Source organism: Macaca mulatta, chromosome 2 (genome assembly GCF_049350105.2).
Source record: "Macaca mulatta isolate MMU2019108-1 chromosome 2, T2T-MMU8v2.0, whole genome shotgun sequence".
In the NCBI taxonomy this organism is placed as follows: Eukaryota; Metazoa; Chordata; class Mammalia; order Primates; family Cercopithecidae; genus Macaca; species Macaca mulatta.
The window spans coordinates 135,551,438-135,623,526 of NC_133407.1; the positions used below are offsets into that span (position 1 = coordinate 135,551,438).

General features: G+C 45.4%; 1 long non-coding RNA gene and 1 pseudogene across 1 annotated transcript; one reads left to right on the forward strand and one right to left on the reverse strand.

The window, feature by feature from the left end:
• Positions 1 to 8,690: 8,690 nt before the first annotated feature.
• LOC144339445 (uncharacterized) lies at positions 8,691 to 28,453 on the reverse strand. The gene is made up of 4 exons (XR_013414467.1): positions 28,331 to 28,453; positions 21,103 to 21,272; positions 10,050 to 10,341; positions 8,691 to 9,357 (listed from the first exon to the last, which is right to left on the reverse strand). It is a non-coding gene; the product is annotated as an uncharacterized LOC144339445 (long non-coding RNA).
• Positions 28,454 to 32,741: 4,288 nt separating this feature from the next.
• On the forward strand, positions 32,742 to 33,705 carry LOC100423231 (coiled-coil domain-containing protein 137 pseudogene; annotated as a pseudogene).
• Positions 33,706 to 72,089: the final 38,384 nt, after the last annotated feature.

A 72,089-nucleotide genomic window follows, 5' to 3' on the forward strand; every position in this document is an offset into this window, starting at 1 on the left:
TTCAGGGTGGAGGAAAAAACAAACAGGGTTTGTGGGGCATGTAACTGAAGACAAATAAATACTCAACCAGAGTATCAGGAATGGAGCCCAGGAATCATAATTGCCTTAACCATAAGCTATCTGGAAGATCAGGGGTGGAGGGCTTGTCTGCCATGTAAAATGCTGTATTCCCAGCACCTAGCACAACACCGTCACCCAGTGGGTGCTACGTAAAGATTTATCAAATAAACAAAAGAATTGGCCCACAGGTTAGAAACCCCTGCCCTGCAGATGTGTTTATCATAAATGAGGTTTTAAAAAAGTTTTTAAGTTCTGTGGTATGCAGAATTTCAAACACGGACCTCCCTCCACAAATTCTCATCCCCTGGCTATTTAGTGAGACATGAGTCCACACACTGCTGGGAAGGGACTTTGCCGATGGGATTAAAGTAGCAAGTCAATCAACCTTAAATTACAAACATTATTTGGGTGGGCCTGACCCAATCAGGTGAAACCTTTAAAAGCAGGTTTTTCCCTGTCTGGTAGCAGAAGGAAAGCCAGAGAGATTCAAAGCACAAGAAAGCTTGCACGTGCCTTTGCTGCCTTTGAAGATTGGATCATGTGGGAAGATCTTTCCTGGCCAGCAGTAGATAGAGCATGGTGGTTATGAACATGGAATTGGAGCCACACTGCCTAGATTCAAATCCCAGCTCTGTCATTATGCCAGCCGAAAGACCTCGGGCAAGTTATTTCATCTCCCTGCGCCTTGGCTTCCTCATCTGTGAAATGGGGAAAATTATAGTACATCATCACCAGGTCATGGTGAGAAGCAAGTAAGGTAAAACAAGTAAAGTGCTTAGAACAGTGTCTAGCATGTAGTACATGCTTTCTAAAACCTGTTATTATTTTAAGACGTCGATTTCTTAGAATGTCCCCCAAAACCTAGGATCTGGGAAGGCTGTGTCCATGAACCCACAGGGCAACAGTCAGCTGAAACTGCCCCTTTGACACTACCATTCCCAGTTTCCTCATATTCACCCCTCCTGGCTCATTGCGTTTCCTGCCTAGCCCTTGTAGGCATTTGGGCTTGCAATCCTTGATGCTAGATTGTTGCCTAGGCAGGCAAGCCAAGACATCTTTCATTGGCTGAGTGGGTATAGTCTTCTCCTAAGCCCTCCTCTGTTTTTCTTTGGAAGGATTTAGAGGGCTGGCTAGAGTTTGGCTTGAAAGGAATTGAGCAAAGACACTTGTGGGCCTTTGAACTGAAGATCCCGATGGACGAAGGAAAAGTGACCCAGGAGGCCTCTTGAGTATCTAATCCATTTGGGGCTGTCATTGCCTCTTTGCTTTGTAAAATAAAGGATAACAAGAACCCTGTGAAAGATGCCATCAACCCTGTGGTGGCTCCAAAGCCCAAGCCCACTAGACATTCTGAATTGTGAATGCCGGCTGCTCAAGGGCCCTCTCGCCTCTCTCTTCTGTGGTCCTCAATGATTCCCTGGTTCTGGATCCTTGCCAAGAAGGAAGAGAAAAATGCCTCTTCAAGCCTGAAGCCATCTCCCTATCTCAGGTCCAATTAGCTCAGAGCACTGGGGATACTGTGTGTAGGAGCAGCCAGGGCAGAGAGTGCTTTCCAGTCTGCAGGCAGGGGGACCAGGAGGATGCCAGCATTTGTTTTCAGTCTAAAGGAGAGCCCAGGGTGGGGACCACAGGCAGCTCCCATCCTGCCTCTCAAGGGTAATCTGGGGGGATGAGAAAATGCTCCATGGCTACAATATCTCAGTTTCCCTCCCTTCTTAGACTATGACCTCCCCAGGCTGTGAAAATGAACTGCTGAAAACAAACCAACCACCATCTGGTTTTGAGCCTCATTTGGAGCAAAAGCAGAGGAGTAGACCAGTTGGCTGCACATCTCCCCAACACCTTCCCACCCTTTTCCCTTTTTCTCTCGGACTTGTTCCTAGAACTCAAGCTTGTGTGTAGTACAAGAATGTTTTGAAATATTCGATGATGTGCTTATTCTTTCTTGCTCTCCCCTTTTAGGACTATTGCTCTCTCTCTTCCACAAAGTCTTGCTATTCAAAGTGAGATTGTGAAGCCAGGCATAGCGGCTCACGCCTCTGATCCACGCACTTTGGGAGGCTGTGGCGGATGGATCACTTGAGTCTGGAGTTGAGGCCAGCCTGGCCAAAATGGTGAAACCCCATCTCTACTAAAAATACAAAAAATTAGCCGGGCATGGTGGCACACATCTGTAACCCCAGTTACTTGGGAGGCTGAGGCAGGAGAATTCTTGAACCAGGGAAGTGGAGATTGCACTGAGGTGAAATCATGTCACTGCACTCCAGCTTGGGTGACAGAGTAAGACTCTGTCTTAAAACAAAAACAAGAACAAAAAAACTCCAAAGTGGGCATGAGAGCTTCCTGGGCCGTCAGCATTGGCATCGCCTGGGAGTTTGTTAGAAATCTGGAATCTTAGACCTTGCTCCACACCTCTTAAGTCAGAAACTGCAGTTGAGTGTAGTCATGTGCTGAATAATGATGTTTTGGTCACAGGCCAGATATATGATGGTGAGCTCATAAGATTACAATGGAGCTGAAAACTTTCATCATCTAGTGATGTAGGCATCTTAACATTGTAGCATTACTCATATATTTTTGGTGATGCTGGTGTAAACAAACTGATACGGTTTGGCTATGTCCCCACCCAAATCTCATCTTGAATTCCCATGTGTTGTGGGAGGGACTCAGTGGGAGATAATTAAATTGTGGGGGCAGGTCTTTCCCATGCTGTTCTTGTGATAGTGAATAAGTCTCATGAGATCTGATGGTTTTGAAAAACAGGAGTCTCCGTGCACAAGCTCTCCTTTTGCCTGCTGCCATCCATGTAAGGCATGACTTGCTGCCTTCCACCATGATTATGAGGCCTCCCCAGACATGTGCAACTGTAAGTCCAGTAAACCTCTTTCTTTTGTAAATTGCCCAATCTTAGGTATATCTTTATCAGCAGCATGAAAATGGACTAATACACAAGCCTACACTGCCAATCATATAAAAGGATAGTGTACATGACTATGCTTGGTATAGAAAACTTGATAACAGTTGACTATATTACTGATTCTTGAATTTACTATACTATACTTTTTTATCATTATTTAGATTATACTCTTTCTACTTATTAAAAAAAATTAACTGTAAAACAGCCTCAGGCAGACCCTTCAGGAGGTATTCCAGAAGTCATCATTGGAGATGACAGCTCCATGTGTATTATTGCCCCTGAAGACCTTCCAGTGGGACAAGATGTGGAAATAGAAGACAGTGATAGTGATGATCCTGACCCTGTGTAGGCCTAGGCTAATGTGTGTTTGTGCCTTAGTTTTTGTTGTTGTTGTTGTTGTTGTTGTTGTTTTTATTTTGTGAGAAGGAGTCTCGCTCTGTTGCCAGGCTGTAGTGCAGTGGTGTGATCTTGGCTCACTGTAGCCTCCACTTCCTGAGTTCAGGCAATTCTTCTGTCTTAGCCTCCTGAGTAGCAGGACTACAGGTGCATGCCACCATGCCCAGCTAATTTTTGTATTTTTAGTAGAGATGGGGTTTCCCCATTTTAGTAGAGATGGGCCAGGATGATCTTGATCTCTTGACCTCATGATCTGCCTGCCTCAGCTTCCCAAAGTGCTGGGATTACACGCGTGAGCCACTGCGCCTAGCCCCATGTTTTGTTTTGTTTTTTTTTTTTTTTTTGAGATGGAGTCTTGCTCTGTTGCCCAGGCTGGAGTGCAGTGTACAATCTCAGCTCACAGTTGCCCCCGCTTCCCAGGTTCAAGTGATTCTTGTGCCTCAGTCTCCCAAGTAGCTGGGTTTACAGGTGCACACTACCACACCTGGCTAATTTTTGTATTTTTAGTAGAGACAGGGTATCACCATTTTGGCCAGGCTGGTCTTGAACTCCTGACCTCAGGTGATCCGCCCGCCTCGGCCTCCCAAAGTGCTGAGATTATAGGCGTGAGCCTCTGTGCCTTAGCTTTTAAAAAATCATTTAAAAATTTTTAACAAAATAGAAAAAAAGCTTTATAGAATAAGAATATGTAAAGAAAGATTTTTTTTAATTTTTAAAAAATTTTTAGTAGACATGGGATTTCACCATGTTGGTCAGGCTGGTCTTGAACTCCTGACCTCAAATGATCTGCCTGCCTCTGCCTCCCAAAGTGCTGGGATTACAGGTGTGAGCCACCATGCCTTGCCAAGAAAGAAAATATTTTTGTATAGCTGTACAATGCATTTTTGTTGTAAGCTAAGTGTTATTAAGAGTCAAAAAGTTTATAAAATAGTAATAAAAAAAGATGCAGTAAGCTAAAGGAAAGAAAAATATTCTTTTGTAGATTTAGTGTTGCCTAAGTGTCCAATGTGTATAAGGTCTACAGTAGTGTACAATAATGTCCTGGGTCACATTCACTCATTGACTCACTCAGAGCAACTTCCGGTCCTGCAAACTCCATTCATGGTAAGGGCCCTATACAGGTGTACCATTTTAAAATCTTTTAAATTGTGTTTTTACTGTTCCTTTTCTATGTTTAGATATGTTTAGATGCACAAATCCTTACCATTGTGTTACCATATCCTGCAAGATTCAGTACAGTCACATGCCGTAGAGGTTTGTAGCCCAGGAGCAATAGGCTGTATCATACAGCCTAGGTATGCCATCTAGGTTTATGTAAGAGTTTGGACTCTGCTCTGTGATATTTGCACAACAACAAAATCACCTGATGACACATTTCTCAGAGCTCAATCCCTCACTGAGCCATGTTTAATTGTATTATCCCTAGGGGATTGATGTGAGCATTAAAATTTGAGAAGCAATCCCTAGACTGGGGCTCTTCCTTCCTAGCCCAGATAGACAGTCACCCACTGCTTTGGGGGAAAGAAGAAAACAAAGCAGGAAGAGGGATGCAAATTCCTGACTAGTGAGTTTTTAAAAATGCACTTGCTTAAATGTAAGGCAAAAATCATTGTGCATTTACCTGCAGAACACATTGTTTTCTCTGCTCTCATATAAATTAGGACTCCACGCCTGAGGGAGAGAGGAAGAAGAGGGACCATGGAGACAGGAGCTAAGTGAGATCAAGAGGCTCCAGGTCTTGGGAGTGATGCCATCCATCCCAGTGCCAGGGAGCCACATGGCTGCCCAGTTGTCCTCCTCATGGCCATCTGCTAGGGAACACTCTTGGTCATGTTGCCAGCCAATCAGACAGAAGGACTGAGGCTCTTCTGTAGCCAGAGAATTTGCTTTAGCCACTGTCTGACTACACAGACCCATGTGGGCCACAGCCCCCCGGAATAGAGTATGGGGCCCTAAATACCTTCAGAGGTAACGTGACCAAGAGGAAAAGCTCCGTTAGGAACAAGACCTCACCATGTCAAAGACATCCACCAACCCACTCTACACTTTTGATTTGGTTTCCCCCTTGCATGTCCCATTATGTGAAGAGAAGACTCGGGAACTTCCAACTTCATCCTTCATGGGAAAAAATGGAAATAACGAAAGTGACTTACTAGCATAATGGCTTGTCAGAGCTGGGAATGACCTTAGAGTCATTCAAACCATAAAAAAAGATCTCTCCCTTCCATCTGTCCATCCTTTCTTCTATCTCTTCCTTCCATCTTTCCATCCATCCATCCATCCATCCATCCATCCATCCATCCATCCATCCATCCTTCCAGACTTCCATTAATTGGACAAGCATTTATTGAGTATCTCCTACTAGTCAGGAATCAGGCTAGGCACTGGGATCTATTGCTTGGCAAAAGCAGATACAGACCCTTCCCTGGAACCCTGGGCCCATTATTGCTTTGTCTATTCAGCCACTCACCATCTACTGGAAGAAGGGAAACAGTGGATCTCTGAGCTCAGAAATGTGTGATGGATTAGTTTTCCAAGAGATAAATTGAGAGAAGCATGCCTGCCTTTAAAAACTCACTTTGCTAGCAATAGCTAACAGTTTTTAAGGTCTTGCTTTATGCTAAATGAAGAGAATGTGTTGAAGCATCACACTAAGCTCTATTATATAACATTTTAATCCTCACAACAACTTTTAAGAGTTGGTTGTATCATTAGTCCCATTTTACGGATGCATACACTGGGTCTTGGAAGGTTAAAAGACTTGCCCAACATGATTGAAACTAGTAAGTGGTAGAGCTGGGATCTGAATCTGAGGCTCTACTTGGGATGGGAAACATGGTGTTGAAATACTGCAAGACAGCCACGTCCCTCCAGAGAGCCTGCTTCATAGACACACAAACAGTGGAGTGGCACAGAACCTGGCTCAGAGGCCCACATTTGGGGTTTAATGCTCCAGGGTTGCCACCTTGAAACTCCTAATAATTATACCTTTGATTTTGGGTTTTGTAAGCCGATTTTGATGGGACTGTGGAGCTGTCCTGCTGCTGCCTTTCCACCTGGTCATCTCCCCAGGATGAGTTCTCTGTCACTCGTTCCTGTGCCCCATAACATCCTGATACTGCTTGGCCTCACTCTCTTTCTGTCTCTTTCTCTGCCACTCCCCAGTGACTTCAGCCACCCCCACCACCGGCTGTCCCCAGGCATTGTCCAATGATTGATGCTGCCCTCCATCCCCAACAGAGGCCTAGGCACTGGCGTGGGAAGAGTGAACTTGGGTACATGCACTTAGTGGCATCTAGGAGCAAGATATGGCTGCACCTCGGCATGCCTGGTGAACAGCTTGGGAGGAGCGAGCCTCTGCCCACCTGATCCATACCAGTGTGCCCAGCATGGAGGCTGCAATCCTTGAGCGTTGCCTATCCACTGCGGGTTGGGGTAGCCAGCCAGTGGGAAGGGGAGATTGGCTTCTCTGCCCTTGGCTGGGGTGCAGGCGTCAGTCTGGTGGCTGCTGGGAGGAGGAGCCTGGCAGGTGGGACTGAGGGCTGGCAAGTGCTGAGTCACAGGATTCCCAGTACCTGTGACAGTCACACTGTCTGCGTGAGTATTCTTTTGCCTGAGGAGATGGCACATTAAATAACAAATAAAAACACAGAAGTGGGAGAGAGGAAAGGAACAAGAGACAGACAGACAGTAGAAGAGTAGAAGAGAAACAGACAGACAGTAGAAGAGTAGAAGAGTGGAGAAAGTTTTCTATTTCAGTTCCTTTGATGGCACCTTTATCCCAATTTATGAACAAGGGGTCCTGTGTTTTTATTTTGCACTGGACCTTACAAATGATGTCACTGGGCCCCAAAATGCACTGCAGACTGCTGTGCCAGCAGTGAGGGTCCTTCACCCACTAAACCTCCAAGATAACCTTTTCTCACTCCCCTCCCAAAAATGGAGAGACTGTTCCTTTAAAAGGAGCCTGCCCTACCCCTGCCCCTTCTAAATCTCAGTGCTCCGATTTGGAAGCTTCTGTCAGGCTAGGTCTACTTGCATTCCATCTGTCTAGCTTCTTCAGGTTCATTCCCTTGTATGTTACTTTACTTAGCTTTTAATGCTTATATTTGTTGGGTGCTTGCCATGTTAAACCCTTTACACAGAATGTCTCATTTAATTCTCACAGCAGCCCTGTGACGTACATGCTACTATTATGTCCATATTGCATGTGGGAAAACTGAAGCTTGAGAAGCTAAAGGGTTAGCCCGGTGAAAGTGAGGCCCTTTCGGCAGTCTCTTTGCATGTCCTTCGTCTGTTCAGCCCAGCATGCCTTGCGCTTGCTGTCTTTGCTGCCAGTTTCCATTTGATAAAGTAGCCTTTCTTCTCATTCCCTTCTAGGGCCAGACTAGCTTCATGGAACCTAAAATTCATGGATTTTCTAGCATCATTCTTAACACATTTCAGAGGTGCCTGGGATCTGCCCTGGACAAACTTCCTGGAGTTAGAAGGACTGGCTGCTGGTCCTGGGAAACAATTTCCGGAAAGAGGAGATACTGGGAACACATTGAAAAAAAAAAAAAAATTGGGAATATATGGCTTGGGCGAGACATTTCAAATATCACCCCTCCATGCCGTCAACAGGCAATGACTTAGTCCCAGCTGTCTAGTTATTTACCAAAGGAAGTCTGCTGCAGGTAGGCACACTGGAGACTTTCTTCTGTGGGCCTTTCGTTGCCAGGAGGCACCCAGAGAATGTACAGGTTACAAGCCCCATCACCTCAAGCCAACTTGCAGAGGGAGAGCTGAATAGAGCTCTCTTTGGAGGCCAAGCCAGGATTACAGTAATTGCAGGCCGGCTGCTGGCTCTCTGGCGGCAGTGCCCGGTGGAGGCTGCCAGCTGGCCTTGCTAATTACCTGTCGCCCAGGATAGGGAGGAGAACACGAGAAAGGACTGATGAGGCCCAGACAGAAGGCACTGGAGCATGGCAGGCTGGCATCTCCAGGATCCAGGCCTCCCAGCCGGCCCCATGGCTATGGCTCTGCTGTTGCAGAGAATGACTTGGCATGTTTCTACCTTGTTCCTCCCAAACAGCTCCCTCGCGCAGACCTGCCCGTCTCCCCTTCAGAGCAATAAATCTCTCTAGTCTACAGTTTTCCCTGGGACACTACAGGAATTGCTGAGAGTGGGGTTTGGGGCAGAAGCTCAGAGAAGGCGAGAGAAAGAAACCCTTTCTAGACTAGGGCTGTTCAATTTAACATAAGCCACAAATGTAAATTTAATTTTTTTTTGTAGCTATATTAAAAAGGTAAAAAGAAACAGGTGACGTTAATTTCAATAATACAGGTATCTTTTATTTAGCTCAATATATCTAAAATATTATTTCAACATGTAATAATGTTTTTAAAGTATTGAGATATTTTACATTATTTTCTTGGTACCAAGTTTTGGAAATTCAGTGTGTATTTTACATGTTAGAGCACATGTCCATTAGGGCTAGCCCATAGCCACACAGGGCCAGTGACTACCATGTTGGCCAGCACAGCTTCAGATGCAATGGAAAATACAACTCAAAGCATACTTACTGGCTTTCTTTAGCCATATTTGGGTTTTATCCCCAAACTTCCAGTCTTTCTTCTGAACTTGACGTTTGCTCTCCAAGCCTCAGATCCTTGCTCCTCCCTGTGTGGACCAAGGACAACAGCACTGACATTCACTTTGGAGCTTGGTCAAAATGCAGAATCTCAAGTTCCTGCCAGGACCTACTGCATCAGAGTCTGCATTTCACTAAGATCTCTAGGTGACTTGAATAGTCAGTTTGAGAAGTCCTGCTCTAGACTTCTCCCTCTTCCCCTTGTTCCTCCTGATTGCATTTGAACTGGTGCACCTGGTAATGCATTTCAATCATGGGCTCCTTTTTGCCTGGATTCCTTTGTCCATCTTCCAGACCTTTGGCTTTTGCCAGATGTAGATGACACATGCATTATCTGCTTCTATCTCTAGGCTGCAGAAAGGCAAAAGTGGAAATTATCAACCACAAGTGAAAATGACAACTTGTCCACCACTTATTTGATACTTGCTATGAGCCAGGCCCCATGCTCGGCACTTTGCATGCATAATCTCACAGAATTCTCACTGGGTTTTAGAACCTGGTGCATTATTACATACATTTTAGAAACAAAGCCCAGAGACTAACATCCACACACAGCTAATTTCTGGTGGAGTGAGGATGAAACCGTGGCTCTGCCTGGTTGGAAAGCCCACGTACTTTGACTAGGTTCAAATTAAAGTTGTTTTAATGTGGGTGGTGGCAAACACAGGTGTATTAGTCTGTTTTCATGCTGCTGATAAAGATATACCCGACACTGGGTAATTTATAAAGAAAAAGAGGTTTCATGGACTCAAGTTCCATGTGCCTGGGGAGGAGGCCTCACAGTCATGGTGGAAGGCAAAACACACGTCGCACATGGCAGCAGGCAGGAGGGAGTTATGCAGGGAAACTCCCCTTTATAAAACCATCAGATCTCGTGAAACTTATTTACTATCATGAGAACAGCATGGGAAAGATCCACCCCCTCCATGATTCAATTACCTCCTACCAGGTCCCTCCCACACCACGTAGGAATTGTGGGAGCTACAATTCAAAATGAGATTTGGGTGGGGACACCGCCAAGCCATATCAGTGGGGGTACTTACTCTTGTTCAGAAAGTCTTTCATTCTGATTTTTCCATTTTCCATGGTCTTCCTCACAATGGTAGCTACACACTTTGTTGTTTTTGAACATCCACCTCAGCAACCTGACCTTCTGAAGATAACTTCTCCTTCTAAGGGAAACTTGAAACCATCTCACATGAATGTCCTCAGTTTCCCTCTTCTCAGTCTCAAAATCTCCATGTGTCTGCTTTGCCTTGATTTGGCTTTGTTTCATGGCTTCCCAGGCAACCTTCTGACTTTGGAATTGCAAGCTGGCTTCAACCAGGCATTTTCCTGTGGGGAAGGAGAAATGCTGCTAAGGCTATATTAGTATTCCTGAGCCTGCCTGGCAGCTGGTGTAAATTCACTTACTGTAAGTTCACAATTCGCATTCTGATTTATATCCCAGATCTTGGGGGCATGGTTAATGTGATTCTTTAATGTGGCTTTTTAAAACCATATCTCCATGCTGGGTCAGCTTAGAGAGTTGCATATCTCCCAGAGAGATTTTGGATGCACATAGATAAAGACCCAGGTGAACACCCTGCCACGGGGCTCCAGCTGAGCAGTGGGCTGAACAACTTTGCTGTCATTGCTCTTTCTCTCTGTATATGGCACAGGGGCTCTCTGACAGGACTTCTAACACGTAGAGTCTTCTATTGTCATTGGCTGGATAAACTGGTATTGCCAGCTAGATTTTAAAGTCTCTAAGGTATGGGCCACAGCCTTTGCTATATAGAAGGAATTTGACGAATGCTTCTGAATGAATACCTAGCTGTCTTAGTTTGGGTTCCCCCAGAAATGGTCTCTAAGACAAGGATTAGAGTGGAGACAGTTTGAGATTTCGGAAGGAAGGGGACATTAGGAGGCAGGTCAAGGTGAAGAGAAGGAGGGGATAAAGGTTAATAAAGGGTATGTTTTCAAGCTAGCTACTCCTGTGGGTGACTAGAGCTTAGTCCCACTGAAGAAACTCTAGGAGTCAGTGTAGAAATGTGCCTCTGAGCTATCCTGCTCCAAGCGTGAGGGGGCTAGGATATTTATACACCAACTCCTATTAGTAATTGGTTGAGGGCTGCTCTCAGGGCCTTCTGTCAGGAAGAGAAAACTCCCAGGCAAAGAAATAGAGGTGCCAGCAGTTGGAAGTCAGGCCAGTATGCACAAAAGTGGTAAGAATGAGGGGTACAGGAGGGTCCTGACAATGTCTGCCATGGCAGACTAGATTAATAAACCTCTTGCCATAACCAAGTCAAGAGGGAATAAGGTAGCTCTTGCCCTTTGATACCTAGCTCTTGAATTCCTTTCAGTCATTTATGGTGTTCATTTTTAACCAGGTATCACTCGTATTAAAATGTTGGAATGAGCTGAGTCATAGGCAGTTGGCCTAGATGGCAACTTGTTCCAGACCCTGACCTACAAATGCCTTTGGATAGATCCCTGGAAAGGCATGGCTCCAAATCCCTCTCTCTTGGTTTCTGTTGGCTGGCTGGTAGGCATAGCAGTTAAGTCAGGCTCTATGTGAATGTTGGGATCCTGTCCCTCTCCTGTCCCATGTGTTCCAACTTGACCAGTCAAGACTGGCTGGGCAGACACACAATCCAACTCAAAAATACCAGCATTAATCAGTTTCTTGGTATCTCTGTTTTGGGGGCAGAAATGACTTTTGGGGAAAGGAATCTATCCTGGGGGAAGGAGGGGAGAAGAAATTTCTATTATCTGTCTACACCTGTCTATATACACTATCTATCTATCTATCTATCTATCTATCTATCTATCTATCTATCTATCTATCTATCTTATCATGCTGCTGATAAAGACATACCCAAGGCTGAGAAATCTATAAAAGAAAGAGTTTTAACTGGAATTAAAGTTTCACATGGCTGCAGAAGCCTCATAATCATGACGGAAGGCAAGGAGGAGCAAGTCACATCTTACATGGATGGTGGCTGGTAAAAAATGAGAGAGCTTGTGCAGGGGAATGCCTTTTTTCAAAACCATCAGATCTTGTGAGGCTTATTCACTATCATGATAACGGCACATTAAAGACTTGCCTCCATGATTCAGTTCCCTCCAACCAGGTCCCTCCCACAACACGTGAGAATTCAAGATGAGATTTGGGTAGGGACACAGCCAAACCATCTATCTACATCTATTATCTGTCTGTCTGTCTATCTATCTATCTATCTATCTATCTATCTATCTATCTATCTATTATCTATCTATTATCTATCACCTATCTATCATCTATTATCTATCTATCTATCTATCTATCTATCTATCTATCTAAGTTTAGAAGGGACATTGCAGAGCAAGGATGGGAGAAATATGTGTCCTGTCAGTGGTGGAGAAATCCCATAGGATGGGAGGATTTGACAGTTTCAAAGGTTGACACCTCATTTTGCCAAAATCAGTCTAGATGGGTCTCAATTTGGGTCAGTTTTCTTTCTAAAATGTTGATATTAATATCACCCTGTGAATACATTCCATACACTCCAAGGCCTTTTAATCTTTTTAGTATTCTATGCATTCAAAGGAAGAGAGAGAGAGAAAAGAGGGAAAGAAAAGATAAGAGATAGAAAGGGTAAAATTGAAGTTCTGATGAAAATGCAAACGTGGCACATCCCTTTAAAAGAGAATGAGGCAGCAGGTTCATTGGTTTTCCACAGTGCCACAGAGCTCCAGGCCTTTGTTCATTCATAACTCTTCAGAAACAAGATTCTTTTATTGGAGTGAACTGTTCCTCACTGGATGGATCTCAAATTCCAAGCCAAGTGAATGTGACTGTAGGGGAAAGAGTGTTCACTGCAGAAGAATGAACAGCCCAGTGCAAACCAAGGAGGCTCAGGACATCATTGATTTAATATTTTGTCAACTGTACTGACTTAACTAGGCAGAAGAGATCCCTTCCCTTATCATTCTGAATCAAGGGCTTGAAGTCAGTTCATTAATTCACTTTTTCACTCCTTCATTTATTCATTCATTCAGTATTTATTGAGCATCTACTCCATTATGGATTTAGTGATGAATAACAAAGCCAGGTTGCCTGCCTTTGTAGAGTTTATATTCTAGTGGTGGTGGGAAATAGGAAATAAGGAAGTTAAATAAATGCGGTAATTTCAGATTGTGGCAGGTGCTATGAAGAGAATAAAACAATGGTGCAGTAGATGTTAATCAGTCAGGGTGGTATGTTATATAAAGTGGTGTTCTCATGATCTATTACTGTGTAACAGATCACTTCAAAACTTAATTGTCAAAACAAACATCGCTGCTCCATGGAGCGTCAGCTAGGGAGGCTCAGCTAGGGCTGGCTCATTCACGTGGCTGGCAAGTTGGTCCTGGTTGTGAACTGAGAACTTAACCTGGACTGCCTGACACCCATGGGTTTTAGTACTTTCCATGTGGTTGCTTGAGCTTCTTTACAGCGTGATTGTTGGGTTCTAAGAGTTAGTATTCCAAGAGACAAAGTGGAAGCTGCAAAGCTTGATATAATCTAGACTTGAAAGTCTCTATACTTCACTTTTGCTGCGTCTGATTGTTCAAACGAGTCACTGAGGCCAGCCTAGATTAATGGAGAGGGGAACAGACTCCACAGGTGGTCTGGAGGATCTCTCTGAGGAGATGATTTTGAAACTATTAATATATCTTGAAGAATGGCTTAAGTACCAACTAGGTAAAAAGCACTAGGTAGAGCTTCTAGGCAGAAAGAACAGCAAATGCCAAGGCCATGAGGAAGAAAAGAACATGGCATGACTGCAGGACGGTTTGTTGAAAGGCCACTATGACTGCAGCACTGTGGGCTGGAGAAGCTTAGTGGTAGACGGAGTTGAAAAGATAAGCAGTGCCCGGGTGACGTAGCCCACATTAAGGAGTGCAGATTTTATTCTAAGTGTGGTGAGAAGCCCTTCAAGGATTTTTAAACAGGAGTGACATGATCTAATTTACTTTTGAGACTTTACATTGACAGCTGTATTAGCTTGCTAGGGCTTCCATAAAAAAATACTACAAACTGGGTAGCTTAAACAACAGAAATTTATTTTCTCATAGTCTGAAAGTTGGAAGTCCAAGATCAAGGTGTCGGCAAATATGATTTCTTGGGGCCTCTCTCCTTGCCTTGCAGATGGCCATCTTCTCACTGTGTCCTCACATGATCTTTTCTCTGTGTGCATGCATCCCTGGATGTCTTTGTGTGTGTCAAAATCCCTCTGATCAATATGCTGGCTGCTATTTGAGAGGGCCATCCTCTGGCCAGCCTGGCTCTGGAATATTTCTGCACAATCTAATCACTGGATGCAATGGTGCATAAAGTGGTCCATCTGTCTAAAGGGGTGTATTAGTCAGTTTTCACATTGTTCATAAAGGCATACCTGAGACTGGGCAATTTACAAAAGAAAGAGGTTTAATTGGACTCACAGTTCCACGTGGCTGGGGAGGCCTCACAATCATGGCAGAAAGCAAGGAAGAGCAAGTCACATCTTACGTGGATGATGGCAAGTAAAGAGAGCTTGTGGAGGGAAATTTCCCTTTTTAAAAACCATCAGGTCTCATGAGGCTTATTCACTATCACAAAAACAGCACAGGAAAGACTTGCCCCCATGATTCAATTACCTCCCATTGGGCACCTCCCATAACACGTCGGAATTCGAGATGAGATTTGGGTGGGGACACAGCCAAACCATATCAAGGGGCTAAAGAAAAAAATGTATCTTATTTTAACCTCCACTTTATACTTTCCCTATCCTCATGCAATGGAAGATTTGCCAATTACTACCAAGGGAGTTAAAAACTTGAAAGCAGCAAAAGAGGAGTATTTTTGATGTTCAGGCTTTCTTAAGCAAGGCCACATTGTGCTCAGAATAAATTACACAAGACAGAAGGAGAGAAAAGTTATAGGCTAAATACTATTTAACTAGTAGGGGTGAGGTTGGGAAGACAGAGTTGGAAGAACAACGTCATCAGGATCTTAGGGAGTGAAGTTTCTCTGGCACACACACAAGGCAGAATTTTGGTGGTATAAAATATGTCCAAAAGTGTTTGGGGGTCCTCCTAATTTCCACCCCTGACTTGAGTGTGGGGCTGGACTTAGTAATTTACTTCTAACCAATAGATAAAATGGGACTGATCATTTATGACTTCCAAGACTAGATCATAAGACACATTTAAGCTTCCTTCTTTCTTACATCACCCATTCTGGGAAAAGCCAGGTGCCATGTCACGAGGATACACCATGGAGAGGCCACATGGTGAGAAATTGAGGCCTTCCACCAACAGCCATGTGCTTCTCCTGCCCCAGTCAAACCTTCAGTTGACCATAGACCCAGCTGGCATCTTGACTGCATCTACATGAGAGACCCTAAGCCAGAGCCCAGCTATGTCTCAAATTCCTAATCCACAGAAATTGTGGAGATAGTAAATATTTTTTTGTGTTAAATCACTAAATTGTAGGGGTAATTTTTTGTGCTACAATAGATAATTATTTGATTATTAGTGGGGGTGGGGAGATAGAACAGGAAGACTCCATCATGAAGATTTTAGGAAGCAAAATTGCTCTAGCACGTGACGTATAACAGGGATCAACATTTCTTGATCCCTGTTACCAAATTGAAACACAATGATGGGGATACTCTACAGTATTAGCTACAGAAGTCTCATGGAGCCAGAATTTCTGGGTCAAAAGATAACTCAGAGGGTTGAAAAATCTTCATTTTTTCCCCTAATGGGTAGGGAAACCTAGGTTGAGAAAATATAAGTGATTTTCCTGAAGTTCTTTTATCCAGTTTGGAGGACTCCTGGTTTAAGTTGGAGGCAACAGGCAAATTCTGCAAAGTTATTGATATCTGGAATTTCCAGCTGGCCTAGGTAATAATGTTTTCTGCACATCACCAATATTGAGGGCTCACAAACATATTTACAATACCCAGGAGGCAAAGCTGTCTGTGGAATTACAATCCAATATCAATATGTAAAACCGATTTAAGTTGCAATCTTTTCTTAAGCAAGTTGTAAGTCTCCAAGACATAGAAAGTGTTGACTCCTATTCAGCGGCTTCATGTAAACAATTTGCTCGCCATCTGACAACTCGAGCCTTCAATAGGCTCTGGAATGCAAAGACTGGTTAAGGAAAACCTCTAGACTGGAGATGTCCCATGGAGATTCCCCAGCTATTAAGCTTATTCTTCAGCTATTGAGAAGATTGCTTTTCTGAAACAACAATTTTTTGCCATTACTTTTAATGGCAAAAAGTACAATTACTTTTACACCAACCTAATAAGAAGGGTTGGTCTGACTTTATGGAGTCCTGGATCATTTCAATTTGATGATGTTCAGACTTTCTTAAGTTCCATGCCTTAAGCACTTTTTTTGAGCAAGCAAATAGACACCTTTATACCAATTTGATACCCAGAAATACTCAGGTAGAAGCTTCTTCAAAGATCTGCTCTGCTTTCTCTCCATCACCGTCTTTTTGTAAGTAGTAACCTGGAGATCTATAAACTTGGCTTTTGTACATCACTGTGCACAACCCAGCTTCTGTCCTCCTCTCTCACTCAATCAGGTACCACTGTGCCCCTCGATCACTCCACTCCAGACACACAGACCTCTCTTTTGTTCCTAAAATAAGACAGGTTCTTTCCCATCTGAGAGCCTTTCCATCTGCTTTTCTTTCCATCTGGAATATTCTCACCTCATGGCTCATAGAATGGCAGTGTAATGCTCAGTGTTTCAATGTTCACGTCTCAATTCAAATGCCCCCACCTCTTAGAGAAGCCTTTCCTGTGTGGGTTCCCCTCCCCTTCCCATCTGTGACAGTCAGTTGTATGTGTCAGCATGGCTAGGCTATAGCCCCCAGTTATTCAATGGAGCACTAGTCTAGGTGTTGCTGGGAAGGTATTTTGTGGGTATGATTAAAGTCCATCATCTTTCAGTAAGGAAAATTATTCTCCACAGTCTGGGTGGACCTGACCCCATCAGCTGAAAGGTCTTAAAAATAGAATTGAGGTTTCTCTGAGGAGGATGAAATTCTGTCTTTCAACAGCAGATTCAGTTGTGCTCAAGATTTCCAGCCCATCCTTCCTGATGGCCAGTTCTACAGATTTTAGACTGGCCTAGCCAGCCCCTATACCTGCTCGAGACAATTCTTCACAATAAATCTCTGAATATATTCCACTGGTTCTTTTTCTGTGGTGGAGCCCTGTGTGATATAGCACTCCAGTTACTCCATTTATTTTCTTAGTGCTTGGGTTGCCCGAGTTAGCTAGTGAAAATACAATATTGCAGCTAGCATGCAATATTTGGGATGTACACATACTAAAAAAATTTGATGTTTATTTGAAATTCAGATTTAACTGCATATCCTGTATTTCAGGGGTTCCCAACTCCCCATAAGGAACTGGGTCACACAGCAGGAGGTGAACAGCAGGTGAGCGAGCAAAGCTCCATCTGTGTTTGCAGCCACTCCCCATTGCTCGCATTATCACCTGAGCTCTGCCTCCTGTCAGATCAGCAGCAGCATTAGATTCTCATAGGAGTGCAAACCCTATTGAGAACTACGTATGTGAGGGATCTAAGTTGCAAGCTCCTTATGAGAATCTAATGCCTGATGATCTGTCACTGTCTCCCATCACCTCAGATGGGATTGTCTAGTTGCAGGAAAACAAGCTTAGGGTTCCCACTGATTTGCATTATGGTGAGTTGTAGAATGTGCAATGTAATAATAATAGAAATAAAGTGCACAATAACTGTAATGCACTTGAATGATCCCAAAACCATCCCCCCAAGGCCCCGCCCTTGGTCTGTGGAAAAATTGTCTTCCACAAAACTGCTCCCTGGTGCCAAAAAGTTTGGGGACTGCTGCTGTATTTGATCTGGTGACCCTACTTAGTATTTATCACAATTTTAACTTACATTATTATTATTATTATTATTATTATTATTATTGCCACCCAGGGTGGAGTGCAGTGGCATGATCTCGGCTCACTGCAACCTCTGCCTCCTGGGTTCAAGCAATTCTCATGCCTCAGCCTACCAAGTAGCTGAGATTACAGGCGTGTGCCACCACACCTGGATAATTTTTTGTATTTTTGGTAGAGGAAGGGGTTTCACCATGTTGGCCAGGCTGGTCTTGAACTCCTGGCCTTAAGTAATCCACCCGTCTCGGCCTCCCAAAGTGCTGGGATTACAGGTGTGAGCCACCATGCCCAGCCTGAACTTACCTTACTTCTTGATATGCTTACTTATATATTGTCCATCTCCCCATCTAGTCTGGAGGTTCCATGAGGATGGGGACCTTATATGTCAATTTTATGGCTATATCCCATTTCCTGAAACGGTGTCTGGAAACGAATAGGTCTTTAGTAGATATTTATTAAGTGAATTAATAAATGAATATATTATGTCATCTGTACAGTTATGCTTTCTGTCTTGAGAGGCCCAAATCACCCTCCACATGTAGAAATTGGGTTTCTATTTTTCAACAGTTGAATCAGTGCTTCAAACGATGGCATCCAAGTGTGTGGTCTGTTGGCTAAGGGTTCCCTTTCTCACATTGCTGTTGTTGTCTGCCCAGGAGAGTGTTGGTTTGTGTGATTATGTGACTATTTTAGGAGGTCATTTCTCTTATTATTTTGTAAAAATGAACAGAAAATGGAAAAACAAAAGTGCTGATAGTGGTGATAAGATTCTTGTCTCATAAACTTAGTATAATCACACCACAAAATAAATCACAAGACAAGCCAAATGCAGCAAATCTTCAGCCCTGATCAGAAGCACACAGAACTCAGGCTGCCTGGCTGTAGAATCATGCAAGGAGAAAAAGGAGCAATAATAAGAACCTGCATGAAGTCCTAAGGCTCTGTCGCTGAGGACTGGTTAGAGTGGAATTAGGAATTTTTTTCTTTTAGCATCTGGAGGCAGAAATCACTTTTAACAAGTGAATCTATTGTTTGATTTGGGGCATTGGCTTTTTGTTCTGCCTGTAATTTAAGCCTCAGCTCAAGTGTCACCTCTTCCCTGAAGGCTTTCCAGCTCCTTTTCCCTCAGCCCCACCCCTGAGAACCATTTTTTTTTTTTTTTGTTCTCTTCCCCGTGCTCCCAGGAGTGTGTGGTTTGAAACCATTTTAAGTATGTGTTTTCACTCTCCTTTTAATTTTACTCACCTACTATAATTGTCTCCTCCTTTAAATAGCAAATTCCTTGAAAATAGGAAATGCTTTACACCCCCTTCCTGCAAATACCCCAAACTCCATTATAGGGAGCTCAGTGCTAGCGTGGAAGTTAATGTGGACTTGATGTTAAAAGCCTGGGTTTGGAACCCAGCTCTGCCCTTTGAAAACTGTGTGTCCTTTGATATATAATTACATTCCTCTCCACAGCTCAGTTTCCTCATCTGTCAAATGGGAACACAACTATCTACTGAGAGGTTTACATGGGTTACTATTGGGGAACAATCGTTGGAACTGTAAAATGCCAGGACCATGGAAAGTCTTAATGATGTCAGTCTAAGCGGAAACAATAATCAAAAATGTTGGTTGAATGAATGTCTTTTTTAGCTCGAAATCTCAAGAGTTGAAAAAGAATATCAAGATATCTCTATATAAGAATACAGAATTTTTATATAGGCAGGAATGCCTCTGGATTCTGATGGAATAGTCCCCTCTACTCTCACTCTTCTACCAAGTGGGATCGAATATATCTGCTCCTGAACAAATTCTGTCCTGACCTGGCCCAATGCCTTAAGCCTTCACCATATCTCCTGTAGGCTGCCACATTCTGTTCATTGCCTCTGGGCTGAAATCAGTGGGCCTCCAGACAGGCTTAGTAGGTCAAGTTGGGGTGAAGAAAAAGCAATGCATTTGGGGCCTGCCAGCAAAGCCTTCTACAGCCCTGCTACCTACCACCTACTTGATCCCCCACCCCAACATTCAACCTTTCTTAGCATCAGTTTTCTCATCTAGGAGTCATGCATGATAAGCATGCACTCCCTCATAAGATTACTAAGGCACAGTTTCTCAACCTCAGCACTATCAACATTCTGGTTAGATAATTCTGTGTGTGTGTGTGTGTGTGTGTGTGTGTGTGTGTGTGTAGGGGGAGTACCCTGTGCATTGCAAGATGTTTATCGGCATCTCTATTCTCCAGCTACTAGATGCCAGTAGCACCTTCTACCAGTTGTGACAATCAAAAACATCTCCAAATATTCCCTGGGAAACAAAATTGCCCATAGTCAGGAAACACCACAGTAAGGATTAAACTCAGTAATTCCTATGTGAGCCTTTGTAAATTTGAGAGCCCAATTCAAGTGTTAGTTTTAATTATTTTGCTCTGATTTCAGAGAAAATTAACTTTCCCTCTTCTTTGAGTCCTTAGCTCTTAAAAAAATAATAACAGATAGCAATAATTGAATACTTGTGATGTGGTAGGCTCTGGTATTGTCTTATTTTGCACATAAGAAAACTAAGCCTCTGAGTGGCATGCCCAAGAATACAGGAGTAAGTAGTCAAGGCAAAATTTGAACCACAATATATGTCCAATGAGTCTAAACCCATGCTCTCAACTTGCATTTGTTATTTATTGCTGTATAACAAATTATCACAACTTAGCAGCTTAAAAGAGCATACATTTGTTTTCTCGCTGTATCTGTAGGTAAAGAATCTGGGCACAACTTAGGAGGTCCTTTGAATAACTACAATGAAGGTTTTGGCCAGGACTGAGGTCTCATTTGAATGCTCGGCTGGGGAAAGAGCTACTTTCCAGTTCACATGGCTGTTGGCAGAATCCAGTTGTTTTTAGGTTATCAGACAGAGCCTCAGGTCCCTACTTGCTGTCAGTTGGAGGTCACTCTCAGTTCCTTGCCAGATGAGCCTCACTGTAGAATAGCTCACAACATGGCAATTTGCCTCATTATGTCTAGCAAAGGAGAGAGACTGTTAGCAATATGGACATTGCCATTTTATGTAACATAATCATGGAAGTGACATGTTATCACCTTTGCTATATTCTATTAGTTAAAAGCAAGTTGCTTGGCCAACCCACTGTCACACAGTGGGATCACAGGGGCATACATACCAGGAGATGAGGATCCTTGAGGCCATCTAAGCGTCAGCCAACCACTCCATGCTGTCCTGCCTCCTGCTTAGTCCACTTATTACAGATGAGTAAGCCTGTTTCCGCTACTAGCCCAAGTGCTGTTTTTAGGGTTTTGTTTTTGCTTTGAAGATTATCTCCATCTTCTCAGGCTGCAATAACAGAATACCATAGACTGAATAGCTTAAACAACAGACAATTCTTTCTCACATTTCTGGAGGCTGGGAGATCCAAGATCTGGTGCCTACTGATTCATTTTTCTGATGAGGACTCTCTTTTTGGCTTGCATACAGACACCTTCTTGCTGTGTCTTCAGACAGCAGAGAGAGAGAGAGAGAGAGAGAGAGAGAGAGAGAGAGAGAGAGATCTCACCCTTTCTCCTCTTATAAAGCCACAAATCCTGTGATGAGGGTTCCACGCTCATGACCTCATATAAATCTAATTATCTCCCAAAGGTCCCATCCCCAAATACCAGAGAGAGAGATGTTGATTCTTCTAGAATAGGAGATACACACACACACACACACACACACACACACACACACACACACACACATATCAGGGTCTTGCTCTGTCACCCAGGTTGGAGTGCAGTGACATGATCACTGCTCACTGCAACCTCAACCTTCCTGGCTCAGGAAATCCTTCCCACTTCAGCCTCCTGAGTAGCTGGGACTACAAATATGTGCCACCATGCCTGGCTAATTTTTATATTTTTTGTAGAGATGGGATTTTGCCATGTTTCCCAGGCTGGTCTCGAACTTTTGAGCTCAAGTGATCTACTTACCTTAGCCTCTCAAAGTGCTAGGATTATAGGTGTGAGCCACCCCTCCCAGCCTGGAATAAGCATCTCTTTTATATACCTGTCTTGGAACCTAAGCCAAGGCTTGGTACTTCGTAGGTATCAGAAAATGTAGGCTGAGTGAATGAAAAACACATGCATAGGAACAGAGGAAAAAGTTCCAAGAGATTGGGACCCAGGACTGGTAAACATTAATGGGGCTTGGGGAGTCACTCTGAAATAAGGAAAACGGAAGTCTGCCTGAGTAGAGCAATATGACAGAAACATGGGCTTTGACATTCAGTAAAGTAGACTGTTGAATCAATCTCTGCAAGCATCATTTTCTCTCTTACAAGTGGGAATATTGTTGATACCTACCTCAAAGTGGTGTTGTGAGGACTGGAGAAGGTAATGTATGAAAGCCCCTAACATAGTTTATGTTTAGATCAGTGGTTGGCAAAATCTGTATTAGTCTCCTTTGCTGCTATAACAAATGGCCACAAACACAGTGGGCTTAAAACAATGTAAATTTATTATCCTATAGTTCTGGAATCAAAATACTGGGCTAAAATGAAGGTGTCAGTCTATCTTCCTTTTGGAGGCTCTAGGGGAAAATCTGCTTCCTTGCTTTGTCCAGCTTCTAGAGACTGCCTGTATTCCTTGGTTGTGGCCCCTTCTTCCAGCTTCAAAGCCAGAAGTGTGGCATCTTCTCTTTTCTCTGACCTTAGCTTCCATCCTGACATTTTTCTCTCTGATTCTGATGCTTCTGCTTATCTCTCAAAAGTACTCTTCTGATTACATTGGGCCCACCAGGATAACCTCCCCATCTCAAGATCCTCAACCTAATCACATCTGCAGAATTCCTTTTACAGTGGAAAGTAATATATTCACAGGTTCTAGGGATTAGGATGTGGACATTTTGGAGGGCCATTATTATTATTATTATTATTATTATTATTATTTTAATTTAATTTAAAAAGAGACAGTGTCTCACTATGTTGCCCTGGCTGGTTTGAACTCCTGGGTTCAAGTGATCCTCTTTCCTCAGGCTACCAAAGTGTTGGGATTACAGGTGTGAGCCACTGTGCCGGCCTGGAGGCCATGGTTCAACCTGCAATAATCTGCTGTCTGTTCCCAAAGTTTTATGTCTATCTCAACTGCATTGACCCCATTCTTCAAAACTCTCAACCCATTACAGCAATCAACCTGAATCCAAAATCTCATCTAAGTCTTATCAGGTCAAAAGTCTCATTTCTCATCACATAAATCATCGAATTTAGGCATGGGTGAAGCTCTGGGTATAGTCCAGTGTGTGGCACAGTTTCTCTCTATCTGTGGACCTATGAAGCTAGCAAACAAATTATCGGCTCCCAAAATACAAAATGAAACACACTCCACCAGGTTAACAGTTATAGACATTCCCATTCAAAATGAGGGAAGAATGAAAGAAAAAAGGAGTCTCTGGTCCCAAACATTTTCTAAATCCAACCAGAAAAACTCCATTAGGTTTCAAGGCATGGCTCTCAGCTCTGCCTTCTGAGCCTATAAGGTCTGCTCTCACAGCCATCTTTCCTTTTTCATAAAGGGTAAATACTTGTTTGCAGCTGTAGTTTCATCTGCCTGTTTCCTGTCTGTAGAATTTTGGGGATCTGACAGCCTTCTTTCATTCTCTTCTCTCTGTCCCTTTCAGGTCAAGCTGGCAGTGTTTTGGGGGACATACCATTCTTAAAAGCCTTGTGAGTTTCCTGTGTATGTCACATGGACTCACTCCATTTGAACATCAGGCCAAATCCAGCCTATTGCCTCTTTTTGTAAATGAAGTTTTATTGCAACACAGACACACCTACCTGTTCATTTACGTATTGTTGATGGCTATTTACATAATATAACAGAGTGAAGGGTTGCAACAGAGACAGTGTGGCTCACAAGCTGAGACTTTTACTATCTAGCTCTTTGCAGAAAATGTTTGCTGATGACTGGCCCAGAGCCAGAACTCAAATAAGTGGTAGTTTTTAAACAAATAACAGACTTGGGTGGGTTGCAAAAGCGGGGCCACTTGGAGGTAGTGAATATTTCAGACATTGTGCGGGAGGTGTGAGGAGAGAAGTGAGAAGAGGTAAGAGACAAAGGAAGAGGAAGTGAGAAGCTATGGACTTCAGAAGTAACCTTGATCTTCTTGGCAAGTTGCCTTGGAAGCCTGGGGCCAGGATCATTAAGCAGCAAGATTACCATGAAGGAAAAGAGTGAACCAAAAGAAAGTAAGGGGAGAAATACAAACTGGGCTCAACTGTGACAGAAAAGAAAAATCACACCTAGAGTGTGAGGGACGCAGTACACTGAGTCCCTTAGTACGCAAGAACCACATTGCCTCCTCATCATCCTCCCTCTGAAAAGAAGCCTGCTATGCACACCTATGGGAGAGCATTTGCTTAATTCGATGTGCCAGCGGCAGCTTCCCAATAAGCCTTCTCTCCTTCACTTTTGCTCCGTGGAAATGAGAACATACCGAGAGTGACGTTTGTGTGTGGGTTTTGGCACTTTCACAAAAAGCTTGATTAGCCTTATTTAGAATATGATTACTCCTTCAATCCCTGTGCATAAATGGATTTCAGGTGACCATGCCTGTCGCAGGCCCCTGCTCGCCTGGTTACTGACTTGAGGTGTTCTTTGGTTTAAACAAAGCAGGACAAATAAAGAGCAAAGACCCACTCGGGGCCCTAGACGTTCATAGAAACTGATTTCCCCTTAAAAATCAGCCCACTTTGGGAGTTGTAAATAGGGAGAAATGAACCATTTAAGAGAGTCTTTGAGACTACTGCCTATTGGAATGGAACAAGTTTGGGGTTTGGGGTGGAGGTGGCATGTCAAATTTGCGGTTACTTCCTAAACACACACAAACTGTTTCAATATCAGATTTGAATATGCTACAACTGCCCCCCCCAACCCCTTGCCCAGCAGTCTTTCCCCCCACAAACAGCTAAGCCAAGAACCCCAGGACAATTTGCTCTCTGTATTGATAGACTATCTGGGGTTTCTAAAGCAGGCGATGTATTCTATTTCAGGAAATCAGACCAAATAAAAATCATTCCAATTAAAAAGCACCACTGGGCAAGTAGAACAGCAAGCGCCCACCTCACACAAAACAGACCAACCGCAAAGTGCAGCCTTTCATAGATGTTGTTGATGGCAGAGTCACTGCCTTAGAGCCTCGAGTTTATTCAACGGGATAAAAGTTGCCTGGTAAATTGGGCTGAGAGGATTTTTTCCCAGAAGGCCATCACAAGGCATTTTGATGTACTTATCATTTACAAGAGCCCAGAGGACTAGAGGAATGTGAAAGTGATTTTGATTTCAAATACTATAGAACCCAGTTATTATATAGCTTATTAATACTGAGCTTCAAATAACCATCAGATATATTCTGAGACACACACATACGCACACACATACACATACACACACACACACCCCTGTACAGGCTTGTAATATGAGGCCTGTGATGGTGCTGTCTCATCTTATGTAGGGAGTTGGGTTCTAAATTTCTACACAGATGAAAATTGTGTATGGTTAAAGTTGCATTTGGAAAATCCCTTCAAATGCCCACTAGCACAGTGAGGTGCTTGCACCGTGGGAGGTAGGAAGTAAATCTGACTACTTCAGTTCTCACATGCCCCTTGCAGGTGAGGATAGGCAGAACCAACACACTGTCAGCCCTCTTTCTCACTCTTCTTGCTGAGGGCATGGAGATGAATTCACTTTAGTCAACTGTATAGGTTATATAACTTCACCTTGAACAGCTCACCCCCAGGAGGGTTAGTCCCCTCTACAAATACAAAAGCCACTTGTGTCCTTTTTGTAGGAAAAATTCCTCACTACCTGGTAAGAAAGACCCTCAATTGTCTCATCCACTAAAAACACTCCCAGTGTCTTCCATCCCTTTTCCTTCCTCTTTCTCTCCTAAAAAGACTGACTTGGGCTTTTGAAAATTGGTTAAGCCTTCTCTCCCTCTCTCTTTTCTCTCTTTCTCATTAGCATTTCCAAGTGTAATGTTCAAAGCTTCCAATGGGGACAATGCCCTGAAATTTCAGACAGCTCCAAAGGACTCCTTCCCACGCTGATGTAGGCACTTAAGTGTTGAATTAGCAATTTCCCAGCACAACCTGAATTCTATAAGTTAGATGTCACAAGTGGATTGATGAACTTTATTATTCAGACCTTTTTAGTTAAAAGTGCCAGAAACCAACTCAAAGCTTAAGTAAAATGGGGAAGTTTTTTTTGACTCATGCGAGTGAAAATTTGCATGTGGTATTAGCCTTGGGATGCTAGTGAATCGAACGACAAGGATCTCTTTTCCCTCCCCCTCCCTTCCTCTTTTCCACTGTCCCTTCCTCCCTCCCCATCTCTTTTTCCTTCCTTTCCCCCTTTCTCCCTCCTCTGCCCAGTCTTAGCTTCTCTTTTCTCTGTAGGTCGGGGCTGATCACCTCTTACAAGAGGACTCCATTCATTTTAGGGTTGGGTGAACTGCATGCTTCACTCACATCATCATATCTTAGGGTCATCTGAGGAAACAGTGATTTCTCTCTTCTGGCACCCATAGATGTGTCAATAAAGAGAGTCAAATTCTGTAAAATATTTGAAGAGATTTATTCTAGCCAAACATGAGTGACCAATGGCCTGTGACACAACTCTCAGGAGATCCCGAGAACATGTGCCCAAGATAGTTGAGCTACAACTTGGTTTTCTACATTTTACGGAGATGTAATACATCAATCAATACATGTAAGATGTATATTGGTTTGGTCTGGAATGGCAAGACAACTGGAAGCGGGAGGCTCACAGGTCATAGGCAGATTCAGAGATTTTCTGATTGGCAATTGGTTGAAAGAGTTATTATCTAAAGACTTGGACTCAATAGGAAGGAATGTCTGGGTTGTGATAAGGCATTGTAGAGACCAAGGCTTTATCATGTAGATGAAGCCTCCAGGTAGCAGGCTGCAGAGAGAATAGATTGTTAATGTTTCTTATCAGACTTAAAACATCTGTTCTATCAGTCTTAAGGTTGAGTTGATGTTAATGCTGGTCAGGTGAGCCTGAATTCCAAAAGGGGAGGAGGGTATGGTGAAGCAGGTCTCACTCCCTCTTCCCATCATGGCCTGAAACTAGTTTTTCTGGTTAACTTTGGCCTTGGCCAAGAGATGGGGTCCATCAAGATGGTTGGGAGGCTTAGAATTTTATTTTTGGTTTACAGATGAATCCCAGACAAGGATTCTGATAGGCTGGTATGGTCACAAGCTTCCTCAGCCCAGTCACAGGAGCTGAAGGGAGAAGACACTAGGATTGGCCAGACCTCGATCTCATGCCCACCCTTGTGGCTTATGGGAAGACTGAGGAGTTTAGCAGCCTGACAGACACCATATAGTAGTATGCAGTGTGCCAGGTGTGGTGGCTCACGCCTGTAATCCCAACACTTTGGGAGGCCAAGGTGGGCAGATCTCCTGGAGTCAGGAGTTTGAGGGCTAACAAGGCAAGACCCTGTCTCTACTAAAAATACAAAAGTTAGCTGGGTGTGGTGATGTGTGCCTGTAATCCCAGCTACTCAGGAGGCTGAGTCAGGAGAATCACTTGAACCCCGGAGGCGGGGGTTGCACTGAGCTGAGATCACAGTACTGCACTCCAGTCTGGGCAATGGAGTGAAACTCTGTCTAAAAAGCAGAAGAGGAGGAAGAAGAAGAACAAGAAGAAGAGGAAGAAGAGGAGGAGGAGGAGGAGGAGGAGAAGAAAGCGGCAGTGACAAGCATTTTCCCAAAGAAAGATGTAGGGAGAGTGCAGGTACAAATATAAAGACATGAGCGCTGAATGGAAGAAACCACAAATGTTCATCTCAGGGTCCTAAGAAAAATCAGAAAAAGAACCCGACCATCTCACTCCTACCATCATACATTCAACCAAACATCCCAATGGGCCTGCAGATAGAGATGACCTTACCAGCACTGTGTATGATATTACCTTGCAGCTAGTAGCAGTCTTAGCAACTGGCCCCAAGTAGTCATCTCTGAGCAGTGATCCACAACTTGGAGAAGGCATGAAAACTATGTTTCTCTGATTTGAAAATCTGCTCACTTTGTAAGTCAGGATTTTGCAAGTTTTCTAATTATAGTGGTTTACCCTTAAAGTAAAACAAAACCTAAAAACCAATGCCATAATTGCGTGCCATGCTTGAAGCAATTACTTTTGGCAGCTCCAGGCACCACCTCCGTTCTCCGTCATCCATCACAGTGTGGATTGAATGTCTGCAGAGCAAGCATTCTGCTGCCATTCCAGACCAAAAGTCATGCTAATCTCTCTGTCTGTTTTTCCTCTATCTTTCTTCCTCCCTCTTTTAAAGTCTTGTCCCTAGACAAGCAGCATCAGCATCTCCTGGGAACTTACCTGAAATGCAAATTCTTGAACCCCATCCCGTCCTGCGGAATGTGAAAGAGAAAGTAGAGGCAGCAGCAACCTATATTTTCATAAGCCCTTCAAGTGATCCTGACGCACCCTCATGTTTGCTGAATCCCGCCTTATGTAATGCCCTATTGTCACACTGACCTCAGAGCTATGCACGCATATGCTTCCTCTTTTTGTCTCCTGCTCAGAAACTCCCCATGGTCCAGAAAATAAATTACATACTCAGTTTAGCCATTCAAAGACCTTGGCTCTCATTTTCCTAACTTATTGCTTATTAATGTATTCATTGTTATGAATCTTATTTATTTATTGAGCATTTAGAATGAGCCAAGCACTAAGCAGGGTCCTTAATATACCTTGTGTATTAGTCAGCTCAGGTTGCCATAACAAAATACCATAGCCTGGGTGGTTTAAACAACAGGCATTTATTTTCTCACAGTTCTGGAGGCTGGAAGTTCAATATCAAGGTGCTGGCTGATTCCGGTTCTGGTGAAGGCCCTTTTCCTGGCTTGTAGACAGCTGCCTTCTTGTGGTGTCCTTGTATGGTAAAGAGAGAGAACTCTCTCTCTCTTTCCCTCTCTGTTTTTCCATCTTCTTATAAAGCCACCAATCCTATCATGGGGGCTCCTCTCCCATGACCTCATCTAGCCTTAATTACCTCCTGAGAGTCTTACCTCCAAATTCGTCACACTGGGGGTTAGTGTGTCAATATACTAATTTGGGGGGTATGCAGTTCAGATCATAGTACGTTGATTTATGTAAACCTTCCAACAAGCTGTCAGATAAGAATTACTGAGCCCATTGACCGTTGAGGAAACTGAGGCTTAGAGAAGCTCAGGAAGCTGCCTAAGACCAAAGTTAGTAGGGGGTGGTGCCAGAGTCCAATTCTGTGGAAGCATTCTTCCTCCTGCACAGCATTACTCCCACGGCCTGTTCTCTCCATTATTCATGGCTGCCCAGGTGTCCAGACATGCCCCTACCTTCCCTCCTGGACACCTTGCTCAAACCACCCCCAAACCTGGATCTCCTCTCTAGGCTCCTTTGTCTAAATGTATTGAGTCCTGGAAAACAAATCCATCTTTACCAGCTTCCCTGATGAGAATCATTTTCTTTTTCTTTCCTTTCTTTCCTTCTTTTCTCCTTTTTGCAGCAAGTTTTTCATTCCTTTTTTTTTCTAACATTATTCTCAGGGCTCCTCTGCCCCTCCAAATTATCTTTGCTCAACCCAAGCAGTGCACGCCCCTCTAAGTTCCTTGCTAACTTCACTTCCAATAGCTCAAGGGAGATCCCTATGGAGCATTATTGATAACAGTGATTATTAGTGTTCTAAATATTTTGGAAATGTCCACCACATTCTAGCTACTACAGGTTTCTGCAGACACCCAAAGTCTTGTTTGGAAAGAGCTGATGACCCAGAGTCAGCAGATTGAAACTCAAAGCAAAAGGTTTATTTGGCCAACAGTTTTCAAATCCTTTCTGTCTCTTTCTCTCCCTTTTTTTTTTCTTTTTCTTGTTTTTTTTTTTTTTTTGTTTGTTTGTTTGTTTTAGGGATAGCAGAATCAAATGAAGCAATGACAGAAAAAGGTAAGTTGGAAGGAATAATGAGTGGTGTCCTCACTCCCAGTGGTCAGTTCTAATGTCGGTATGACAACAGAGTAGTATATAAAGCAGAGGTTGGCGAACTATAGCATGCACCACAATGACCTGGAATGCTTGTGAAAACACGACTGCTGCTGCACCCATTCCTCCTTTCAGATTAATGAGAACTGGATGGGGCCCAAGAATATGCATTTCTAATAAGTTTCCAGGTGATGTCAATACTGCTGGTCCAGGGACCACACTTTGAGAACCACTGACCTAAAAGGCTTCCTTACCCTTGATAGAGATTTAGAAATAGACAAGCATATATATATCACTAAGATGCTTTGGCTATGGTATGAGTAAACCCACCTGAATGTAGTTTAGGCAGTAAGGCATCAAAGCAAGTCTGGAGGCAGTATCCATGGGTAGCTCAGCCAATGACTGACTTCAATAAGGATTAACCTCTCCCTGTCTTTCTGTCCTGCCATCCTCATCATGTTGGCTTTGTTCTTGGGCTTGCCTCTTCATTATTCCAGAAAGGCTGAAGGCTACCACTGTTCCAGGTATCACATGTGAACCCAGAAACATCAGTCTGAAGAAGAGATGGGGTTTTCTTCCTTGTGGTTTTTTTGTTTGTTTGTTTGTTTGTTTGTTTTGAGACAAGGTCTTGTTATGTAACCCAGGCTGGAGTGCAATGACATGATCTTGACTCACTGCAACCTCCACCTCCCGGGTTCAAGCAATTCTCCTGCCTCAGCCTTCCGAGTAGCTGGGATTACAGGCATGTGCCACCACGCCCAGCTAATTTTTGTATTTTTAGTAGAGACGGGGTTTCACCATGTTGGCCAGGTTGGTCTCGAACCCCTGACCTCAAGTGTTCCACCTGCCTCGGACTCCCAAAGTGCTGGAAATACAGGCATGAGCCACTGTGCCTGGCCCATGTGTCTTTTTATTCAGGAGGAACGACTCTCCCAGAGGTGCCCAGAGGATATCCCATTAAATCCCACTGGCTATAATAGTCATGTACCCACAGTTGCTGGCAAGGGTAATGGAATTACCATGATCTGGTGAGTCCAAGCGATATTCCCTTCCTGGGGCCGGGGAGGTGCCCTGTCCCCCTGTCTCCCTGGCCCACCAGCGGATTGTGGGGAGGAGAGACAGCAGGCCGTGCAGGCCTACAGAGCATTGAAGCAGTGGCGGTGGCTCCATGGGGAGTGACCCCACCTCACTTCCCGGAAGAAGCCAGAGCCACAGCTGTGATGGAGAGACCCGGGACCTGGCCATGCTCCTGGGAAACAGGCACCAGGAGCTGCCATACCTGGGTGGGGAAGAGGCAGGCAGATTCTTTTCCCTGGCCATGCTAGCAGCAGGGGGTGAGGCCTCCAGGTACTCGTTCACACACTGGGCTTCAGCGGGTCCACATGTTGCAAGGAGTGAGTGCCCGATGAACTAGGGCCAAGGCCTGGTTGATGGTTGGCCTGTGGGGCCCAGGGTCACTCACAGTTGCGTCTCTTTGTTCTGAACGTCCATTCTGAGTTGCAGCCCAGGTACACCTTAGGAAGGGCTGGATCCCATTACCCTGTCCCTGAACACCACTTACTGAGACAGCTGATGAGGCTGGCTCGGTGTGTGATGGAGGCCCCCTGGGAGTTAGCAGAGCTAAGTGCACAGCACACATCAGGCAGAGCAGGCCAGGGATGGTCAACTCTTGAACTTAGGCAGCTAAAAGAAGGTGGGAAAGGTCCTTGGGTGAGGCAGTTGACTGTGTCAGCCACAATCACCTATTCCTTCTCTGCAGATGCCACTAGGAGAGAAAATAGACACAAGGGGGTGAGGGGAAGAAAGTATGGGTCAGGGCTTCCTGGGACATTGCATTGAAGGATGTCTGTGGTGGACATCTGCACTTTTCCTACCCAGTGTCCGTCCCCTCCTATCTCCTAACAGTACCCAATTTTCCTCTGGGGAACCACTCCACCCCGATTTGGGTGACCTTGGTGGGTCAAGCAAAGTGCACTGACTTCACCTGGCCTTACCCATCACCCAAGCTTGGCCAATCTGTGTTTCTTTCCTGGGGATTTCAACCTTAAGCAAAGCAACACAAGAGCAGAAAACATTTGGAGTGGGCAGGTGTCCTCCCCTCTCTGGAAATAGGAAATACGCATCCCCCACTTACAATCCTCCTCCTCTTCCTCTCCTCTTTTAGCTAGCATGTGCAGGTGCTCTGTGGGAAACTTTACATGCACGGTCTCAACTAATCCTAGCAATAGTCTTATGGGTGACTACCATTACCTCCATTTTACAGATGAAAAACCGAAGCTTTAAGAACTTTAAGGATCACGGAGCTAGTAACTGGTAGATCTTAGATTTGAATTTATACCTATGAGATTGCGAAGCCCTGTGTTTCTTGTTCTCCTAGAATATCAGGAGAAAATGAGCCCTCCCCAGGCAGCACTGTGAAATGGTTGAAGGTCTTTTATCTTCTCTGCCCATATACGTGGGAGTCTTAGCGCCTACACTGCTGTCTAATCTAGGCTTGTTAGGGCTGGGCAGTGTTTCACAATCCTCCCAGATAGCGGGCAGTAAGATGTAAATAACACTCACAGGGGCCCTCACGGACAGCTGCTTGGAGACAGTCTGTGTGTAATATGGATAGAAAAAGCACTGCTGATAATATCTGAACCTCTGGATCTGGCAATACCTGAAGTCCAGACTCGTGAACTTAATTTTTGCTTAAGTCAGTTTGAATTGGGTTTTATTGCTTACAACTGAAAAAGTTTTAGCCAGTGTTTCTTAACCATTTTAAAAACTGGAGGAAGGCAGAAGTGGCTTCACTAGGGAAGCTTTCAGCATGGAGATGGCGCAAGCTGGAGGTGGAGCAGCGGTGCCCAGGGTGCCAGTGGGTCCTGGGAGTCCCCGGCGGGTGCAGCGGCGGCACCAAGGGCAGCCGCTGGGAAAGCAGCGCCCAGTCCCGTGGTCCGGGCTTCGCAGCAAAGAGAAGAAAGTGAATTGCACGCCCAAGAACCAGGACGAAGAGGAGATCCCTTTCTGGCTCCGGGAGATTATGGGGAGCTGCCAGAAGATGAAAAACCCGATCGGTAACAAGAAGAGGAAGAAAGCAGCCCAGGTGGCCTTCAGAAAGACATTGGAGAAGGAAGGAAAGGGAGTGGAGCCCGACATCGCCATCCCCAAGTTCAAGCAGAGGAAAGGGGAGTCTGACTAGGCCTATATCCAGCGCATGCAGCAAGAGGTCCAGCATGTGCTATTCCTCAGCAAGAACCAGGCCACCCGGCAGCCAGACGTCCAGGCAGCTCCCAAGGAGAAGTCTGAGCTGAAAAAAGCAAAAAAAGCATTCCAGAAGCGACGACTAGATAAAGTCCAGCAGAAAAAGGAGGAAAAGATGGCAGACAGGCTGGAGCAGGAGTTGCTCAGAGACACGATGAAGTTTGGTGAGGTTGTCCTGCAGCCTCCAGAGCTGACCACCAGGCCTGGGAGGAACATAAGCAAGGACCAGCCTGGCAGGAGATCGCAGATGCTGAGGATGCTTCTGAGCTTTGGCGGTGTGTCTCAGCCTCTGACTGCCTCCCTGGCCTACCAGCGGATTGTGGGGAGGAGAGATAGGAGGCCGTGCAGGCCTACAGAGCATTGAAGCAGCGACTGCTGCAAGAGGAGCGACCCCACCTCACTTCCCGGAAGAAGCGAGAGCCACAGCTGTGATGGAGAGACCCGGGGCCTGGCCATGCTCCTGGGAAACTGGCACCAGGAGCTGCCACACCTGGGTGGGGGAGAGGCAGGCAGATCCTTTTCTCTGGCGATGCCAGCAGCGTGGGCTGAGGCCTCTAGGTACTCGTTCACAGACTGGGCATCAGTGGGTCCACATGTTGCAAGGGGTGAGTGCCCGATGGACTAGGGCCAAGGCCTAGTTGATGGTTGGCCTGTGGGGCCCAGGGTCACTCACAGTTGCGTCTCTTTGTTCTGAACGTCCATTCTGAGTTGCAGCCCAGGTACACCTTAGGAAGGGCTGGATCCCATTACCCTGTCCCTGAACACCACCTACCGAGACCGCTAATGAGGCTGGCTCTGTGTGTGATGGAGGCCCCCTGGGAGTCAGCAGAGTCAAGTGCACGGCGCACATCAGGCAGAGCAGACCAGAGGCACGGAAGACACACCTGGGGTAGGGCCAGTGGGCACATCTGGACCACCTGTGAGGGCTCTGCAGGGGACCGTGACTACAGGCCAGTTGTGAGTGGTCCCCTGCAGAGGCTGGCCACTCAAGGTTTGGTTGGGGTGGAACGTGATGACAGCACTTACACCAAGAAGGTGAGAATGGGGGCCAGGCGCGGTGGCTCACGCCTGTAATCCCAGCACTTTGGGAGGCTGAGGCGAGTGGATCACCTGAAGTCAGGAGTTGAAGACCAGCCTGGCCAATATGATGAAACCCTGTCTCTATTTAAAATGCAAGAAAGAAAGAGAGGGAAGGGAAGGGAAGGGAAGGGGAGGGGAGGGGAGGGGAGGGAAGGGGAGGGAAGGGAAGGGAAGGGAAAACAGTATCGTCACCTACATGACAAGGCTCTAAAAGAGCTGGGCAGGCCCAAAGTGGCTTGAGAAAGTAAAGGAAGGATCCAGATTTGGGCTCAGGGTCACAGAGCGGGGCCCAGGGGGAGTTCCTGCTGAGGGCAGGGTCTTTCCAGGCTTCAGTCTCCACCCCGAGCCAAAGGAGGGAGAGCCCAGGCTATCAGCATCTCCAGATGAGGGCAGAAGGGAGAGGCTTAAACCCAAGTCACAGATCTAGCAGTGGAGTCCGCCTGCCCAGCACCATTTGGGAAGTGAGGAGTGCCTCTGCCCGGCCACCATGCAACCCTCCAGGTGTGAAGTGGCAGCCTTGCGTGTGATCTTTCTGCCCTCCCCAAGTTTGCATTTTCGACATTAAAGTTTACTTTCAAATTTAAAAAAAAAAAATCACCCCCAGGATTTTTTTTTTTTCTTTTTTTTTTTTTGAGGCAGAGTCTCGCTCTGTTGCCCAGGCTGCAGTGCAGTGGTGCGATCTAGGCTCACTGCAAGCTCTGCCTCCCGGGTTCATGCTATTCTCCTGCCTCAGCCTCCTGAGTAGCTGAGACTACAGGCACCCGCCACCACACCCACTTTATTTTTTGTATTTTTAGTAGAGATGGGGCTTCACTGTGTTAGCCAGGATGGTCTCGATCTCCCGACCTCATGATCCGCCTGCCTCGGCCTCCCAAAGTGCTGGGATTACAGGCGTGAGCCACCATGCCCAGCCACCCCCAAGATTTTTTAGACAATTTTTTTCCTTATTGTCTGTTCCCTTCACCATGAAACTTTAGCGCCACAGATATACTTTGTATCTGTTTATGTACAGTATGTATATCTTTGCTTATACATAAAAAGTAATTTTTTTTCATTCTTTCCAAGAATGAATTTTTTTTGCCTGGTTGGGATGGTATTGCCCATGCTGAGATTGCATGGCCTTGACTAATGAGGATGGACCTCAATGATCCTCACCTCCTGGTATTCATGCCTTCCCACATTTAATCAGGGCTAGCCTGTGTAGATGGTATACCATGATGGAAGTGATGATTTGTGACTTTCAAAGCTAAGTCATGAAGGCTTTGTAGCTTCTGTCTTGCTCTCTGCTTGGGTGGTTCAGCCTGGGGGAAGCCAACCAGCATGCCATCATGACACTTAAGCAACCTCTGCAGGGAAAGTGAGGCCTCCTGCCAATAGCCAGCACTAAGCTGCCAGTCACGTGAGTTGGCCACCTTGGAAGTGGATCTTCCAGCCTCAGTCAAGCCTTCAGATGACTGCAACCTCATGAGAAGTCCAGAGTCTGGACCTCCCGGCCAAGCTGCTGCACAGGAACTGTGAAATGTAATAAATGACTCTTGTTTTAAGCCACTAAGCTTTGCCATGGTTCGTTATACAACATTAAGTAACTGTTAGGTTGGTGTAAGCTCTCTTCTCCATCACATATATGGAATGGCTGGGCACTGCAACTCATGCCTGTAATCCCAGCACTTTGGGAAGCCAGGGAAGGAGGATTGCTTGAGTCCAGGAGTTCAAGACCAGCCTGAGCAACATAGTGGGACCCTGTCTCTACCAAAAAAAAAAAAAAAAAAAAAAGACAGAAGAAAAGAAAAAGAGAAGAGAAGAGAAGAGAAAAGAAAAGAGTACATATGGAACATACAAGTGGGGGCTGGGTAGTGTATAGGTATGGAATAACAACAAAAGGTTTAGGAAATCTGAGAGGTTCTATCAACATAGTGCAAGGCATGTTACAATAACCATTAAATAGCTTGTTTAAAAAAAAAAAAAAAGCTAGTGAGAGAAATATTCCACCCCCACGTGAATTCAACAAGCCTTTGCCATTACTTACTCTGTGGAAGGTACTGTGTGAGATACTTAATATATTAGTGTCCTAGGGCTGCTGTGACAAAGGACCACAAACTGGGTGGCTTAGAACAACAGACATTTATTCTCTTGCAGTTCCTTCCTGGAGGCTGGAAGTCTGGAATCAGAGTGTCAGCTGGGCCATGCTCTTTCTGAAGACTCTAGGGGAGATCTGCTCCATGCCTTTTTCTGAGCTTCTGGTTTTGCCAGAAGTCCTGGAGTTCCTTGGCTCATGCGAGCGTCATCACTGCAATCTCTGCCTCTGTGTTCTCCCTGTGTGTCTTCACATCATCTTCCTTCTGTGCCCGTCTGTTTGTGTCTCTCTTCTTCTCTTGGATTAGGGCTCACCCTAATGACCTCATTTTAACTTGATTACATCTGCAATGACCCTATTTCCAAATAAAGTCATACTCACAGGTACTGAGGGTTAGGACTTCAATACCCTTTGGTGGGTACACATTTGAACCCTTAACTAGAGACAGCTGAGAGAATCGGATTCATTCTTGACCTTTTAGAATACAAACCATGCTGACTAGAGACCCATGCATAACTAGCAATAACCCATGTTGCAAGGGCAAGCACAATTTGGGAATGCCTCGTGGGCAGAAGCGCAGTGTCACTGGCCTTCAAAGGATGTGTAGCATGTTGACAGTTGGAAGCAGGGCAGATGACTTTCCAAACAGAAGCAGAACGAGCAAAGGCAAGAAGGCCAGAAGACAGAGGAACTCTTAAGGGCCGAGGAGCCGCTCTGCAGCTGAGCAGGAGTGAAGATTTGACAGCGAGGTTGTCGCCAGGTGCAGGAGGTATTGATTGCTAGTCTAAGGAAGTTGCACTAGATTCTTGGAACAGAAGCTATCGGTATCTGAGGTCAGGTGAAGGTGGGGAGTACGAGTCTGGGTGAGGCAGCTCCCATTGCTCAAGGGCAAGCCTCAGGCGAAGGTTGCAGGTGTGAGCCTCTACCTGCAGCAATGCAGGCAGCGGCTTGGAAATGGGGGTAGAAAAAAGACCCCATGGGATCTGGGTGGGGCACACCAGCCTCAGCTACGCTAGGGAAAATCCAGGTGCCTAGGTCTTGGAGCAGGTGGAATGAAGGACATGGAGATTTGGAGCCAGGTCTGGGCTGAAGTTGTGGGTCAGGGATTCATCCCAATACTGAAGATGGTAACAGCTGGTAGTGGAGGAGATCACTGAGACAAAGCATGAGGAGTTCAAAGACAAGGGCAGAATGAAGATGGGAGTTGGAAGAAACCGAATTAAGGAGATCGGTGTGCCTGAACTCATTTAATTAGGCATCTGTAGTCACTAGATAATCACCACCAAGGGTGAAAGCTAGTGCCTTGGGGAGTTTCAGTAAAACTTGTCCCCAAATCTTCAACATGCTTTAGGGGCAGGAAAAAAAAAATCACACTGCTCCCACATGGCTGAGGTTCATTTTAATAGGGGGCATTTGAGAGATACAGAGTCCTTACTCAAAAAAGTGATCAGGGTTAGTTGAGAGCTTGGGCTCTGGGGTTGGATGCTTAGATTTGGATTCCAACTTTACCAATTATTTAAGTGGGAGACTCTCACCAAGTTACATACTGATTTGGGCCTCAATTTCTTCCTCTGTAAAAGATGAAGAATAACAGTTCCTGTCTAAAAGAGTTGATAAGAAGATGAATGGGATGCTACATGTAAAGTGCATAGGACAATACTGTGCTTTTAATAAATGCTGCATAAGTAATTGTCACATTTAGTCATGTACTATGGCCAATGGGGGGTGGTATTTGTGGTTGGCCTGGAACTTAGGGGGTCTCTCAAGTCACCTCCACAGTGCTAAAGGGCAGGAGCTCTGGAGCCAAACTGTCTGAGTTCCAGTCTTGGCAATGCCACCTGCTAACTCTGAGACCCCGTGTCCTGGTTTTCTTATCTGTAAAATGGGGATATAAATGGTACCTACTAATCTTGTGGGGTTGTTATGCACATTAAAAGAACCCATGCATGTAATATGCTCAGAATAGTGCCTGACATGTAGTGAGTGCTCAAGAAGTGCTTATCATGATTATTACCCCTTCTGTTCCTTCTTCTAAGCTCCGACACAACAAGGGCAACCTCACAATGCACACAGCTCCATCCAGTAAGCTAGGATTCCCAAATGGAATGGTCACCAAAGATGTTACACCAGACACTTTGGACATTAAGTGGAGAAGAAAATAATATACATTATTTGTGGCATGGCTCTAGCTCACATCTCTGTGTGCGGGAGCCCGCATTTATCAGATGGTCTCTTGAGAAACTCCTCACTCTGCAAGGCTCTCAGTTGGGAGTGAAGCCCTGATTTTACCATATTTTAGAGTAACTCACATAAACTCTGGGGTCCATGTCATTCAGTCTTTAAGCAATAGCCTGTTGGAAGAAGCATAGAGACAAAGCCTTAAGTCATCTCTGAAGGAGGTTGAAGAGGCTCCCATCCACCCCACAGGCCTTCTTTCTATGGCTGGCAATGGCCCTAGAACCCCTGACCCCTTGCTCTTTTTCAGTTCTTCATTCTCAACTTTCTACTCAGCTTTTGCAGACATTCAGGCTTCAGGGTCTCTGTCTTTGAAACCCTATTCTTCTTCCTTCCCCCTTCGCAGACCTGCCTCTCTTCTTCATCCCCCTTCCCAGACCTCCTGAGGCCACAGTACGAAGTCTTGGAATGGGTTGGCTGAACCAACCCTCATTAGAGGGCCATGAGGAGGAGGAACTGAAAGGTGAAGACAAAATTCCCCTTGGACATAGGGATACATTGGGGGCGAGGGAGGTGGGAGACCCTTTCATGCTCTTATCTCAAACCAGGCTCTCTGCCTCTCATGGGCACCAGCTACACCAGTCTCCTTATGTGGCCCACGTAGGCCACGTGCTCTTCCAACTATCTGCCTTTGCTTATACAGCTCCCTCTGCCGGAAATGTTCTTCTCCCGCTCTTGTTACATCTCATTCTTCAAGTTTCAGCATAAACATGCCCTTTTCAGAGAAGCCTTTGCAAATCAACTTCTCCATGTTGCCCCATCCCTCTCCCTGCTTTTCTCTCTGCATTCTCTTAGTTCGTCTTCCCTTTGTAACACTTACTGTAATTTGTGGTTCTTTCATTTGTTTACATTTTTGTTTACATTTTTTTTCTATCAGCCTCTTTAGAATCCAAGCTCCAAATTCCATGAAAACAGAGACATTACAGAAGCATCCCCAGGGCTGGGCACTTAGTAGGGTTCTCAGTAAATAGTTACGAATAAACAAATAATGGAATGATTGTTTTACATCTTCAACTCACGAGCAGTTGTGTGACTTTGGAAAACTCACTTAACCACCCTGGGCTTTATTCACGTCTAAAGGGATGGCGAAATTTACTCTGACTTCCTCTAGAGGCAGTCATAAGGACCAGCCCCATAAGGCAACCACAAAACACCTCAAAATGCAAAAAGCTTTACTATGTAGAAGTATTAGTGAGCCCTAAAAGCTGAAAGTTTGAAAAGATGTAAACAGCACTGAATGGTGCCTGTTGCTGTGTAGTAGGGTACATTTTGTTGGAGCATTCTCTTGTTTTGAGTTTTCACTCTTTTCACCCTGCCCTGACCCTCAGTATTTCGGAAGGAGCACACCCAAGGGGTAGCGTGCCAGTAGGCAAATGATCTGCTGCTAACTGCTGCCCCTCACCTACTGTCAGTTGCCAGAGTGCCTGTCTACATGGACGGCAGCTTTCCAAGAAAAGTATACATCACTCTCTAATGCTGGTCTGGCTTGTTATTCTCATATCGTTCAGCTCTAGCCCCATTATACATCCCTCTGTCTGCAACTAAACAGTCTACAAGGGGGAAACCTCGCCTGGCCTTCCCAGAAAACAGGCAAAGTTTTGTAGAAGGGTGGAACTCTCTGCCACCACCTCCACCCTAAAGCAGAAGAAAAACAACCTAAGCCCCCAGCCTCCTCACACGACAGCTTGGCTATTATTTAGCTGACTAAATGCCCCCTTTTCATATCTGCACCTGGAGTCACAAATCAATCACATCTGCTTGCCAAGCGCTCTCCTGCCTTGTGATTAGCAGGCAGTGCTGAGACTGACAGGGAGGTGGGGCCTGGGCTAACCCTCTTGCATTCTGTTCTAGCACCTGAAATTGATCTTGCTTCTTGCATTTCTCCTCTCCTTTTTTCCCTACTCATCTGTTTACCACCCCACAAACTGCACTTATTTAGGGCTTGGGAAGACATAGCCATGTCCTTGATTTATTTCAAATGAGCGGAAAATCAATAATCTAGATACATCCCCTGTGCGCCTGGTTGAATGCATCTTAATTTTGTTCCATCCAGGGAGGGTAGCACTGTCTGTCTGTATACCTACAGCATCCACAGGAAAAAAGACTGGTGGATTACCACCACTCCAGAATGTTCTGGAGCAGTACTGTCCAATAAACTTTCGGCAATGATCAGACTATTCTATATCTGTACTGTCCAATATGGTAGCCACCAACCAGTGACACGTGGCAATTGAGCAGTTGAAATATATGTAGTTAGTGTAACTGAGGAGCTGAATTTTTAATTTAATTTAAATCTAAATAACCTCCTGTGGTTAGTGGCTATGGTATTGAACTATGCAGTTCTGGAGCAGGACTTTTCAAACCTGTGTGGATAGGAATCTCCGTGTCAGAATTTTTTTTTTTTTTTTTTTTTTGAGATGGAGTTTCACCCTTGTTGCCCAGGCTGGAGTGCAATGGCATGATCTCGGCTCACTGCAACCTCTGCCTCCTGGGTTCAAGCGATTCTCCTGCCTTCGCCTCCCAAGTAGCTGGGATTACAGGCATGTGCCACCACGCCCAGCTAATTTTCTATTTTTAGTAGAGACAGGGTTTCTCCACGTTGGTCAGGCTGGTCTCGAGCTCCCAACCTCAGGTGATCCAGCCACCTCGGAATCCACAGAAGTTTGAAAAGCCCTGCTCCAGAACTGCATGGTCCAATACCATAGCCACTAACCACATGAGGTTATATAAAAAGGAACGAGATCATGTCCTTTGCAGGGACATGGATGAAGCTGGAAGCCATTATTCTCAGCAAACTAACACAGGAAGAAAAAACCAAACACTGCATATTCTTACTCATAAGTGGGAGCTGAACATTGAGAACACATGGACACAGAGAGGGGAACAGTGTACACCAGGGCCTGTTGAGGAGTGGAGGGTGAGGGGAGGGAACTTAGAGGACAGGTCAACAGGTGCAGCAAACTACCATGGCACACATATACCTATATAACAAAACTGCACATTCTGCACATGTATCCCCTTTTAAGAAGAAATAAAATAAAAAACAAAACAAATAAACAAACAAAAAAACCAATAAAATGCAGATTCTGAAACAGTAGGTCTGAGAAAGGGCCCGAGACTTCTCAAGGATGTTGATGCTACTGATCCCTGCTCCAGCCTTTGAGTAGCTGGGGACTGAACTGTTGGTTCTCAAACTTGATTGCACTTTGGGCTTCCCTGGGGAGCTTTAAAAAATACTGATGCCTAGGTCCTGCCCGAGTGACTCTGATGTAACTGGTGAGGGTGCAGCCTGGGCATCTGGATTTTTTAAAAGTCCAAGGGGATTCTAGTCAGCAGCCTTGGCCACTCACATTGCGTTGCAAATGACCTAGTTAATGCTTTTTAAAATAACCTGTCATTGCAGAGAACAGAGCACTAGCTTTACACTAATCTCTGGAGGGATCTTATTGGTTCATGGCCAAATCTTCCGGGAGTTTAGACTGCTTTTGCCCATCCTGACTAGAATGGAAGCAAGCTTTTTAAGGTCAATCCAATCAGAGCATGTGCAGCTCTGGAGATGGGGTGGGGTTGGGTGGGGAGTTGGGAGTTGGGAGGCCGGTAAGAATCATCCCGGGAGATATCCCGTCTATATCTGCCAGCTCTACCCTAGCCCCAACCTGGGATTCTATGTCACTACAAAGCCCTACCTGAGCCAACCCCTCCTAGTCCTCCTACCGGAGACTGAAAGCCATATGGATTTCAGACCTTAGGCTTCTGGATCAAAGTTCCTGCATTTGAACTTTAATTCTGTTGCTCATTAGGTTTGTAACTTGTACAAGTTACCTACACTATCTGGGCCTTGATTTTCTCATCTGTAAAATGGGAATACGTATAGTACCTTTCTCCCAGACTTGTGTGAAGGTTGGCCTAGTTCCCAGCACTGTGTGACAGTACTGTCAGCTTTGTTATTAATCCCTCACCATATACCTTTCCCATCCTCTGTGCTCCAATCCCACTGAACTCCTAGTTTCTCTTTTTTTTTTTTTTTTTGAGATGGAATCTTGCTCTGTTGCCCAGGCTGGAGTGCAGTGGTGCGATCTTGGCTCACTGCAAGCTCCGCCTCTCAGGTTCCGCCATTCTCCTGCCTCAGCCTCCCGAGCAGCTAGAACTACAGGTGACTGCCAACACGCCTGGCTAATTTTTTTTGTATTTTTAGTAGAGATGGGGTTTCACCGTATTAACCAGGATAATCTTGATCTCCTGACCTCATGATCCACCCGTCTCAGCCTCCCAAAGTGTTGGGATTACAGGCATGAGCCACTGCACCTGGCCTCCTTCTAGTTTCTTAAGCCCACCATGCTCCTGCTCACCCAGCACCCTGGCATATGCTAGTGTTTCCTGCACGGATTTATTTCCCTCTCCTTTAGGCTTACTTAATGCCTCCCAACTTTCCTCAGATCAGCCCAACTATCAGTTCCCTTGGAAACTCTCTTGTCTCTAATCCTTCTCAGCCCATGCTCGTTAGCACTTAGTGTGGTCCATGTTTATTCATTCAATATACATTGTTTGAGCGCCTACTATATCCCATGCATTGTTTTCTGCTCTGGGAATTTTGTTCTCTGCAGAGAACAATCAAATACTTTACGAAAAGAAAAATCTGTATTTTTATGAAGCTTACATTCTGGGATAGATGGTCTATAAACAGAGAAGTATGCTAGAGAGAAAAAAAGAGCAGGAATGTTGACAGAGTGGCCAAGAAGGCCATGAGTGAAGAGGGATGATTGTGAAAAGGCCTAGAGGAAGCCGGGCAGACACCTTGCAGGGACAAGCATTCCAGGCAGAGGGAACAGCAAGTGCAAAGGCAAAATTGCAACATCACATTTTGTGCAATCATTGGATTAATCTCTAATGCATCAACACAGATCACAAACTCTATGGCAGAGGGCAGGAGTCATACTTTTTTGTTCTTAGCACCCAGCTCCTTGGCATGTAGTTAGGCACTAAATATGTGTGGAATGAATCCACTGACTGGGCGTTCTGGAATTTCTGGAGAATGTGTGCTGGGGACAGGGGCGGGGAGTGGTTTGTATTCACCCAAGAATCTTTCATCAGTTTCAATACCTGTCACCTGTTGAAAATAACTGTGTCAGGAGAAAAATCTCTTGAAATGGAATACTACTCTTTTCTTTTTCACATTTCCTTTAAATGATCTCCCTTCTACCCAGCCAGAGGGACCCATCACACTGGAGAGGATTAGGATTGTGTGGCAGGAATGCAGAGAGGAAGAAAGAGCTGATGTTCAGATTTCAACTCCTGAAATAGGCACTTGAAGCCCATTTCTGAGAACTCAATAGGCATGAAAGGCAGTGCTTCTGATATACAAAACTGGTGTTTGTGAAATGAAAACATTTAATAGCTTTATAGAATTGGGTTTTTTTCTTTCTCCAAATCAAACGGTAAGGCTGTGAAAGAGGAGAACACACATTTATCTACAAGAAACAGATTCAAAAGCAAGTAGATGTGGTAGGGAACCCAGACCAGCTGGGAGGGAGAAGGGTTGGAGAGGCTGGAGGGGTTGGAGGAGGAGGAACTGCAGGGCCCTAGAAGGTCACTCTGAAGCAAGGCTTTAAGCAGTGAGCAGTGGCCTAGACCATTTTATCAGTCAGCATCCCCACCAACTGCTCAACCAAAGAGACTTCGGTGGGGGGACTATTGACAAAGGTGTGGGCAGGAGAAAGGAACCAGCAAGGGAGGTTGAGGCACTCAGACACCAGTAACCATGGGAAGCCCTTATGTTCCTCGGCCTGAAGGGACAAGGGGAGCGGGGCCATGATTCTGATCCCAGGAAGAGCTGGCAGCGCTACTGCCTGAGCCCTGGTACTGAGGCAGGGAGGGAATGGGGAAGGATTAGCCCCACCTACCTCTTCTCCCACCCTCAGAACTCCCGAGGGCTCCTCCCCAAGGCCAAGGCACCTAATGTATGGAATGTCCTTTGGGATGCCCCACACCATGCCCCCTGGGTCTGCTTCTCATAAAGCTCAGATTCTCAAGACAGCATCCCACCTCAAATGCACCCACTTTCTGCTCAGGAGCGTCCTTGAAGACAGGGAGCCCTCTCAGCCAGTGCACATGTGAAGCCCAGAAATGCAGGGCAGTGAAAGCCCTCACAGGCATCTCTGGTTCTTTGGGGCCTGGGAGCTGATGGACAGATACTGCCCAGTGAATGGCTCCAGGCATCTTGTACTCATCTCAGAGGTCCTAGCAGAATCTTTGTCTCAGACAACATACCCTTAAATTGACTGTCCCTGCTTTCCTGTCCTCTTTCCCTGCTCCCTCGCTCCGAGTCCTGAGACCAGCTCTGCCACAGGTTGGGTTCTCTGCAAGAAGACTCTGAGATGGAAGATGGGGTGCAAGGTTTTCATTAGGGAATCAATACCTGTGAAAGGAATAGGGAGGAAGTAGATTTGGGCAGAGGGGGAAGCTGAGATGTGATGCAGGGGTGCAGGATCAGCGAAGCCTTGGGCAGCCCCGCAGGTTGCTGGGAGCATGTCTTGAGTCTCCCATGGGCTGAATGGCCAGGCTTCTGTGCCCCCACGCAGATGAGGATGTGAACAGCCCAGGAGGGCATGTCCGTGGCTGTCTCTGTAGTTTAGGCAAATCCTGAAGGAGGGGCAATCAGTTGCAACAGCGGGGCAATCAGTCCCTCCTGGAAGGGGGTCGTGCATGGGGAGCTCCACATTCACCATAAGCTCCCCAAGAAACAGGCTACCCTCACATCCTTATCTGGGGCTCTGCTTTTGGGAGAACCCAAATAAAGACACTGGGTGAGGTATTGCCAGGATCAGCATCCCAGGGCACAGAGAGGATAGAGAAGGGCAGAGAACAGATGTGGGGATTGAAGGCAGCACATCCATTCAACAAGCACAGCTGACATCCAGTGCTGGAGGCCCAGAGGTGCCCAGTGTGTGCAAGGCTGCCCTCCTGCCTCCTCTCTGAGTGGACACCCTCCCCTTCTTCCAGCACTCAGAGGACCCCACCCAGGAAAGCCTTCCTGCTTTTACTAGGGAAGAACAGAACCTACTTGATCTCCCTGACAAGTGCCACCTGAGCTAAAGGGGAGTAAAATCTACCCTCATTTAGGGACCATCTCATTTATATCCTTTACAACATTAAACAGAAGAAAGCATCACTTAGCGGGTGCCCACCCTGATATTCAGCACCACCCTTTGCATTTGCGATGATTACCTCCTTTAACACAGGTGGAAAATGTGACTCAGAGAGGTTAAGTAACTTACCCAAAGTCACACAGCCAAAACCCAATAGAGCCAGGATTTAGAGACATTCTGATTGACTTCACATTCCATGTAGATGGCACTATGAGGCACTGTCTCAGGAAGTTTACTGCACACAGATTCTCCCATCCTACTCCCCAAGGCAGAGCAGAAGGCTGGGTTCTGGGCTTTTCTGACTTGGGATGCGGTAATGAGACCTCCAGCCCAAACCAGTTTCCGGCGGCTTCTCCCGCATTCCCAGCCTGTCTTCAATCACGCCGCAGCTGCCCCTGCCTTGTTCATCACCGGCTTTCCTTCTCGTGCCTCCTCTAATTTTGCTCCATATCCCTTATGATGAGCCATTGCATAGAGGGTGATTTACAGCTTCCACTCTCATCTGCCTAGGGTTTTTTTTTTTTTTTTTTTTTAATAGAAGAATTAAATTGGATCAAGCGCTCCAAGAGCCTGTCTCTGACTTCAGCCCCTCTCGTTTACCCAGTGATGCATCGCGCTGTGTTCTAATGGCTTCCTAACGGGCAACTGAATCTGTCATTAAACCCACTCACCAAGGGCCCCTTGCCAGACTCCTTGGCCATTGGTCTGCTTGCTGAGCCATGGCGTCTGTGGGGTGACCTCGTCCTCAGATTAGCGGGGGTTCTAAGAGGAAGCGCATCATTTCGTCTGGGGTCCCGGGCTCAAATGCCGACGGGGCCAGAGAGGTAAGAAAAGTGAGCAGGGCTGGTGGCTGGGACTCTGCGACCGTCTAAAGGGCCGCCCCTGCTCGGTCCCCCTCATCGCTGACCTATGGGGATCTGGGCCCAGATCTTCCCATTTCTTGACACAAGTCGGAGATGTAGAAGTGTATGTATCATCTTCCCCTTTTCAAAATGTCAGCATCTATTTAAAAACACTTTTTTTTAAACACTGGGCAGGCCAAATAAAACATGGCAGCCGGCAGCTTTGGCCCTCCTCAGAGCGACCCCGACGTACCCCGCTGTGCTGCTCCCGGCCCCGGAGATTTCCTACAGCTCTGCTCAGCACGGGTAAGAGAATAATAAATCGGTCGCTTCACTATCCAATTAGCAGCCGTTGCTCCCCGCTGGAGGAAGAAAACAAACAGGAAGACCCTGCCCTGTTTTGTTTAGGGTCAAACTCGCCTCTGTACCACCTACTGGAGGGACTCTGGAGTTTGAGTTCTGGGGACAAGCGCGTGCCTCTGCTTCCGAATGAGCTCCTTTGACGTGTAGGTCCTGGGCACCAAACCACAGCCACCACAAGCCGCGGGTGCTTCCCCAGCGGGCCCCGGGAAGGAAAGCTCTGGGCAGGGGCAAAGCTGAGTTTTGCAACCAGTGAGCGGGAGTCCGGGGGCGTGGCCAGGCTGAGGGGGTGCGTTGTCCTGGTAACCCGTAACTTCCAGAACCATCCATCCTTTGGGGACTTCCTGTATGGGGCTGAAGGGCTTTCTTTCAGTCTCTCCTCAAGCTCAGTGAACATCACAGCAACATATTCCCTTAAAATCCTGAAAAGGTGCCGCACTTGAGAGGCAGTGTAGAGTGTGAACCTTGGAACCAGACCGCGTGGGATTAGGTGACAGGCACTTAGCTTCCGCGGGAGCTGGAGCAAGACATTTAACCCCTCCAGCCTCAGTGTTCTTATCTGTCAAGTGGAGGTCATAGTTGTGCTGACCCTGAAGGTGAAGATTAAATCAGCTAACATACGTAGCACATCCCCTATAGTTCCTAGGGCAGGGTAAGTACTATGTAAGTGTCAGGAATGGTAATAATAATTTGGGGGAGAATCCGCTGTCCCTTTAGCTCTGAGAGATAGAGGCTCATCAATCTATGGGATCTCACATTAAGATATAGTTGAGCTGTCTCTGGGATGCCATACTCCTAGAATTTATCACTTTCTCCCTCTCCATGTATTGTATCCTCTCCCCTCCATCTCCTCTGCTGCAGTTCTACCCCTTTCCAAACCCAACTCTGCCAATACTCCTTCATACCATACACAATTTTCTTCACCCTCCTCTGAACTCACTTTATGCTCTATTGACACACACACAAGAACACTTATCACAGTTTGCCTTAGACGGTAGCTATGTGTGGATACGTCTTATCTCCCTGGAGACCGTGACCTCATCTTATTTTTTATATCCACTGTCACACTGAGTCTTGGACATAATAGGTGTTAAGTCAATATTTGCTAAAGATACGTTAAGTGAATAAATGAATTAGATTCCCTGAAACAACCAGGGAGATTCACCCGGAGGAAGTATGAAGTTTGGGAGCTTAGAACTCTCAGAATGGACTTGAACTTGGCCAAGGAAATCTCAGGGGCTATCAATAATAAGCAATAATTATAATAAATAATAAAAACACTAGCATTTATTGTGTGTCTGCTGAATGCCAGATGCTGCTCTAAACTATTGACACGGACTATTTTCTGGAATCTTCACACCTGTCTGGTGAGGTTTGTTCTACTTTTGTCATCTCACGATCCCAGCCGAGGATGCTGCGGTTCAGGGGAGTGGAGTAATGTTCCTAAGACACAGCTGGCCAGGGGCAGAGTATGGATTTGAACCAGGTAATTTGGTTCCCATGGAAGCAAATATTTGAGCACATACAGTTAATTAGGGAAGTGGCCCCAGGGAGTGCTGGTAGGGGGATGGGGAAGTGAAACGGAGGGAGGGAAGGAAGTAGAATGGGAGTGTGTTCACAAGCAGGTCATCTCTGTGTGCAATGAAGCTCATTCCCACTGGGGACCACGGAGACTTTGTAGAACAGAACCTGCCTCAGAGCCATCCTCCCAGAGGCTAGGAAGCATGGGCATTTACCCAATTCCCTTCATCTTTGGTTGGGGCTGCTCTTGGGAACAACCCTGGGCACTTCCAGCCCGGCCAGTGCATGGACTGAGCATGCTCCTGTGGCCAAAGACAGCCCCAGACAGAGTGGCAGGTTTCTGCGGTAAGAAGCTGGTGTTGTGTACAGCAATGGTGAATGCCAAAGGCAGGAGACGGGGCCAACACCATCTTCTATACCAGGGGGCTGGTTCCAGAGGCATTCTTCTTTCCACTGCCCACAGTCCAGCTTTGCTCACCAAAAGGTTCCTTCCTTCCCTTCCTCCCTTCCTCCTTCCCTCCCTCCCTCCCTCTCTCCCTCTCTCTCTTTCTCTCTTTCTCTCTTTATCTCTTTCTTTCTTTCCTTCTTTCACAGAGTTTCACTCTGTCACCCAGGCTGGAGGCAGTAGCCTCCTGGGTTCAAGCAATTCTTGTGCCTCAGCCTCCCCAGTAGCTGGGATTGCAGGTGCCCCACCACCATGCCCAGCTAATTTGTGTATTTTTAGTAGAGACGAGGTTTTGCTATGTTGTCCAGGCTGGTCTCAACCTCCTGAGCTCAGGCAATCCACCCATTTCGGCCTCACAAAGTGCTAGGATTACAGGCATGAGCCACCGTGCCCGGCCCAGAAAGCCCACACTTTCTGATGTTCTTGTCTGGGCAGCAGATGCCTTCTCTAGGGCATTTTAGCCTATTTTTAGTCTCATTATTGTTTCCATCGCCTTGGCATCCTACTTTGTACTTCTTAACACACACATGTATATCACAAACATAAACCTCTAGGGGGCAAGACCTCCCTTCTGGAGGAAGTAAGCAAAGCCTGGAAGGTTGAAGCACCTTGATGAGGAACACCTGGATGGCTCATGGCAGCACAGTCGCCAGGCCTTAGCATCCAGAGAGTCAGATATGAGTTTTGTTTTATTTTTATGTATTTGTTTATTTGGGGGGTAAAAATATTGTCCTGTTGACCAGCCTGATGAATATTAGAAATGAGCTCTTATTGGTGAAATTTAAAAAATTCCCAAGACACATGGATGGGCTTAAAACTTTTGGAGCTGTGCCACATAGACATGCAGGCAGGTAGGCCACTTCCCTAATACTGTTCTTTTTTTTTTTAGATGGAGTCTTGTTCTGTCACCCAGGCTAGAGTGCAGTGGCACAATCTCTGCTCACTGAACCTCTGCCTCCCGGGTTCAAACAATTCTCATGCCTCTGCTTTCTGAGTAGCTGGGATTACAGGTGCACCACCATGCCCAGCTAATTTTTGTTATTTTTAGTAGAGACGGGGGTTTCACCATGTTGGCCAGGCTAGTCTTGAACTCCTGACCTCAGGTGATCTGACCACCTCGGCCTCCCAAAGTGCTAGGATTAAAGGTGTAAGCCACCATGCCCGGCCCCTAATACTGTTCTTCCATGGGTCATGGAAGAATAGAGAATAGCCCACCAGGAAACCCCATGCCCACTTCATTTCCCCTCCTGACTTTGCAGACAGCCCTCCTGCAGGCAGCGTAGGCCAGAAGTGAAGAACTTGGAGAACAAACAGACCTGGGTCCAAATCCTGGTTGGATCTGCTATGAAGACCTTGGGTGAGTTATGAAATCACTCTGAAGTTTGGGCTTCTCACTAATAAAATGGGTATAAATAACACTATCTATCTGATAGGGTTGTTGTGGGCATTAAATAAAGTACATGCACATAACACTGGGTACTGTGCCCAGATGCAAACTGACCAGAGACAGTTTGGTAGAGGATGACCCCAGGTTCTTTTGCGGTACATGCAGAGCAGCCAGTGAAGAGGTTTGAGGTGCTAAGGGTTTGCCACTCTCCACATGGCTTTGTTTCTGAGCTTTAAAGAAAGGGACTCTCTACCACACACAGGAGAGCTTATCAATTATTACTGTTTTAGCAAGCAGGTACAAAAACAGTTCATATGGCCTATTTTGTTGCAGCCAGCACCTAGCATGAAAACATTCATTCATGAGAGCATTAAATGATTTTTGTCTAGTGATTTTCTTAGGGTAAAGTCTACAGACTTCTCTGAATTATTCTATCGTGTTCGTGAAAACATGTGGCATGTCTCTCCAGGATTTAAGCCAATCCATATATTGTGAATGCCTTAATTTCACCAAGGAGAGCCCATTTCTAATATGCATTGAGCTGGTCAACAGGCCAATACTTACACAGAGACATGCACACTCTCATTTCTGACATTCTGGGTGCTGGTTAACAAAGCTTTCATTGTTACTCAAGATGTGGGAAACAAGGGCTTACAGAAATCAGCTCTAGAATAAGCTTTCTGGCCTTTCATTCTTTTTCTTGAGATGGAGTCTCACTCTGTCGCCCAGGCTGGGGTGCAGTGGTGCAACCTCAGCTCACTGCAACCTCTGCCTCCCGGGTCCAAGTGATTCTCCTGCCTTAGCCTCTCGAGTAGCTGGGACTAAAGGCAGGCACCACCAACCCCAGCTATTTTTTTTTTTTTTTTTTTTTTTTTGTATATTTGTAGAGATGGGGTTTCACCATGTTAGGCAGACTGGTCTTGAACTCCTGACCTCAAGTGATCTGCCCGCCTCAGCCTCCCAAAGTAGTGGGATTACAGGCATGAGTGTGGCTCAGCTGAACCATTCATTCTTGATTGGGCTGCTCATTATTACCGGGTTATAGATTAAGCAAAATCATAATATCACACTACCTATGCTGAAGGACTTTAAAGGAAAGCAGAAACATCCTAAGCCCAGAAGACAATTAGCATTCAGTAAGTGATAGCTCTTACTGTTGGGACAGGGCCATCCCACATCACCACCTCTACTCAACCCCGACTCTCCAGACTGGATCTACTTTTATGACGTACGGGCTAAATTGGTGAAAAAGCAAGCAACTGTACAATCTTCACTCAACCAACACTTGCCAAGGCTGAGATAAAGGAGGTTTGTATTTCCTATGCAGCATGATTAGGAAGAAGGAGGAGTGGCGGGTGGAGGCTGTGATGAGCTACCGAAATCATCCTTAAGGAGAGAGGCATTTAGGCCCCCAGCTGCTGGGAGAGCTGCCTGCTGACAGCCCTCAGTTGTCAGCACCCAAGGGATTGCCTTGGTGGAAGAGAGCTGCCTCCTTGCCACTGTCACGCCCCCTTCCGTGGCGGGCTGCATCTAATGACTGATTGACAAGAGGGTGTGGAGTCCCGAGCCTCTCAGCCTCAACTTGGATGACTCAGAAAGACATTCCCAGCAAAGAATTCCCTGTCGAGTGGGCTGAGACCTTCCTCATGACTACATTGTAGCTCAGTGTCTCCCTTTGCCCAATTTGACTTCCTTCCCTTCCCTTCTCCAGATGTTGATCCCTTGAGAACTCCCTAGTAAACCTCCTGCTCGCTAATCTCCATCTTTGAGTGTGCTTTCTGGGGAATGTACCCTGCAAAAGGAATGGAAGGGAAAAGTTGAGCTTGTAGGGGAGGAACGTGTTTTTCTCCACCCTCATCGGATCCCTGGCTTCATCTGAAAATTAAATTGACAAGGGTTAACAGAAGAGCATGTAATTTATTTCATACAAGTTTTATGTGACACAGCAGCCTTTATAGGAAAATGAAGACCCCCCAAAAACAGTAAAACAGTTACCAGGTTTGGGGAAGAGTGAAAAATGGAAAACCATGATAGGACCAAAGGATGTGGGCTACGAGCAGTGAGCTGGGGACACTTAGCAAGGCCTGCTCATGTGGATTCCTCTCAGGGTCCCTCTGTCTTCAGAGAGAAGGATGCTCCTTGCTCCCGGTACAGGGAGGGGACCCTCTCACACGAGGGGCTTATGACCTGCTTCAGGGAAGGTCAGAGTCCTTCCTGCACCTGTGGTTTCTCAAATTCCTTTAGCTTTAAATATCCAATATGCCAAGGTGCCATATGTTGGAGTAGTGTGTTCTGAAGCTCCTGAAGCTGCAGCACAAGGTATGTTATTCAGAATTCAGTTCTGGGGCTCATGGAGGGCCTGGGATTGTGATTGTCTTAATAGCAGTGTGAGGACCACCTTTGAAGCCAGGTCCCCAAGGGTCAGCACATAGAGGATTTTATGTTTCCAAACTTCTTCCAGTTAATAGTTAGCAGATGCCAGATTCAAACCTCAAGGCAACTTGCCCCTGGAACCTCTCCCTTCTCAGTCTTCTTTCAAATATCTTCCAGTAAACCAAGTGCTCAGGAAGGAGGCTTTCAATGCAAATGGATTCTGCCATGCTCAGAGTAAAGCAGGGTCTTGGAGAGCCTTACCACTGGTTCAGACCTGATACTGTCAGATGAGGACAGCAAGGCCTGGAATGGAGTATGGACAAATCCAAGGTCTAAATGACTTTCTGGTGGAGCTGGGACACAGCCCCAGACCTCCCAGCTCTGTCTTGAATTTTCTAATTTATTCAGCTCCATCACATGGGAGGGGTGGCAAGGATACTCAAAATCCCACCAGCTTGGGCAAAGGCCTCTTCAACAGTAATAACACCTTTTAGTGAGCATTTACTCTGTGGCAGGAGTCAGATTACACTCTTTGGCTTGTTTAAACTATAATCTCACTGAATTTTTACAATTATCCCATAAAAATAGATATTATACCCATTTTATAGAAGACGAATCAGACTCAGAGAGGTAACATAATTTGCTCAGGGATACCCAGCAAACTGGTGGCCAGATTGAACACACGGTCAATTTCACTTTATCTTGTTTTTTGAGACAGGGTCTCCGTCTGTTGCCCAGGCTGGAGTGCAGTGGCACAATCATAGCTCAGTGCAGCCTTGACCTCCAGGTTCAAGTAGTCCTCCCACTTCAGTCTCCCAAGTAGCTAGGACTACAGGAGCACACCACCATGCTTAGCTAATTATTTTTTTAATTTTTATTTTATAGAGATGGAGTCTCACTATATTGTCCAGGCTGGTCTTAACTTCTGGGCTCAAGTGATCCTCCTGCCTTGGTCTCCCAAAGTGCTGGGATTACAGGCATGAGCCACCATGCCCACCCAGCCTGACTTCACTTATAGTTCCCCCTCTTCTCCAGTGTAATTTACAGTCCATAGTCTTTTTTTTCCAGCCCACTAAAGACTTTAGTTTCCTTGCTGGTCTTTCACCCCTCTGCTCCCTATCACAACTACAAAAAAGGGGGAGATGATGTGTCTTACAAACCGGTGTTTAGGACTTGCAGTTGCCCTTGAGATCAACGTGTCCTGGGATTCAAATCTTGACTCCGCTGCTTGCTAGTTCTGTCCCCTGTGTGAACCTCCGATTCTTCATTGGCACAATAAGCAGAAAACCTGTGATTCTAAACCCTTCTATCCTGCTGGAGAAAAGGCTAGGCTCCCAGTTAGAGACCTTTCAGGCAATTCTGTTCCAATAAGTCCTCACCCATGGAGTTAGGAGTAAGGATGTTCTCAGGGTTGATAATGACTGCAGCAGGGGGAAGGGTGAAGAAGCAGGCAGGAAGGAAGGTGATATTTGAAATATTCAACCAACTAATCATCATTGGCCTTGGTTCAGTTTTCCCATCTGTACAATGCAAATGAAGCTAACAGACCTGCCTCCTGAGGGTGTGATGAGACTTGAGTGAGATAATGCCTGGGAAGTGCCAAGGCCAGTGCCTGGTACATCACACATGATCAATGAATGGTTCTATTATTATCATCATCCCAGAGCTAGTGCCTTACAAGTCCTGAGTGTCACCCTCGGACCATGCCAAGAAGCAGAAACATGAGCTATAAGCCAGCAGGAGAATGTAGACTCTAGGTTCTCAGATTTTAGCATGCACCAGAGTCACTCGGATGCAGAGTCACCTTCATGGGTGCATGTTCAGTGTAGTCACACAGGGCTGCATGCTCAGAGGGCTCTCTGCTTGGTTCAGTGTCATGTAGTCACTGTCTTGAAAGTCTGAATTTCTGAACAAGGGATTGATTGTGTGTTTTCATTTTGCACTAGCCCCTGAAAATGATGTAACCAGTGTTGTCTGGAGAACTTATTACAGCATAGATAACTGGCCCACCTCCAGACTTCTGATGTGGTAGTTCTGGAGGGTGGGCCCCTCAAATGTGCATTTCTGACAAGTTCCCAGGTTGTGCTGGCACTGCTGGTCCATGGGCCACATTTTGAGACCAGTGGATTGAGACTGTTGTTGTGAACACTGCTTATACATTAGAATTACCTGTAGAACCTAAAAAAAAAAGGCAAAATGCCTGGGATCTACCCTCACCCAATCAAATGGAATTGCTGAGAGTGCATTCTTGGCTTCAGTTGGTTTAAAAGCTCACCAGGTGGTTCTAATGCACAGCAGGAACTGTGAACCACAGGGTGCGAGCAGAGAATCCTTGAACTTCCCTCAGGAAAAGAGTCCCCTGTGGGCATTACATACCCACACAAACACCCCACCCTGTCCTAGAACCAGTGTTTTGGGGAATCTCCAGAGATGGGACAAGGAGGCTGTATGTTCAACAAGCACCTCAGATGATCCTTATCCTGCCACAAATTAGGAAAAACTGGTGCTTCCCACCATCTGGCCTACCACAAGTCCTAAACGCTCATTTATAAGACACATCATTTTTCCCCCTTTTGTAGTTTTGAGAGGGAGAAGAGGGGCGAAAGACCAGCAAGGAAACTAAGGTCCGCAGTGGGATAGAAAAAGAGACTAAAGGACTGTAAATTACACTGGGGAAGAGGGAAAACTGTAAAGTGAAGTCAGGCTGGGTGTGGTGGCTCACACCTGTAATCCCAGCACTTTCGGAGGCCAAGGCAGGAGGATCGCTTGAGCCCAGGAGTTCAACAGAGAATAGAGCTAGTAACTGGCGCCTGTACTTCTCAATCTTCCATGCACACAGGAAACACCTGGGATCTTGTTAGGCAGCAGATTCTGGTTCAGGAGGCCTGGGTTGGAATCTAAGAATTTAGATTTCTCACTAGCTCCCAGAAATGCTGATGCCACTGGTACGGGGACCACAGTTTGAGAAACAAGAAGGTGATAGGGTGACTAAAAATTTGGCGAAGCAATCGCTGGTTGTCCTGTGAGAAAAGAAGCTGGTAAAAAAAGGCCATGTGCCCCAGCTTCTGTTTGTGTGTGAAGTGTTCATTTCACCTTGAGGAAGCCGGATGTTAGGGCTCATTCTCAAAGTGGAGTCTGAGAAGTTCCAGTCATGCTATGGATAAGGACCTTGGCACGCGGCCGACATTCATCCCCCAGAAGAGTTCTCTTTTTTTCAATTTTTTCTAATTTTAAACTCTATTTATTTATATTCTGAGACTGGGTTATGAGACTAATTTTTTTATTTTTGGTAGACACAGGGTTTTCACCATGTTGCCAGGGCTGCTCTTGAATACCTGGGCTCAAGTGATGCACCCGCCTCGAGTGGATTCCCAAAGAGCTGGGATTACAGGCGTGAGGCACTGCATCCAGCCCTAGAGGAGTTCTTTTGCTCAGCCCATCAGAACATGGACCAGAGCTGTGGTTTCAGTTCCTGGTCCTGACACTGGCTGATGGTGAAACTCCGGACAAGGCCACTCCTCCTCTCTGAGCCTCCATCTGTGTACTGGTGAGATTGGCAGGATGTCTATTGGTCTACTTCATAGCTGCTTCTGGACGTCTCACTGTGAAGGTCCTTTGGATAACAAGACTCCACACCAAATATTGTTCTTGTTATTTCTGTATATTGGCAGGTTCCTTCTTCCCCTCCTCCCAATTTTCCTTCATCTTCCAGGTGGCATGCATCATGTCGCTGGAATGCTTACCCTCAGTCAATCCACACACCCCTATGAGCACTCCAAAACTTTTATTTTTATTTTTATTTTTTGAGATGGATTCTGGCTCTGTCATCCAGGCTGGAGTACAGTGGCATGATCTCAGCTCATTGCAACCTCTGCCTCCTGGGTTCAAGCTATTCTCATGCCTCAGCCTCCTGAGTAGCTGGGATTACAGGTGTGTGCCACCACGCCTGGCTAATTTTTGTATTTTTATAGAGATGGGATTTTGCCATTTTGGTCAAGTTGGTCTCAAACTCCTGGTCTCAGGTGATCCACCTGCCTCAGCCTCCCAAAATGTAGATTACAGGCCTGAGCCACTGGGCCTGGCCTCCACTCCAGAAACTTTTATAAGGTGGGTGAATGAAAAGTATAAACAGGGAAGAAGTGGCAAGGATGGATGGCAAGCGAGGAGTGCGGAGACGGGTTCCTTACGAGAACTCTCCAGATTGTGGAAACCAAGACAGCCCCCGCGTTGAGTAGGTGGAGGGCAGAGCACCCAGGTGAAGGGATGAGGGCAGAGCACCCAGGTGAAGAGATGAGGGCAGAGCACCCAGGTGAAGGGATGGGCACATGAACAGGTGAACTCTATTTAGGGGACAGCAGGGACCCAGGTTGGTAGGACGGGACATGCGAATGGAAAATTCTAGGGTCTTTTAGAACTGCAAGCCTCCTCAAACAACCTATTCATGCAGGAAAACTGAGGCTCTGAGTGAGGACATGTATCAGCAAAGCATCTTCAGTTACAGGTAATAGAAACAATAGTCCCAAGGAAGCACGAAGCCCCGCCTAAGCTGGAGATGGTTTTTGCAACTGAAATGACAAGCACCTCGCCCACCTGTAGGCAGAGCAGTCGCCAGAAAACCTCCTTTGCCAGAGCACTGTCATAAATTACTCTTTAATTTCCACCGCTGGGTCTGTGGCACAGCTAATCACGACCACTAATTGCCATGACAAGCTTCTCCCTTTTCTTTTTATGTTTCCATATTAGCCTGTTTAGTATGCTTTGTGTCTGTTTATTTTATAGACAGAAATACTTTTAATAGCCTAGTAAATTGAAAATGGACTTTACTACCATCTGACTTTACCAGGGTTTTACAACCACCCAATTAATGGTATCAGTAATCTTCTTTCATAATTAGACGGTTAGTAGCTTTGTCAGACACTGCTGTTCACTAAATTCGTGCTCAGCATCCACCTAATCGTATTTTTGGGGGACTCCAAATGGGAAACTTGCCAGCTTGGGGGCTGCCAGGATAGAGTGCCACGATTAGCTGGCTGTAAATACCGCCTGCAAATATATGGTTTATTATGGTGATAACGGGCATTTGTAGCTTACATAAATCTACAGAGGAGAAATGGCTTTCCTTGGTTGCTAGGAAATAGAGTTAGTTCCTGGGTCTCGCATGCTTCATTGGCTTCTCCCAGCAGCTGATGGATTCTCTACATGAGGGGAGAACAGCCCTTAGCCACCCAGAGCGAAGGTAGAAAGTATCAAATCCAGTTCCCCCCATGCACACACCAAGTGAGTCTACTCTGTGCGAGGTGATGCCAGTGTGCTAGATCTGTAGGATAGAGGCAGACGGAGGATGAAGTTAGATCTGTGAAGCATTGATGGTCTGAAGGCTGATTTTTAATGTCTGAAAACAATCACAATCTCTCATATGCCCAAGAATTTCTGCCAACTGTCATACTTTGAAAGGAGACAGATTGTTTAAGTGCATGAGAAATTGGCAACTGGTAACATATAACCCAAGTGGTCCTATTTCCATATATTTACAGTAATTACATCCCCCAAATATATTTCAGTATTTAACAAAAATTTAAGTTCCTTTAAAAAAATAGATAAATGTTCCTTGTTAGAAATAGTTTAACAACCCAAATATTTTCCGTAATTAAAATGCAAAGAAGACTGTATTTTCATAATGCAGACACATTTGAGTGAAACTTCAGTAATTATCCAATTAGATTTCTGACACTCTCCTGAGTGTCCAGAGAGTGGATCCCAAACACTGACTAATGCTGCCATTCTATTTTTAAAACCTGTATATCTGCCAGCTTTCTAAAACTTCTGAATTCTGACGACACTTGAAATTTGATTGAGTAGTAGGTTCTTGAGACATCAAGAGGTGCTCAGCAGAGGTTTAAAAAAAGGGTCTTGTGGGAACAGGGAAAAACATATAGACTTATTTGGGCTGAAGGTGAGCAATGGTTTAGCTGACTTTAATCGGGAAGTCAGTATTCTAGAAGGAAAATGAGACCAGAGTTCAGATACTGCTGCTGCTCATCACTAGCTGTGTAACCCTAGGCAACTTGTTTAACCTCTCTGGGCCTGTTTCCTTCCTTGTAAAATGGGGATACTCTTTCTTCATAGAATTGTAGTAAGGATTGACGGGAATGACAGAATGTAAAACACTTGGCAAACAGGGTTCGCTGTAGATCTGCAATAAATATTAGCTTCACTTCTTCCTTCTTTTCTCATTCCTTAAAACCCCCTACCCAGACTCCTTTTCTTTTTGTTTAGTTCAGCAAATGCCAAGTTCTACAGGAGACCCCCCCGCAAATAGGGTCCTATTTCAAGAGGCTTTCAGTCTCCTGGACTTTTAACTCCCTGCCCATCCCACAATCCTGCCCAAATATCATAGTTGGAGGAGGTAAGGTCTTTTCTAAAAGCTGTTTAAGGAGTCTATGAAGCTTCTGTTACGTGGACCTTCCTAAAATTTCCTCTGAAAGGCCTCCATACAATACCACTAGAGTAAACATAAAAGCAGAAATCAATTCCATGGCTGAGGAGACTTGAAGTGATTTGAATTGTGAGCAGTTGGCTGGTATTTATCCAGTCCTAGCAAAGTGAGAATTATCTTGGTGGACACAACCTTTTCCATCACCAAAGGACTGATCTTTAATATTTAAGAACAAAGTTACTCTCTGGTCTTTATGGCAGTGTGGATGATAGAGGCAACAAAACATCCTGCTATTTGTAAGACAGTAAGGAAGGTCAGGAAGGCACAAGGTCGGTTGGAGGTAGTCTGGAGAGGTGGGCTCTGTGAGTCACTGTGAGGGGGTCACACTTTATCCTAAGGTCAATGGACAGCATTAAAGGGTAGGAAGCCACAAGGTCAGAGATGTGACACAGTGACAGAGTAGGATGCAAGGACTAAGTTGGGTAGAGTTCAAAACTAAGGCTATGGACAGGGAGATAATCCACCAGGGTCATCTTTTATAAGGTGCCTGCTGCGTGGGGTGGGGGTAGCAGCTGATAGCAACACAAGACCAGATAGCTTAGGACTGGGAGTAAATTGCCTGTAAAACTCTGAGGGGTATGCCACTCTGTCAGGCTGAACTGAGGAATGAGGCTGTATATGTGTAATTTATGTACCTGTTTGAACCCTGGGCTCTCAAATAAATTTAGCTCCTGGCCAACAGCCTTGAGCATATGTGTTAGGCTGGAGGACTGCCATGGAGGACAACCAGAGTGGAAATTGAGAACAGATGACATGCCGTGCAATTGCTCTTTGGAGAAAAGCCACCGCCTACCTCCACCTCCCACCCAGCCAGGTTTGGGGAGGTGATATCAGACAAGAGTCCCTGGGACAGAGCTTAGTTTTCCTCTAAAGTTACTTTGTTTTTTTCCAAGGTCACATCTACAAACTGTGTGAACTTGGGGAAATTAATCTCTCTGTAGCCTCAGTTTCCTTATTATAGAATGGCAGTGATGAACCTACCTTGTAGGTTGTCATAAGAATTAAATAACTCAATATATATGTGAAACACTTAGAACATAGTCTGGTGCTTAGTAAACAGTCGTTCAGGATTAGCTGCTGTTATTACTATCACAGTGACTTCATGTAGCCATTAGACACTGTTTGTTCAACAACCATTAAGTGCCCATCTTCTATGGGTTAGATGCCAGAGATACAAAGATAAACCGTGTGTAATATTTATTCTCTAGGAGCTCTCCAATATTTTCAGTTTAAACTGGAGCCTTAAATAATTTAACACAAAAATGAAGGAGAAACTTGAGAATTTCTTGCATTTTGGTAAAGCCAAAGAATGTATTGTGAGAGAAGACTTTTAGACAGGCAACTGTTGCTTTTTCGCCTCTGAGTCCCAGGAGTTTCACTTTATCCTCCCATCAACCCAATGAGATAGGAACTACTATTGCTGCTCCTGTTTCACAGACCAAAAAATAATACATGGCTTTTAGTTACACAACCAGTAGTTACGCAACTAATAAGAGGCAGAGGTAGGATTTGAACCTATTATCCAACTCTGGTGCTCAATCTCTATACCACGATATGTCTTATTGTCTCTTAGGGTAATAAATGAGGGTGCAAGGCAAGTAGAAGCTGATGTAAATTGCAGCAAGACTAATTAAGGAAGGTATTTTTGAGAGCAGGGACCAAGACAAATGGGAGAGAGAGGGTCAGCCACGGAAAATGGTGACATCCTCCATAAGTTTAATGTATTTTGTCTGGGGACAAGAATTCAATTAAATAATTTCTCAACATACAATACTGACTGAAAACCCATTGGACACATGCCATTCTGCCTCTGCAGGGCCTGGAGTTAAGACATGTTCCTTGCTATGTTTGACTGACCCTGGAAATCTTACAGTGCAAGGACTCCTTCTTGCCAAATACTACAGGAATGGAATGCTCTCCCTACAACTCACTGGACAGCTCTGGCCATTGGGCGAGCTTTAAAATGCCAGCCATTAGAATGGTAATGAAGTGAAAATAAAAGTAAAAGTAAAAGCTTAGATCCTGGGGGTTCCAGTTGGTTGTAACTAGCGACAGTACCCCCTTTCCCGCAGGGGTGATTGGAAATGTGTGAAGGTGGTTCTGGTTGTCCCAGTGACTGGGAGTCTCCATCGGCATTTAGCGGGCAGGGGCCAAGGTTGAAGAATATCCCATAATTTCCATGACAGTCCAAGCCCAAATAAACTTAGCAACCCCATTGAGACTTTTCCGGACTCCAAATTCTCCCCATAGTCACTCCCTGGCCTTGCGACTGTGTTGATCCGCAGCAGACCCACTCTGACAATAGGGAGGGATGCAGACACAGAGCTACCTTTTTGCCACTCCCGGACTCACTTTCCACATAGAGCGAGATCAACCTCTTAGCCTCCGTGTCAGTCCGCCAGGGCTGCAACAACAAAGTACCGCAGGCTGGGTGGATTACACAAGGAACATTGATTTTCTCACAGTTCTGGAGGCAGGGAAGTTCAAGCTCAAGGTTAGTTCCTGGTAAGGGCCCTCTGGCTCTCTTCCTGGCTTGTAGGTGACCATAATCTCTCTGTGTGCTCACAAAACCTCTTTGTGCATGCAGAGTAGGACAGGAAGAGAGGGAGAGAGGTATGTCACTCTCTGGTGTCTCTTCTTTTAAGGATACTAATCCTTAAATGAAGCTCCTGTCCTCATGACCTCATCTAACCCCAGTTATCTCCCAGAGGCCCTACCTCCAAATGCCATCATATTGGGGGTTGGAGCTTTAACATACGAATGATGGGGGATACATTTAAGTCCATAGAAGCCTTACTGGGAAGTCTGAACAATGGCTGTTTGAACCCTGGAGAAAGGGCAAATTACTCTTTACTTTCTTCATGCAAAGTCAAGAGCTCAGACTAAAGCGCATTTTACCATAGGCCTCAGCCACAGAAGCAAATCAAGACCATTTATGAGAGAGGTACTAACAGCAAAAAGTCAGTCTCAGAGAATTCTTCAGAAACAACTAAAATGAAATGTCACTGGCATAAATTCTGATGGCTTTTCAGCAAGCCGTTGTAGCAGGGCCACCTGAAAATCTAGCCCTGCAGTGCTGCTCATTTGCTTTCTAATTATTAGAAAGCTTCAAATGATACATTTAAGAGTTTTTATTATGGGATTTCATGAAGTTTTTATTTGAGAAGAATGGGGTTTGGGTGGAGGTTTTTCCAAAATCTATGGCTATGATGTCTTTTGAAGACTGCTGCTACATTCTCAAAACTGAGGGCAGGGACCGTTTCTGTCTCCCTAGTTGGCCATCGTATCCTGCGGATGAGTCTTGTCAATGAAACACAAGATTCTGCACCAAGAGAAGCAGCTCTTTTCTCTTTTTGAAATCCATGCTCCACGATCTTACATTGACTTGGGTGTCTGCCCGCATCTGTCAGAATTCTTTTGTTTTCAAATGACAGAGCCTCCATTCATATTTGCGTCAGCAGGAAATATAATGAATTGGCATGTCACAGAAAATCCGGAGGTACTTTGGCTTTGGGCACATCTGAATCCAGACATTTCAGCAGTGCTATCGGTGGGTACTAGTGCCTCACTGCTTCTCTGCATCCCTCAGCTTTAATTTCATCTATACTGGTTTCATTGTCAGGGCAGGAGGACTGCCAGGTGTCCAGCCTGGCGGTGCTTAGTTTTCATGATCTCAGGAGCAAGTGCATCCTCCTAGATAGTGCTAACAAACGTTCCAGGGAAAACTGTGGTTGATTCAGGTTGCATTGGAGCCCTGAACTGATCACTGTGTTGGAGGTGATAGTGCTTGGGTCAGGTGTAAATTCCTAGGTCTTTTCTAATCCTTACAACCTGAAATGAGGCTTGGGGAAGATGCTCTGAGGCCCCACCCATTAGCCCTGACACTCACTATTCCCACAAGCCTGCCTTCCTAGAGGAAGTACCCATGACTCAGCCTGGGGCTTCCACTGGACAGAGGAGCAGGTGGCACTCATGCACAGGGCAGGGCAGAGGGTCAGGTAACAGCTGTCAACCAATGACATGTAGGAATTGATGGAAGAAGACCCCGGTTTCCTCAAAACCACCTCCCAGGTGGAACAACTCAAATATATGCTCTACCCTGCCTTCCAGAGGTCCCCAGCACAACTGAGCTCTAGTGGTCCACAGTGGCGACCTGCTCCCCAACACATCCTCTAATTGGCTTCTGGCTCTTCCCCATTTCACTCTCCCACTCCTCTGCTGTGCATCCTGCAATTGTCTTCCAAATAAACTACTTGTAGTCAAATGCTTGTCTTCTGTAACTTCTGAATACAAGTATCTTCTGAATATCTTCTGATTCTGAAGGAATCCCAACTAAGTCAGGGATGCTGGGTCCTCAAGAAGCTTATGTCCACCAAACCGTCTGCAGGAGGGCCCTGCAATCACAGAGATGCACTTCTTACCTCAGGGCTGGGGTCCACATTATTTTTAAAAGTATATATCTGAGAAGCATATGCCAAGATGAGATTAAATGTACACAGATTTTATTATAAAAAACACTCATGAGAGAAAATCGAGAAAGGGCTGGAAGAGGTTGGGAGAGCTGTCAGACCACAGTGCAGGTCTAACTCTGTGTAAAGGAGAGAGGGAAGGAAGGTCTAGTAGATGTGCTCTAGAATGTGTGTAGTCCAAAGTTCAACAAGATGGATCACTAAAGTCAGCCATCAAAGGAGCTCTCAACTCCCAGAATTGGGCCTGCCTCAGTTTTCCCACTTGATCGTTGGTTAGGAGCAGCCTGTGAGGAGTGTGGCTTTGGTGCAAATGCAGGGATGGATCCAAGAGCACAGCAGCCAGGGCACTTGGCCAGTTAGGTTCCCTGTAGTCTGTAGGGTACATTCTCATGGGGGCCACATATATTATAAGAATTCCCACACATTCTCAGACTAAAGTGTTTGCCTCACCTTTCTAAGCCTCAGAAAGCTTGTTGTGGGGCTCAAATAAGAACATATCTGTGAAAGCCAGTATTTTAAAACATAGAATATGTGGCTGGGCATGGTGGCTCACTCTTGTGATCCTAGAGCCTTGAGAGGCCAAGGCAGGAAAATCACTCAAGGCCAGGGTTTGAGATCAGTCTGGCAACAGAGCAAGACCCTGCCTCTACAAAAAAAAAAAAAAAAAAAAAAATTACCAGGGTGTGGTGGCATGTGCCTATAGTCGCAGGTACTCAGGAGGCTGAGGTAGGAGGATCAGTTGAGCCCAGAAATTTGAGGCTGCAGTGAGCTATGATGGCGTCACTGCACTCCAGCCTGGGTGACAGAGCAAAATCCTGTCTTAAAATACATACACACACACACACACACACACACACACACACACACACACACACACGAATATGTAATGAGATCCAGTGGGATTCAGGCCCCAGGGACCACAGAAGCTTGTGGCATTAATTCTCCTGTAACAGATAATTCTGGTCTGTGGGCAAAAAGGCAGTGAGCAAAGCCGTTTGGATTCAATGTCTCTCCTTCCCTCTGCAAGCCATAAAAGGCAACACATTCTAAGTGTGGCAAAAATTCCCCATGCATTTTTTTTTAATCAACACTAATGTACATTTGAAAGTAAATCTGATCAGATTAATCTCAGAACCATTAAAAGTGCTTAAAAACTCACCTTCTAGAAGGTGTTTCAAAAATCTCCAATATCTTTTTGTGCCTTTCTTTAGAGACAGAGTTGCTATTGTTTGCTAAGGGTAAGTGGAGAACATTTGGAATTCCCTCCCCTATCAGGAAGCTGTGCTTCCTGCCTGCAGAGCACTTCTCATTCCCAAGCCTTCCAGAGAGGTCCTCATAACTGCTCAGATAGTCTAGATCGGGGTTGGAAAACTATGGCATGTGGGCCAAATCCTGCCTGCTGCCTCAGATTATAAATAAAGTTTTATTGGAATGCAGCTATACTCATTTGCGTGTACATTGCTCATAGCTTTATGTATATGTTTATGTATGTTTATACATATGCCTATGGCTTGTACGACAGCACAGTTGAGTAGCTGCAATACAGACCACATGATCTACAAAGTCTAAAATGTTTACTAGCTAGTCCTTTAAGAAAAAGTTTACTGAACCCCGGTCTAGATAATTTCCAAAAGGCAATAAATAGGAGGGAAAGAAAGAGAATATAGGACAGAATAGGAGAAAAAAAAAAGAATATACAGTTAAAACATTTCTTAACCCTCATAGCAATGTAATAAGGCTGACATGAAATATGAGGAAATTGAAGCAAAGAGCATTAAATGGCTGACTCAAGGTCATACAGTGAGCAGATAATGGAGCTGGGATTTGAACCCATTTCTCTTTGACTCCAAAGCTCGGGCTTTTCAACTTAGTCTGTTTGTACAAGTCACTGTGTCAACAAGGACTGGCCCCAACATGATTTCTTACCCCAGTTGTGATGGTTAATTTTGTGCCAACTTGATCAAGGCATGGGATGCCCAGATAACTGTTTAAATATTTGTGTCTGCGAGGGTGTTTCTGGATGAGATGAGCATTTTAATTGGTCGAACTGAGTAGAGGAGATCACCTTCACCAATGTCGGCAGCACCTTCCAGTCAGTTGAGGCAGAAGGGTGAATTTGTTCTCTCTACTTGAGCTGGGACATCCATCTTCTCCTACACTCATCCATCAACTCTCCTGGTTTGGGGGTCATTGAGACTTTTGTGCCTTCAGGACTCGGATGGGGACTTACACCATCACCTTCCAACTTCTAGGTTCTAGGGCCTTCCAACTTCACCACCGGCTCTCCTAGGTCTCCAGCTTGCGGATGGCAGATGGTGGGGCTTCCCAGCCTCCATAATCGCGTGAGCCAATACCTTATAATAAATCTCTCTCTATATATCACCTATTAGTTCCACTTCTCTAGAGAACCCAGACTAATATACCAGTCAAATAAAAACCTTCTTTAGTATGGACACTTTCTCAATATTATATAAAATTCGAATGACAGCATTTTTAACTTTAAGAAAACCTGTCTGCTTGCTGTATGAACAATGCTCGAAGATAAGTCCATCGTTGCTGTGATCTAATAAAGCTAACGCTGTAGATCACTTACAAAGGAGTTGGAACTGTGATTAATAAAGACTACATCACCTGTAACTAGGGCCATCTCTAAAAAAAAATCATGAAATGTATAAACTTTGCCTCAAAGGTCCTCATCTCTCCTTTTGAAAGGTCTCACAAATTACATAATATTCCTAGGTCTCAGTTTTCTCATCTGTTAAATGGGAATGACTAGAGTACATTGCTCATAGTGATATTTTGAGGATTAAATGAGATCATCTACGTAGAGTCTTGCTGTGGGCCTGGGACATAGCAGGAGCTCAATAAATGTTATCACCTTCAGCCCCACGCTGTCCCAGGTAATGTCCACCAGGACTTGCTTTTTATCATAACATTCTCACATTTAGTGTTTTAGCTTCTGAAGCAAAACTTAACAGTTCTATGTTCTATTCTCCCAAAGCTTCGATCTGTTTTCCACAAGCTATCCCAGGGGATGTGGGGAGGGAGATGAATGTATAGACATTATTTCTGAAGACATATTATTCTCCCAGGTAAGACATTTAATAATGTTCATGGGCCTGAAAGTTCACCAGTTCTTCACAACCAAAATGTCCCAAGGAGCATTCCTAGTCTTTCCCCTTAACCTGCTGTCTCCACCCGACCCCTAAGTGCCCAGTGATATCACCACTCACCTAGGCTTGGACTGGTTGGACTGGGAAAGTGGCCCTTGACCATGCCCTCACTTATTCACCAGGTTCAGCTCTCCCGAAGCCCTGCCTCTCTTCTCTTTCTGTGCCCCAAATTGCAGCCATTTTCTTGTACAAATCCTCATTCTCCATTTTCTAACTAGTAACCTCTAGTTTCCTCCTTTTTCCAATTAACCTGACCCAGACCTGTCAGATCCAATTCTGGCCAAGTCACTTCCTGTGCAGAAATCTTCCATGGCTCCCCAGGGTAAAAGTCCAAACACCCCAACCTGGTACCCAGGGTTCCTGCATCATGGCCCCAGCTTCCTTGGCTGCATTAACTCCATTACCCGTACTATGGTCAAGGGTGGTGTTTAAATACAGTCATGCATTGCTGGAGGGATAAGTTCTGAGAAATGTGTTGTTAGGCAATTTTGACACTGCAGTCAATTGTAACACAATAGTATGTATTTGTGTATCAAAACATGGAAAAGATACAGTAAAAGTATGGTGTAGAAGATGACAAATAGTCCACCTGTATAGGGCACTGACCATAAACAGAGCTTGCAGTACTGGAAGTTGCTGTGGGTCAGTGAGTGAATGTGAAAGTCTAGAACGTTACTGTGCACTACAGTAGACTTTATAAACACTGTACACCTGGGTGATAAAGTAATTGCACTGATACTATGACAGCTGTGATCTCACTAGATAACAGGAATTTTCAGCTCCATTATAATGTTATGGGACCACTGCCGTATATGCGATCTGTCGTTGACCTCAATGTTCCCATGTAGTGCTTGATTGTATCTGAGAACCAGCCACAGGCATTGACCAATCAGATAGGAAGTCAGGGGTGCCAGGCAGTACCCTTCCAGTTCCTGGTTCAGGAGAAGGTCTGATGGAGGATTCCTGGGGGAACAATGCTCTCTACCAACTATAACAGCACATTTCAACACCTGATGAATATCAGACCTCCCTGTGGACAAACAGAAGAATTGGATACTTTCTTACCATGCCTTATAAACACTCCTCTCTGTGTTTGTAAGCCTGGCCCTTTCTTCATAGACCATCTTAATCGCCACTTTTCTCACACAATGCCGTAGAAGTCACCTTTCTCTGTTATTGTGAATTCCCATAGCATGTCCCTCATGTACCTCTCTTAGGACACAGAACTTTTACATTACATTAGAGCTATTAGCATACATGTTGTATTCGCTCCTAAGATGATAACTTAGATCTACAAACTGACAACCCACAGGCTTAGCTTGCAGTGACTGGCAAAACCTGAAAGTATGTATTTTTTAATGATAAATTTCAGACTTCGGATTTCAAAACTCTGTCTTTCTGGCTTCTCTTGAAGCACTGGCATGCCTAGCCCCACTGGGCCTGTCTACTCCAGTAGTTACAGTGGGCTGGGTCCGCAAAGCGGCTGCCCCACCCCACTCCCAGAAGGGGAGCCAGCTCTTCATTTCTCCACAAGTCCCACGTGGCCTGTGTCACCCCTGCCGGATCCCTGTCAGCAGTGGAGTTTGCAGCCCTGCTGTAACAACTTTGAAGGCAGGAAGCATTCCTTACTAATCTTGGTTTGGTGTGATGATTAAAAGCACAGATGTCGGGCCCGAACTATTTAGGGTCCTATTTAGTGCTGATGCTCACTAGCTTGTGGGCCTCGGCAAGGTACTTATCCTTTCCTTGATCCGGCTTTCTCTTCTGTCAAATGGGGATAACAACATCGTAGTGTCTACTTGATAGGATTCTTGTGATGATTAAATGAGCTAATACATATAAGGTGCTTAAAACAGTGCCTGGTAGGTAGCTAGCCATCCAGTGCCAGCTTTGTCTACTAGCTGTAGTAGAGATGATAGAATATTCCTCACAGAACCTAGCATACCTGGTAGATATACAAACACATTTACTAAATGAATGAACAAATTACATATCATTTACAAGGTCCTCACAGAAACTTCGGGCTAACCCAGATGGCAGCCTGATATAATGGAATTCCCATCAATGTGGTTATCCTGGATCAATTAGTTGAGGGCCAATAGGACATGATTGGGCTGTTTCAACTTTAGCCTATCACAGCCCGGGAGCGGTGGCTCATGCCTGTAATCCCAGCATTTTTGTAGGCCAAGGTGGGTGGATTGCTTGAGCTCAGGAGTTTGAGACCAACCTGGGCAACATGGCAAAATCCCTTCTCTGCAAAAATAAATAAATAAATAAAATTAGCTGGGTAGGGTGGTGCACCTGTAGTCCTAGCTACTCAGGAGGCTGAGGAGAGAGGACTGCTTGAGCACAAGAGGTTGAGGCTGCAGTGAGCTGTGGTTGCACCACTGCACTCCAGCCTGGGTGACAAAGTGAGACCCTGTTTTAAAAAAAAACTTTAGCCTGTGAAAAGATATCTATATATGTATCCAAGGGAAAACAATGAAACAAAACATCAGGTTGAATGGTGGAGATTGTATGCTAATTATCCAAGTACACAATTCTTAAAGTTCCAATAGGATTGTCTGAATTCCAGTCAGGGTCCTCCAAAACTTCTAACCAGAGGTGCTTGGGGACAATATGGCAAAAGAAAGGGGATGGCATGGAGTCATAGCGTGGAAGTGAAGTGCAACTGCAGAGAAGCTCATTATTTCCGCTGAGGTTGTGTGTTCATTGGAATGGCTCGAGGAGGTTCGTTGATGGAAATTATGGGAGAATTAACTTTTTCCTCCCTGTACAAGACCTCTTCCAGGTACAACTCTCAGTCTACATCAATGACCATACACTAGTTGAAGGGACTAAGCAGGGATGAAGATAATAGCGACATTCAAATGCAGAGAAAACAGACATTCACTTCTAGAAACATCTGACTCTTTATACTGTCTCCCAAAAAGAAGATGCCATGGAGCATAGTTGAGTATTCTCAGCCCTTATCCCTGAACCTATGGTGAGGGATTCTAATTCAAAAGTGATTTGTATCCCTATGGTGGATACCTTATGGATGACGTTTAGCTGAGCCTAAACCAGAGGAAAAGTACTCAGTAAAATAAACTTTATCACCCTCACAAAAGGCCAACAGCTGGAAGATATTTTATACCTATTCTAATTAAGGTAGATGCTTTGCTTTTCTTCTGGAATTCCTGCAGGAATGACCTCAGGGATAATGATGTCAGTGGATCATCATCCCCAGGCCAAGAGTTGTTCCTTCCAAAAACAAGACCCCAGAACTCCATCTAGAAGGGATCAGCCAAGACTTGGGCGCCTTCACCTGCAGGCCATAGTTCAGTTGTGTTAGAGGAAAGGTAAACTGCGATGACTTTGAAAGCTGAGGTCTGACGTAGCCTTAAATTCATGTGATAACAAGTTTCCAGCCCTGGATTTGGAAGATCTCCAAGGAAACTTCTTTCCAGAGCATCAAAGGAAGCCAAGAGAGATTACAACATCTGGGACCAGCACTGAACATTTGAAGGTGATGATTGTTTAGGCAAGTGATTTACTGGTAACCTGCAGGGAAAACAAAGTCAAGCAGAGAAGGGGACTGACGTAGCAGGCAGAAGCAGCCAGTGAAAGCCGATGGTATGAATAATCACTGGCCCCGAGCCAAGATAAGTACCTGAGGGTGAAGTAGAAGAGATTGGTGGAGGGGACAGGAGCCCTGTGTTCTGGTCCCAACTTGGCCACTTACTTTCTGCAACCTTATATGAGAGGCTTTGCTGTTGAACTTTTTTGTCTTCCTCTATAGTATAGAAGAGGAAGATTAGGTCAGCAGTCAAATCTCAAAAGCCTCCAGGGACGAGGCTGGAAATGTCTATCATGAAGGAGATTAGGTGAGACAATAAAGAGACAGAGAACGTGGGTGATTTTGGCTAACCACAGAGTATCCACTGCTGGGTATGGTGGGTGGCACTTGTAGTCCCAGTTACTTGGGAGACTGAGGTGGGAGGCTTGCTTGAGTCCAGTAGTTCAAGACCAGCCTGGACAACATAGCAAAACCTTGTCTTTAAAAAAGTAAAAAAAAAAAAAAAAAAAAAAAATTAGCAGGGTGTGGTGGCGTGTGCCTGGAGTCCCAGCTACTCAGGAGGCTGAAGTCTGGGGGATCGCTTGAGCCCAGGAGTTTGAGGCTGCAGTGAGCTATGACTGTGCCACTGCATTCCAGCCTGGGTGACAGAGCGAGACCCTGTCTCTAATAAAAAATAAAAATGTAAAAAAGAGTGTCCACTCCTGGCTAAAATCTTTCAGGTGCATTATTGCTAAAGTGCTGCCTGAGGAACGTGCCTCTGTTCTGACTTGGCCTGCAGACTATCTTATCCATCCATGGGAACTGAATGATGCCCAGGGCCACATATGGCCCTAAGCTTTTGGGTGTCTGTGATCCTAGAGAGGGTCCATCTCACTCTAAAATACAAAGGACATAGGACTGTAGCTTGTTTGGATGAAGAACATGGGCTCTGCAGTAATGTGGGGTTGAATCCTCTGCTCTGTCACTAACTAGGGGCCCATGTTCCATTGTTTGTGCTTCCAAAATTCAACAGCTTTGAAACCCAAAAGATTTTCTGTAGGTTTACGGTCGTTTGGTGGCAAAACTGACCTGCATTATTTAGAAAGATCATTTATACCAGAGGTTGGCAATCTTTTTTTCCCATAAAGGGCCAGATAGTATTTTTGGCACTCAGCTCTACCCTTGTAGCAGGGAAGCAGCCATAAGAAGTGGGCACAGCTGTGTTCCCATAAAACCTGATCTACATAAACAGGTGGGATTTGGCCCACAGGGTGTAGTTTGCTGACTTCTGACGTATACTATTTAGCAGAAACAATTCAGACATTTTGCTATAGAAATATTCATGATTCTGATTATTGGGTGCTGTCCCAGATACCTCTGGGGTTATGGCAGACAGACGAATGGTCCCCAAAGATGCTTGGGTCCTAATCCCTAAAACCTGTGGATGTGTTACCTTACATGACAACAGGAACTTTGCAGATGTGATTAAATGGAGGACCTTGAAGATGCAGAGGTGAGCCTCCTTTCTCTGGGTGATCACACCTTCCCCAATGTAATCACATAGGCCCCTCTAGGAGGGGATGCAGAGGCAGAAACAGAAAGTTCAGATGCACCAGAGATGCTATGGCAGTAGCAGAGCTTAGAGAAACAGGGGTTTGAAGACGCTGCGCTCCTGGCTTTGAAGATGGAGGGAGGGGTGTGAGTGAGGGAACACATGCAACCTCTAGAAGCTGGAGAAGG